Below are 72,089 nucleotides of genomic sequence, written 5' to 3'. Positions count from 1 at the left end.
ATCAACAAATAATTAATGCTTAATTATAATAACTTAATAATTATATTCAAGCAATTACAGAATTATATTAGGAATTGCTTATAATAGTGTTAATTAGATCTTAATAATTATTTTTTGATTGGAATTAATGAAAATAGATTCAATAAGAAAAAATTGTAAATATAACCCTTAAACACAAAAAAATCAGAGAAAAGAGAAAGAAGATAACCGGTATGAGAAACGTTGGAAAGGACGAGAAAAGATCCAGAGCTTCACAACTTTGTCTATATTCCTATAGAAACTTTTTATGAGGTTAATGGTACTATGTAATTGTTAAAGTTTTAGGAATTTTAGAAATGAGCAGATGAACAAAAGAGCTTGATGAGAAAAAAAGGGATTTAATTTTAGGAAAAGGCGAATTTTAGTGTAGAGATTTAGTTTTAGGTTTATTATTTGTATTTGTAAATAAAATAAAAAATAAATTATTTTAAATTATAAAAATTAAAACGACGTAGTTTTGTAATTTAAGTATGAAATCATAGATAAATGATACCCACACATATATAACATTTGTAATTATGTGTGAGTACGTTTATAAATAATTACCTACATATTTGTAACATTTATTAATATGTGTGGGTAATATAATTCAAAAAACAACCACATCAGCTACTACATGGATACCCACACATATAAAATTTGTAATTATATGTGGGTAAGTTTATAAATAATTACTCACATATGCGTAACATTTATTAATATGTGTGGGTAATATAATCCAAAATAAATGCCACATCAGATAAAAATTTATCAAAAAATATCCCACCAACCTCTAAAAGTGGAGGGAATTTTTTTTGTCAAAATAAATGTGGGTATATCAATTTATCTACACATAATAAATGTGGATAATGTAACGAGTTTGTCTCAATTAATCACCCACACATATTACCCTTATGTGTGGGTAAATACCCACGTATAATATGTGTGGGTAATTTATGTATGGGTAAGTTTATAAATAATTACCCACGCATACGTAATAGTTATTAATATGTATAGGCAATATAATCCAAAAAACTGCCACATTAGTTAATACTTAAATATCCACACATACGTAACAGTTATTAATATGTATAGGCAATATAATCTAAAAAACTGCCACATCAGCTAATACTTGAATACCCACACATATATAACATTTGTACTTATGTGTGGGTAACTTTTTAAACACTTACCCACACATGCGTAACATTTATTAATATGTGTGGGTAATATAATCCAAAATAAATGCCACATCAGATAAAATTTTATCAAAAAATATCTCACCAATCTCTAAAAGTGGAGGGAATTTTTTCTGCCAAAATAAGTGTGGGTATATCAATTTACCCACACATAATAAATGTGGATAATATAATGAGTTTGTCTCATTTAATCTCCCACACATATTACCATTATGTGTGGGTAAGTTAAGTGTGGGTAAGTTTATAAATAATTTTCCATATATAAGTAACATTTATTAATATATGTGGACAATATAATCCAAAATACTGACACATCAGCTAATGTGTGGATACCCACACATATATAACATTTATAATTATATGTGGGTAAGTTTATAAATAATTACCCACACATGCCTAGCATTTATTAATATGTGTGGGTAATATAATCCAAAATAAATGCCACATCAGCTAAAATTTTACTGAAAAATATCTCACGAACCTTTGAAAGTGGAGGGAATTTTTTCTGCCAAAATAAGTATGAATATATCAATTTACCCAGACATAACAAATGTGGATAATGTAACGAGTTTATCTAATTTAATTGCCCACACATATTACTATTATGTATAGGTAAATACCTACGTATAATATGTGTGAATAATTTATGTGTGGGTAAAACCCTCAAATTCTTGTAGTGTCGATTAAGTCCTAGAGATACTCGACTAATGAAGCACATACTCGATTGGACAATTCATGTAATCGATAATAGACAAGCATCACTTGAGTAAGACAAAGCCATTACTCAACCGACTCACAAGCCACAAAGACTTTGTATTAAGCACTCGACTACTTAGTTAGGCTTACTCGACTAACAGAAGCAAATACTTGAGTACAAATAACTAATACTCAAATATGCTCAAAGGCTTAGCCATATTATGTCCAATCTTTACTCAATTAGAAACATATAGACAATCGATTGTAAAAAAAAAAAAAAAAAAACATTAATTGATTGAAAGAAAGATATACTCGACTTAAGGAGATATTTGGACTTTTTGAAAACATAAAGATACTATATTAAAAACATCCTTACTAGATTAATTTTTGAAATACAGAGAGTTTGCATAAAATACGTGAGTAAGAAACCTTAATAGTCGATTTAAAGAAATTTTGCTAAAGCATATAATCGACTGATTTAAAAGACACGTATAGCAATACTCGACTAAAAATATGCTCAGATTTTATACTCAATTGTACAAATACCATACTCGATTATAGATCTAAAAGATATAGATTTTGAATAACACATACTCAAGTAGGTTTTTATGATACTCAATTATTTTGAAAAATATACTGAGCAATACTTGAATGACTCAAAAATCATTTTAAGATTGAAAATCAAGTGTTTAAGTTTTAAAAGAATATTTGGCTACTTTGCCTTCAAAAGTTTCAAAAATACATATACTTAGTTTACAAAAGACTTATACTTAAGCTAAATTTTCAAAATATTTTCTCAAATATTTTCAAGCTCGATTCACATAAAACTATATTTTGTTGTTATGAAATATATAAGAATCCATGAGTTTGAAGTTCTCCAATACAAAAAATATATTTATAAGCTTCATACTCCTTTCACTACAAAAAAAATATGATTTTTTGCGACGATTTTTTTACGGCGGTTCTAAAAACTGCCACAAAACATGGTATTTTGCGACAGTTTTGAAACCGCCGCAACAAACCAAATTTATCGAAAATATATTTTCCAAGATTATTTTCTCCATAAATCAAAATACAAATTTCTCAACAAATTCCAAATGATGAACTCAAATCTATTACAAAGAAAATTTGGGTTGTAAAGAAAGAGGACCTTGTCGAGGATTAGGATACTAATCCTATGGACCCAAGTGTTTTGAGAACCAAATTTTATTTCTTATGTGCTTGCAAGAATTCTATATGCTTGAAAGCCTATAGCTCAAGAGAAGTGGTTGTTCGAGGCATATGACAAGTAATAACAGTTTGTTCAACCAACTAGAGGAGTAACAAGGAGGCTATGTAACCTTTGGTGACAACTCCAAAGGCAAGATCAAAGGTATAGGCAACATAGGTACATCCTCTCAAACTTTTATTTCTAATGTCTATTATGTAAATGGTCTAAAACATAACTTATTTAGTATTAGCCAACTTTGTGATAAAGGTTATAATGTTACATTTAATGAAAATGAGTGTCATGTAATAGATAAAACCACAAATAATGAATTTTTTGCTAGTAAAAGGAATGGAAATGTGTACATAATAAAGTTAAGAGAAATATCAAATGATGCATATCTTGTAGCTGTGAACAATAATCAAAGTATATTATGGCATAATAGACTAGGACTTGCAAGCATTATATAGTGGTTTGGTTTCGGCTTACTCCACTCCCTCCAAGCTTTCCTTTTTGGAGGAATTTTCCATTATCAAAAACACATAAGAGGTTTTCAAAGGTTCACATTAAACTACAAACTCTTCTTCTTCTTTTTTTCAAATACAAGAAATCAAATTGACACATTTTAAGTGATCTTATAGTACAAACATTTTATGAATAAATAGATATAAGACAAGATCGATGATGGATCTTACATTCCTAGTTAAATGAAAAAACAATGGTGAACCTTTCTTGGAAAGATTTAAAAAATTAAGAGTTTGAAGAGCTTGAAGCCTTGTTTGAGTGCTTTGATAGTGTTCCTTCTAGCCCAACAAGGTTGGTAGGATTGGTAGTAACGGTGGCGGAATGTCACGGTCCAACGATTTTCGCGGTAGGGTGCCAACCACTTGTAAGCACTCATGCGTTCAAGTCAGTGAGAATTCAGAATCTCAGAGTATTAGTAAGGCTTGGAAAGAACATATATTGGCCTGTGATCAGACTAGCTTATATAGAGATGAAGGTACCTTGTGTGTCCCCGGCCGTCGTGGGTGGATAGAGGGCTGAGATGCACAGTAGTGATAGGGATCATCCTCGAGGATCCTAGATTTGATGAAGATTATGAGTTGATGAGGATCAACATGAGAATTGTTCGGGGTTGATAGAATTAGTTACTAGCGCAAAAATCTCGATTTAAACGCTATTTGAGCTTTTGGGCCAAGATCTAGCCTGGGGCTAAGCCAAGTGCCAAGTAGTGGGCCGGCCCAATGGCCCAATGGATTAGTAGATTCAAGATATGTAACGACCCGAAGATGGGGGCTGATATTAATAAATAATTCAGTATTATTTTGTGTCTTGTAGGTAGAATTATTTTTAAGTTAGCTTGGGATTTGGTGTTGTGTGAATAAGTATGTATGTTAGTGTCTTTGGGGGATTTGGAAAAAAATAATTGAGGTTTAAGAGTGATGGTGGAGGAGCATCTGGATGGTTGGAGTTTTAGAAGATAGGATTCGGATGAGGGAGCAACCATCCGGATGAGAGCGAGGGCATCCGGATAGCTAGAGGTACACTTGAAGATAGTTTTTTTAGTGTGATCCGGATGCTACAATGAGCAATCCAGATTGGGAGTGAGCAATTTGGATTGGGGGTGGAGCAATTCGGATTGCCTATATTTCAGGTGTGCGGTTTCTCCTTCCAACACAATTTCGACCGTGATACAGCCTGAATCTCTCAAAACATGAAAGTTATAGATCTTTCTCTTTTCGTTCCATATCATCTTGAATCTCACCTCAATCAAAGTTTAGATGAGAGTTATGCCAAGAATTCAAATAGGTGTCTAAACTACCTAGAATCCGTTTTTCAACAAATTAAACCCTCCTATCCGAATAACCACCCTTCCATCCGAATGAGCCAAGTGTAAAATTGGGTGAGCCATCCGAATGGCTCACTATTGCATTCATATGGCACTCACATTCCTTAGATCTCTCATTTGAATTCTTCATATCATATTCGAATACCTCTCACACGCTATGAATGTATATATATATACATATATCACCAACACTGCCATTAATTCAGGAAACTTATAAAAGATTCTGGAGTAGGAAATAAGAAAGAAATTTATGAAAATAAGCGAATGGATAAACATGACTTATAGAGGAAACATAAAAGAGAGAATTTGTGAGGAAAATATCATTGAACAGAGGAGATAAACTTGAGCTCTCTCATTCTCTCATAAGTCTCTCTGTATCTCTTCAAACCTTCTTCCTTATCTTCAATAACAAGCCAAATCTTACTATCCAAGGAGTTTTTAGCCACTATTAAGTGATATAGAAGGCGTAAGAAGGCAAGTTCCTTTCTACTCTTCCTTTTTCTTGGAATATTTCTTGCTCTTAAGTGGAATATGGGTTTAAGGGCTTGGTTGGGGTTGTGTCGTGCGAGTCTAGGGGATGTTTCTTACAGCCAAGTGGGGCTTGTTTTTTCCCACTTTTCCTAAGGAATGGTGATTTTGTTGAAATTATTGGCATGAGAGGTTTGTCTCTTCATCATGCCTTGCTGCTATTGACTTAAACGCCCAATAAAATACTCTGTCTTGTCTATGAGGCCAAGTGTTACGTGTTCCATCTTTTATTGCTATTTACTCACTGTGATAGCCAAGGTTATGGAATATGTGTAATATTAGGCTGAGCATGTTAATCCTGGTCATGGCATGTTTTGACAGTGTGATATTTGTGCATCATGGGCATGTTGTTGCGTGTGAACATTAAACTTCACATTACTTGCATTCTCATGGAGCACGGATGATTATTGTGGCATGAGCATTGAGTGTGGTCACCTACTTGTTGCATTACATTTGCATGGAAGGAGTGGGAAATTGATGTGCATTGCGATTGTGTACCGCCGGGATGTAACCCCAAAACCAATAGGCACTAAACTGACTGGGGTTACACTCTTGCGGTGATGACTGGGGGGCACTGTAATACCTAAGAATTTTCAAAGGACACAAGAGAAATTTTAACTTGGGCCATAGGTGAATTTTTCAAAAGATTTGGAAGTTAAGTATAATCTCTTACAGTTATTAGTATCAAATCAACTACAGGGAGTACTCTGGAGCCTAGATATCTAAGGAAAAAAGTATGTCATTGACAAGCATTCCGAGATAGGATTTATGGTATTAAAACAAATTGGAACCGAGACAATTTTCGGTACAGCTTCGGTTCAAACTGAAAAATCGAACTATCGTATGGGACCTCCAGGAAATCAACGGAATCTTGAATGGGCTCCAGTTTTACGGAAGATCAACCCTGATGTGGTTTCGGGGTGAAACAAAGGTCCTGTGAAAGCGCTGGGTCAAAATCGTCCTTATCGAGTAAGCTGTGAGTTATTAATTTTTCATTTTCGGTATCGTAATGCAAATTAATTTGATGTTTGAGAGTGTAATTTCAATTAGAGAATTATTCAAGTTAAATTAGGATGAAAATTAAGGTTTAAATGTGTAATTTCTATATATGATAGTGTAATATATGATATATATATATATATACAGGTGTGTGTGCGTGTGGTGGCTAGCTGGCTTCAGCGAAGCTTCACAGCAAGCTTAATGGCTAAGCTTGCTGCAAGTGAGAGGTAAGGAATGGTGGCCAAGGCTCTTGAGGTGGTGGGTAGCCTATAAATAGAGGAAAAGTGGAAGAAAAATGAAAGAAAGTGGAGAATGGAAGTGAGAATAGCAGCAATGAAGTTGTTATTGCAATAGCTGGTCGGTGACTAGGGGAGGCTGCAGTGCTAAGGCAGCATACAGAGGAGGCTAGTGCGGCGGCCGAAGACGGCTGAAGTTGGCTGCAACAGCTTGTGGCAGCCATGGCAGTAAGCTTCCAGCAAGCACGAGCGACCATGGGGCATTCGACGAAGCATGCAGCAGTGGCTGGCGGTTGCATAGCAACCGTCACAGGCTGGCGAAAAGGGCAGTGGGACTGGCGAAGGCCCAAGCAGCTGTCAGGGGTTACGCCACGAGGTTGTTCATGAGTTAGAGGAAGTAGCCAAGAAGAAGAAGAAGCAGGGAAGAAGAAAGAAGAAAGAAAGAAAGAAAATGAAAAAGAAAGGAAAAAGAAAAGGAAAAGAAAATGGAAGAAATGGAGAAAAAGGAAAGAAAAATAGGAAAAAATATGGAAAATCTTCTAGAAAATTCTAAAAAAAATTAGAAATTAATTTGGGATTAAAGGAGCATGCTAAAGCCAAGAAAATTATCCAAGCATGCATTTCGAGGTCAAAACACACATACCGATGAAGCCTAAGGGGTTAATTTAAGCAGGGGCTAAGGCATGGCCATTTGAGGATCATTGGAGAGCGAATGTGATAGTTTCTATTTATATTTTTTCAAGTCTTGTAATCCTCACTTGATTTAGAAGCCAATGTGTATGAACGATTGTGATAATCTATGATATTTAATCTTAATTTTGCTGTGTAATGATATGTCTTGCTTGGCTTAAGTCTATTGAACTTGTTAGTTAAGTAAGTAAGACTGGGGTTCTGGGATCTTTGTGAGCATGTGAAAATTGTTCTTTGAAACACTGCGTGTGTTGAACTTATGTATGGCAAAAAAAAATCCCCATAAATCCATAGTGGCACGTCAGGTGAGGTAGGGTGTTACAAGTGGTATCAGAGCCCTAAATTAGTTACGTTGTCAAACTTAGCTGTAATTTGGTTATAATCATTCGTTGAAAACTTAGAATAGGATTACGAATCCTAAAAGACACTTGAGACTTAGGGGAAAAGAAACTAATGGTTCGTAGAATGAAATCCCTAGTTAAAAATTTGGGGATTGTCGATTGAAGTCTTTGAGGTTATTGATTTAAAAATACGAACCTTGCTAAATGTCAGAACAGTTGGTCAAAATGACCTAGCTATGAAAGTTAGGGTCTAATGATATGGTTCGAATTTAAGGTTGGCTCAATAACCATAATTATGGATCCATGAGATTTAAAGACTGTTGAATTGAGATCATTAGTCCAATTCCTTTTGCTGAATGTTGGGATATTTGGTAGTTATTAAGAATGATTGAGTTATGAATGGTTAGTCTGATGTGACATAACTTAGTTGTTAAGTCAGGTTTGTGAATAAGTGATATGAATCATCGAGGTTTGAGTGTAAGAATGATTCGGTATAGATCGAGGATCCTAAGGAACGGTCCTAAATAAGAAACCTAGGATGGTTTAATAAGTGTTTTGAGAATAGAATTTGAGGATTTTAAGAATCTAAAATTGATGATAGGGATATTGATATAAGAATCTCGAATCCAAAATTGATGATAGGGATATTGAAATAAGGATCCTGAAATTGATGATATAGGAAATGTGGTAAGGTTACCATAAGAAAACGGCTCATAGAAACGAGTCATGTACGTTTGGTTTCATATTGACTTCAAGGGTGGAAGGGCCAAGGTGTAGTCTTGAGCCTCGCAGAAGTTTTGAGTTGAAAAAAAAAAAGAATTAATAGAAGAAGGGAACTTGATCGAGGATATTAACCTAGGATCAGACGAGGAAAATGAACCAATCGAGTCCTATGACGACCATGATGGATTGGCGGTGGAGTCTGGAGATGACATTATTGGGAATAAAACTTGGATTTGGAAGTCGTTTAATCCCTAGAAGAAGAAAATGAATCAGAATCAACTAAAGATCGAATTCTCATTTTGCTAGATATTAAATGTTTTAGAAGTTTTCTGAGTAGTAACTGGAGATTTGAGTAACATGTTTTGAGTTGCAATGAGAATTTTCCTTTTAAGTGAAATCTTGGAGCATGATCTCAATTTATTTACCTTACAAGGGGTCGCTAGTAGATAAAGAAAAAACGTCTGTAAATTGGCTATAGTTAGAGTTAAGTTGCGACCGAAAATTATTAAGATATCAAACGTGAAATCCGCTTTTTTTGAAGATTAGAATTTTCCCTTTAGTTAGAAATTTGAAAGAATCTTTTGTCTTATAGAGGATTTTTGGAATGAAACCTTACTTGAAGATCTGGGGATTGTAAATGATATAGGGACCAATGATAAACTAGAGATTTGTGATTTAGGACAAATCTTGAAGATTGAAAAGGTTTTGGGATAAGAGAATTTCGAGTTTAAATTTAATGTTTCTAAGAAAAATTTACATGTACTGTATAGACTTGGAGATAAAATGATATTTCAACCTGAGGATAGATGATTACATCTAAAGATGGAAATGACCCTAGTCGATTTAAAAAGGTTCAAACTCAGAAGAAAAGAGTTAACAAGGTGTGCGGCAACCAAGTAAAAAATAATGCACACAAAGGGTCGTATGGATGGCAAGTCTTTTATAAATCGCATAATTGGCATGATGATTGTCAAGGAGCAAGGGGTAATCATAAAAGTTTTGGCTTGAGTTTTAAGGCACCAAGCAATGAGATAGAATTTATTAAAATTGATAAGCTCGTAAAGATATTTTGAGACATGATATATTGATTAAATCTTAACACATTGGAGTTGACCCTAACAGATCTAAAGAGAGAAATATGATTGATTGGAAGAATGACCCATAAAGTAAGTGTCAAGTTGAAAGTCAATCATGAAATGGGATGTCAGAAACATATAAGGAGTGCAGAACTTCTAAAACCAGTTTTGTGATGGACTGAGCATACGGCTATAACATAAGTCTATAAGAGAATACAGTTACACAATCTATTATAAATTCAGAATGTGATAATGAAATTGGATGGACTTCTAATAATCCTAGAGGAATTTCAATTGATGTTGGAATGTTTGACATATTATAGAGCTTGTAAGGGTAGAAATAATAGCATGAGGTTCCATTATATGCGTGATAAGTTTGGAAATTAAAAAAGATTAGATTGTGGGAAAGAAATTCAAAGTCTTAGGAATGGATAGGACAAGGATGCACAATTCAATTGAGTGTTACTCTAGAAAAGAAAATTTGAGAACCCAAGAGATCAGGGATTTGGACTAGTATTGGTAAAACCACTACAGCTATTGGAGGTGGAACAAGGAATTCTAACATAACGATAGCACCATTGGTACTTGGACTGTAACAACGGATCTGAGCCTAGGGACCAAGGTAGAGGACTGGTGTTGTGCTCGCAACGATTGATGACCAGAGGCTGGCAAGGACTCCCAGTTTGGGGTGTGAGACCCATGAGTTAGAGCAACACAGTGAACTGTGGAGACGGTTAGGTGCCAAAGTTTGGGCAATACTATGGCTGTTATGTATGGATTAGAGTCCAAGTTCCAAAGGGTCGGAGCATTGTGGTAGGATCCCTAATCGTTTATGAAAGGGTAGAAAGCTTGGAGGATGACCTAACCTAGATATTTGCTACATGGACTATGATCGTCAAAAGAGAATTGGGAAAAACATAATCTTGAGTGAAGAAATAATGTTTGACTAGCTATTTTCAGAGATTTGTGGAGGGGTTATCTGGGATAATTGTACCCACAATAGAACTCGTGAAGTTATGGTTACTGCAATGTGATGCGTGAGCCTAAGGATTTGGGAGTCTGTGTAAAGGGGGTGGTGAAATTATGATTGTGTTCATGGGTAGTAACCATGAGTGGAATGATCCCTAGTATAGGCACATGTTGTGGATTTGCTTAGAAAATGTGTTTCCCAGATTAAGCAAGTGGTGGGATAGTTGTTTCCCGGATATGGCCTTTGGCAGAGATTTAATTCTGGTTACTGACTTGACTTTTAGTTTCGTGTGCCTATTATTACACACCCTAGGAATTGTGAGCAATTAGCTCTGATTTGATTGTCTTGAACCTTGCCCTTGTTGATATAAAAAGGTTGGTGCAATAGTAGGTATACCTTAGTACACTTGAGAACATGAGTTGATCTTTAAAATGAGACGAAGTTAACATGAAGATATGGTAAGTTATATGTTGATAAGTAAACAAAAATGTTTTTCTTCCCAAGAGACATGTTTTAACTTGAGAAAGCATAAGAATGAGTTGTTATAATGGAAGACGTGAGTTTTCAATTCCGCTACGAAAATTTTATTTGAGTTGTGGAAACAGTAGGCTAAGCTGTAAAAGCTATACTAGGTGTTACCTACGACCCAGTGGAAATCGAAAGTTGTCATGTAAGGCTTTCATTTAAGGTGGTTGTGTGAGAATTAGATCGCCTAGCAGGGAATGAGTTAAATATGTTCCTAGAATAGGAGATGACGGAGACCTTGTTTGACTTAATAGTGGGATTATTCCTTACGCGAGAGAGATATAGAAAGCACTATTTAGTTGGGATAGAGCATTTGACAGTACTAGATTAAGGTGCCATGCATGACGTATGTGTCTAAGTGCTCTAGTTGATAGTATGACTATGGAACAAACCGCAAGGTAAGACCTGGGAATTAAACGGATGTGGTACTTACCTATAACACCAAGGCTCCAGAGGCTTTATGCGTCAAACACAATAGCTGGGGAGATGAGAAGGCATTACAAAAACCCATAGGAGCTAGGTGTGTTGTCCCACCCATCCGATGAAGAAGCATGGAAGCATTTCGATAATGTACATCCTAATTTTGCTTGTGAACCATATAATGTTAGGCTTGGGCTATATGCTAATGGCTTCACATCGTATGGTCAATCTGGAAAAACGTATTCATGTTGGTCTATGATTGTCACTCCTTATAATCTTCCTCCATGGATGTGCATGTGACAAGAGTATTTATTTCTCACAATAATCATCTCTGGTCCTCACAATCCGAAATCCAAAACAGATTTGTTCCTTCAACCTCTCATAAACGAGTTGAAAATGTTATGGGATATTGGCGCGCCAATGTACGATATTTCATTAAAACAAAACTTCCACATGAGGGTTGCACTGATGTGGACTATTAACGACTTCCCCGCAAATGGCATGCTATTAGGTTGGATGACTACGGACAAGTTAGCATGCCCATATTGCATGGAGAATTCAAAAGCATTCACGATCAAGCATGGTTGGAAGGCATCCTTCTTTGACTGTCATCGAATGTTTTTTCCCATGAATCACCCATTTCGAAGGAATCGATATGTTTTCATTCAGAATAAGGTTGAGAAGGATGGGAATTCACCACGGTTGAGTGGTGATGACATATGGGGTCAAGTTTAAGCGTTGCCAAAAATAACTTAAACAGGTCCAATTTGCATGCAAGGCTACAAGGCATACCACAATTGGACAAGGAAAAGCAATTTTTAGGAGTTTCCATATTAGAAAAAAAATCTCATTCGCCACAATTTGGATGTAATGCATATTGAGAAAAATATATTTGATAATGTTTTTAACACCGTGATGGATGTCAAGGGCAAGACAAATGACAGCATCAAGACTAGGATGGACTTAAAAAAATATTGTCGACATATGGAACTTAAGTTAGTGGCACAAGGTAATGGCAAGTACTTAAAGCCAAAGGCCCGGTATTCTCTCAACATAGAACAAAGGAGAGCAGTATGCGAATGGGTATGTCAATTAAAACTTCCTAATATGTATGTATCTGATTTGGCACGTTGTGTAGACATGCAAAAAGCAAAGTTACATGGCATGAAAAGTCATGATTGTCATGTTTTCATGGAACGCCTCCTCCTAATTTCACTAAGAGCATTACCAAACCTATATGGAAGCCTATAACAGAGTTGAGTCAATTCTTTAGGGAACTATGTTCTTCAACTCTCAGGGTCAATAAGTTGGAAATAATGGAGAAAAACATTAAGGTAACCATTTGCAAGCTAGAGCAAATTTTCCCGCCTAGGTTCTTTAACTCAATGGAGCACTTACTATACATCTAGCTTACAAGACAAGTGTTGCCGACTCAATACACTACCGTTGGATGTATCCATTTGAGAGGTAATTACAATTGCAACATCACACAATCCCCTTTGTTATGATGACCAAGAAACTAAGAGTTAATATATTTTTGTTTAGCTAATAGGTTTTTGCACACATTGAAGCATAAAGTAAAAAAATAAGCCACGGGTGGAGGGTTCTATTTGCGAGGCATACATCACAGAGAAACCTCCACTTTTTGTTCGCATTATTTTGGACCTAATGTACAATCAAGGATCAACAAAGTTCCAAGAAATGATGATGGTGTTGAGCCATTGCCAGATCATACAACCTTTTCCATCTTCAATCATTTAGGTCGACCATCAAGTACATACAAAGATCAGTTACTAGATGATTGAGAAATGGATCATGCCACATTGTATGTTCTTCTAAACTGTGATGAGGTCCAGCCATACATTAAGTAATTACTCATGTCCTTGGGATTACCAACATTAGGTGCCTCCTTTGCATGCATGATTAACATAGCCTCTATAAATACAGTTCATTTGTGGATTCTGTAAAAGCAAAAGCACCACACATGACTGAAATTGATGTGGATAAGAGGATAGAGGTTGATTTCCAAAAATGGTTTAAGGAATATGTAAGTCTATCTTAAATTGTTAAACTTATTATCGTAACAAATATATGAATTTTGCTATGCATACAATGTGAAAATGCGTGATCCAATTGACGAGATTCATGATCAACAAATACGTGACATATCATGGGGGCCCTTGAGAATGGTGTGCACATGGCCTATGTACATTATCAATGGCTACAAGTTTCACACAAATTCATGGAGTCAAGGAAAGTCCATAAGAAACAACAAAGTTTGCACTAAGGGGGCAGTATACGGGCAACTCGAAGATAACTATTATGGTATACTCCAAGAGGTAATCCAATTAGAGTACCCAAGGTTACCAATGAAACAAGTGGTTCTGTTTAAATGCACATGGTTCGATCCGACCCCTAGACGTGGGACTCGAATACATGATCAATATGGAATAATTGAGGTATGATCTAATAGGAGATACAATCAAAATGATCCTTTTATACTTGCCTCTCAAGCGTATCAAGTTTATTATGCTCCGTATCCATCCCGACAACAAAACCTGGTTGACTGGTAGGTAGTCATTCGAGCTAAGGCTAGGAGCACAATTCACACCCTAACTATTGAGAGACCAAGGGATACATATCAGGCAGATGAGGACATGACGGTGCAGCTGACTGTAGTTGGAGATGAACAACTCGATACCCTTAGAGATAAAGTTGGTGAAGTCGAATGGGTGGATGAGTACTCCTTCGAATCAAAACCTTGTTGAGGGTGATGAGGACGTAGACGATGAAGAAGTCGAAGATGAGGACGAAGAGGAAGAGGAGTATAACAAGGAGCAATCAAAGGACACATATTTATTAATTTGTTTTGTAATCAGAGCAATCAGAGGACATGATTCAAAGTTCCTAACCCAAGTTTTGTAATCAATTCTAGGTACACCAAATTCATAACTTAAACTTCCTAGGTATCTTAAACAACCCAGGGGTCTGATACCAAATGTAAAGACTCGTTCTCCCAATCAAGCCGTTACTTGGGAAATCTCGGGATTTTTTTTTTTTACATTCACAAGATTTATTAATTTTCTTTTTCCATCCAGCCAATCTTAAAAATCACAATCTTCGCATGCTCAAAATCCCCTAACCATACCCATTTAGCTAACAAAGATTAAGGACTGAAGCTAAGTAAGGCATTTCGAGTGTACAGCGAAAATAATAGGATCAAAATTCTAATAGATTGTCATGTGTTACCTTAAGATAGCATGTTCATACATAATTGTCTCATGACTAAAATAAGACCAAAATAAGGATTACATGCCAATCGTACAAAATGTAATAGCAGAAGTAATTTAACATGCTTGGTCCCCTTCTTCAACTAACTGACCACGTCTTTCTCTTTGTTGTAAGCCCTGGCTGGAATGTTGAATGTTCTAGGGGCATAGCATAACCCGGGTTAGATGCTAAATCATCTAAGTGAATGGCATAAAAGCAATTTTCATAAAATTCATGAGTGATCATGTGCATGCCATAAATCAGACTCAACATGTCAACCTTGGGACATCACCTTGGCACACTTAGTCCCTGGAAAGTAATTTGGTCACTGCCTGTGGGAACCATCGTTCCCATGCTTTCCGTAGGAACGAACATCGCCTCATCCACAAGAAGACCCCAAATCCCGACCTACTGGTCATAACAATAACATGATTCAAATATAACAATAACATATAAATCATGTGCTATGGATATCAAAATATCATGTCCAGTTAATGCATCACATAATAATCAATATGCGTAAAATAATATGAATTTGGAAACAATTAAGCCTCTCACAAGCTAAAGCATTTGAAATGAAATATCGTGAATATATAAGCAGGTCATTCACTAGACAAGGTAGCACCACTTACCTTTGAAATATCGTGAATAATAAATCTCCCTATTTTTCTAACCTTTTTGGAAATTTTTAGAATTTTTTTCCTTATTTTTCTTTCTTTTCCTTATTTTTTTTTATTTTCCCTTACCTCCAGTCATCTTCTCAAGTGATGGCGGTCAGTCGACGACTCCAATGAATGATACAACGACACCAGCACAAAGCCCATCACCTTCCGACCACGATAGCACCAGCCGATGTTCAAAAAATTGGCTGGAGATACACCGAAATCGACAATTTCATTCAGTCGACGACGATTATTTGCAATTTTCTGACAATATTTAAAACCCATTCTAAACTGCTCCAAACCACCCCAAAATCTCCAAATTTACTCCTCTCCCCTCGAGAAACAAAAACCCCTTATTTAGATTGCTCAATTCTCTCTCTAAACCCACGAATTGAACTCGATTTTTGCATAAACATTCTCGGCCGCAAGTTGCTATTTATAGGCAATTTTGGGCTGGAAATCCTTCGATTCTTAGGTTAATGATACCTTAGGATGCTAGATCTAGCCTGTAATCACCTCGATTCGTCCTTAAAATCAAGAAAATCCCTTGATTATTCCGTCTGAATGTTTTGGCCATACACGATCGATTTTCGCTATATCACGGCCAATCTCCACCACAACTCGCCCATGATGGTCTGAACCTACTCTAGAAGCCTCTGGTGACCCTCCTTGACATCGATGTGATGGCTGGCCAGAGATTTGCAATGTCGTACCTAGCTTTGTGATATTTGTAGATTTGCCCCTACTCATTTTTTCCAAATTTATAAATTGGTCCTTCCCCAATTTTTCAGAATTTCCTCAATGATCTCAAACTCTAATTTTCACATTTCAGTCCCCAAAGAATCAAAATTCCAATTTGACCACCTTTGACCAAAATTTAGAAACTTCACTTAGGCCCGAATGTTTAAAAAATTACATTTTTACCCTTATTTTGCAAGTTTCTTCAGTTTCGTGAATTCCAAATTATCTGACACGTTCTTATCCCCAAACTTTTGTTTAACACTGACGTTACACCATATTTTGGCCAATAATTGAAAATTACACTTTGGCCCTAAAGATTAAAAAATTGCATATAAACCCAATAATTTCACAAAATTCCAATTTTATTCATTCATAAATTTTTTGGGTATTACAATGGGCCTTCCTCGTCATTGCCACCTAAAGTTGGGGGTTCATCCATGTCCACTGTTCCCCCTCAATATCATCCCATGATACACCCGTTGGGTTCCTCATAAGTATTTCTTAATTACTAATCATTTTTAACTTCAACAAAGAAAGTTTCATTTTAACATATGAGTTCGCAAACTAATGTGTGTTTCAACAGATTTGATAACATTTTGTGCAAACAAGATATTACACAAATCATTCAAAGTAAGTTTGAGCAATCGTACACGAGTTGGAAAAAGACAGACATTGTTATCAAAGATATGTTATTTGGCGAATTTAAGGTAATGTATTTCTTCAGTATATCTATGGTGTTTATGGTTTGTTTTAGTAAAGTACACCTTTTGAGATCTACATTTCCTTTTTTTTTTTTCATAAACAACTGTCCTATTAGAGATAATAATTGGTAGTTGAGTCAATAAATGGACATTGCTTGTGGTTTCATACTTGGTTACTATAGTGATCGTGCGCTTATATTTATATGTAAAATCATAGTAGTATTTTTATGTTTCCCAATTATTCTAATATTAATTCTTGCATGAAATTTATAGTGCGATTATATTTATTCGAGTTTAGTAATGCATATAAGAGTGTAAATGAATTTGTAGTTATTATTATCAGTTGGTTTCTCTGTAAATTAGTTACTATAGATAATGCAGAAGCAACTTCTTGATTTCGTAAAATCTTTTCTTGGATATAATGACTAGGGTTGTTGTGGACTTACTTTGTACCAATAGTCAATCTTCCTAATTTGTCATTTTATTTATTTATGTTGAATAAACTTTTTTATAAACTTTACTTTGCCTTTACATTACAGAAGAAGGGGTCTTGGGAGATTGAAAACTAACATAAAATAAGAAAAAATTTTGAGAAGATGGCCTCAAACCATATGACTGAAATCTTGTTTCATGTGAGGAAGGACTTAACGAAAAAACCAAGTTGGATGTGTCCTACAGTATTCGAATCATTAAAGGAGTATTGGAATACTCCAAAATTTAAGAACAAGTCAAAAAAGGCTAAGAAAAATAGGGCTTCAAATGTTGGAGGTACTATGTACACACGTGGCTCCATACCTATGTCCGAGCACAAGAGAAGAATGGTAAATTTTGGTATTTTTTATTTTTTTATTTTACGTAATTACTTTTTAAAAAAAAGTGTGGTTGCATGAACATATTTTTTTCCCCTTCCAGACTATGCAACTTGGTCGCCCACTAACACAGGCTGAATTATTCCTCGCCACGCACAGAAGAAAGGATAATTCGTGATTCGTTGATAAGAGGTCCAATGATACTTATATAAGTATACATTAATTGCGTATTATTATATCTTATTATGCTTAACTATTTCATTTATAATACAAATTATTCCATGTATCCATCATGATTGTAGGCTAACATTCAAACATGCCAACATGATGCATCATCACAAGCGTTGGCAGGTGGCCAATTGAAAGGTAATGAAGCTTGCTAACCCTTGCATACAGCTATTGATGAAACATCATTATGGATGGAGGTTGCAAGAGAGGGGGAAAAAAAGGGGGTCACGTGTATGGGATGGGGTCAGAAGCTCATATCATCCCTGTTGATCATTCCTACCATGTACTATCACCATCGCCATCGTTGTCGTCGTCATTCTCATTCCTAGACCAAATTCGGAAAGTTGTTAGGGAAGCTGTGGATCCCATAGACCAACGCTTGTCAACTATGGAAGATAGACTTCAAAACCCTTCGTCATCTTGGTCGTCATGGAATCCTTTAGATCATTAAGAGGATCTATTATTGGCATGAATAGATTTTTCGTTGTATAGTTACTATTCATGGACGATGTGTATATATTTTATACATAGATTTATTGCAATGAATTTATATTTATGTATGATTTCTTATTTAGTTTGTATATTGTGTGTATCAGGTTTAATTTTGAAATTTTGGAAGAAAATATTTTTTATTTTTTAAATATTTTTAAAATTTGAGACGAATTCTAATCCATCTCAAAAATAGTCTCCAAAAATGGTCTCAAAATCTATCTCAAATCCACATTAAATTCCATCTCAAAACTCGTCTCAAAATTGCCCTTAAAATCCATCTCAAAATCCGTCTCAATTAGAGACGAAAAAAATCTCACTAAATCTGTCTCAAATTTTGCAATGGTTGTTTTTTCGACGGCCCAAAATCCATCTCAAAATGCTTGGTGTATGGCCATGATCAGCATGGATTGGATGGGCACATGCCCTCGCCCCAAGGTGTTGTCCATTGATTCCCTCGTTGTTGTATCCCTATTATGGCTCCCTACTTTTACCTTTGGCTGCAAGGCAAAAGGAAAAGTATGTATGCCTCTGGGTTTTGAATTTCCTGAAAACAGTACATGTGTGTTAGGTTTAAAGGAAGAATTTTGAATGAGTTCGTGCCACACATCAGAGAGGCGAAAGACATCTCCAGATGCCTGGGCTCACATGCGCGTAATGATTACATGATGATTCGATTTTCAAAGGGAAGGTTTTAAATAGCAGTGGTCCTATGTGGGTGACACCTTTCGTCCTTTACTTACCCAAAGACTCACTAGCACCTAAAGACTCTTCCAACGCACCCAAAGGCTCTTTTGACTCCGAAGACTTCTTTCGAGTCTTCGGTCCATGACTCTGAAAACTCCTCCGAAGACTTCTTTAACAAGGCATCTTCTTTCGAGGACTACTCTTCCAAAGACTTCCCTTCCGAAGACTTTTCCCGAGATCAAAGGTAATTAAGTATGGCCTCATCTAAACCCATACCTATACCACGAGAGAGTACGTCTAGGGCTTCTAGGATAATTATTTATCCCAGACTACAACGATCATTTTTGAGAAGTAGGGATGTTGCAAGTTATGCGCGTATGTTTAGCATCCTCATTTCGTGGTTGCCAAGAAAGTGGTATAAAAAGGAATTACCACCACCATCGAAAAGGCCAAGGTGGCGATTCATATTGATAGTCTAAGAGCAGGACTCAAACTATCGTTTCACCCGTTTGAGATGCAATTTTTATTGGAGTAACTAAAACCAGCTCAACTGCATCCAAATGGTTAGGCAGTATTTGCTAGATTTTTTGTTTTATGCAAAACGCATGGAGTAAAGCCCACAATTGATCTGTTTGGATGTTTTTCTCATGTCTGAACCACAAGAGGGGAAAAAGAGTTCTTAGCTCTACAAAATACGACCAATAAAGTCAAACTTTTCAAAAGTATGCCACATAAAAAGGACGATTTTGAGACCAGATGGCTAATGGTCTAGCCTCCCTTAAGTTGGAAAGCTCCTCCATTCTGGATCACAACGGCCATAAGGAATAAGGCATGCAAGTAGCCAAATGTGAAGTTATTGGTTAAAGCGCACCAAGGGGACATTAACAAGTTGGCTTGTAGAGGGCCAGTTATCTTACCTGGCCTACTCTTGAATAAGCACTTAATTGAGGCAGGATGGATGGTTCTTGAGAGGGAGAGGAATGAGGGTGCCGACTGATAGGAGCCCACAACACAAGATGCTGGGACTTCTGAGCTAGTATGTAACACTGTGCTTTCTCACACTACATCGATACAAAATTTCATGCTAAGACAACACAGGGGTGTTAGGGAAATTCGTAACGGAAGCAAAGGACCGAACTTGAGAAGCTAGGTAGCTAGGATTTCCTACTATGTTACCTTTAGTACAAATACAAAGGACTTTCATACACACACGTGCGTCTTTTAACGCAAGTATTATGACTACAAACTGCAATACAACACACCCTGCGTCATGGCTTTGGATACACCCAATACATCAACCCACTAATCTATGGTATTAAGCAGCATCTCTCGTACATCATTTGTAATACAACTGTAGGACACCCACACCCCTCTTACAAACTTGGGTATCCTAGCTATTATTTACAATACATCATTTGGATTACACGAATACACAACAAAATCAAAAACTCAATGCTAGTCAAGCACCACCTCTTTACCCTTGCTTGAACTGGAACTTGGGATACCTGTCACGTTTGAATATGCTGATATGAGATATGAAACATCCCAGTGAGTGGTTCAGAAAAGAAAGTATGTGCGTGCAAATGCAATATGCAGTATGTTATGAAAGTATCCCCCTTATTGCCATCATCCCCACCAATCATTATGTCAAGCTACAGCCCCACACTCAAGGGCACATGATCCCTTCTCAGCCCCACCACGGGTATGATCACCATGACAACCCATCTACTAGCCACAAATGTTGTGATGCGTGCAAAAATAGAAAGGATATGCTTGGAACAAAGGAAATAGGAGATGTAAGTCACAAATCACACACAAATGAAACCAAGCATGATCAAGATGAAGCAAGACACATGCAAGAACCACTCACCTTGTTGTTTTACCTTTCGGATGTACTGTTCACTGTAAGCAGGTCTAGGTTTTTTGTAGAAAATACAAGTTTTCATAAACCAAACATCAAATATTTTTACATAGGCTTGTTATAAATAATTTAATTTATTTTTCTAAAAATTTGCAAGGAAAAAGAAGGTCTCACGTGACCTTGGAAGGTGTGCCACGTGCCTGTACCCGCAGCCTTTTTTGGCGCATGTTCTGCATGCACCGTTGTCTTCTCTGGCGACGGCTGCACTGCAACTCAATTTTTTGACCTTTTTCTCCCTCGATTTAGCTTCAATCCAACCCCCGTTTGAACCTATGACTTCCTCTCTTTCCCCTCTACCCGATTATAGGACAAGATCACAAGCTTCCAGTAGTTTCTGCCCAAATTATGGCAAAGCTTTAAATTTTTTGGCGAGGCCTATTTCTTCCTCATTTCTCCACCAATTTCACTCTTTTTTTTCTTCCATAATTTTTCCCTTTCTCTCAAGAAGAGAATCCTCACCTCCAATTGGCCTAAAATCAATCCAAACCTCACTTGGAATGGATTTGGGTTGGGTTTTCATGGCTATTTATAGACACTTCCACCCAATCATGTGCTTCCACCTTTCATGCCACCTCGGCTCATTAATGAGGCTTTATTATGACTTCAAATGGCCAATAGTTTTCTGCCACATGCCCCACCACTTATGCGCCTTGATTTGTGAACCTCATCATGACTTCCAACGATCCATTAAGCCGGTTCGTTTCTGTAGCAACCTCATTAGGGATTTTCAACAATTATACCTCGGCCTGAAGCTTTTCTTTTATATTTGGCCTGAGCCTTTGTGCTATCACACTTTAACCCAAACTTTTCAAAGATTCCACTCTTACCCCAGACTTTTCAAAAACTTCACTTTTACCATAGTTCAAAAACTACACTTTTACCTTAGGACTTTCATAATCCATTAGGGAATATCCTATTTTTTCAAATATATGATTTTATAAAATCCTCGGGTATTACACAGTAAGTCCGGGGAAGGCCGCCCCTAAAGGACTTCGTGTAGTAGAAGAAGAAGAGTAGGAAGCAAGAGAAGATAGTAGCGAGAAAGAGAAGGCAGATGTAGTAGGAGATAAGGATGAAGCAAGAGAAGAAGAGGAGGAAGCATGCGAAGGGGAGATGGACTCTGAGGGTGCTTACCTCACCTCGTCTTTTCTCTTTATTTAACTACTTTTGTTTCTTTGCTTTTGGGCAATGTATTAATGGTTTTTTTTTTTTTCTTTTAACACATGCAGATATGTAGCAATTTAAACGGATTAGCATGGCCAAAATGGCTGACACCATAAAGTTGGCTCAGGAGGCCCAACAACAAGAAGAGAGAAGGAGAAGACTAAAACAACTTCAACAACAACCACCGCCACAACCCACTTATGCCTCACAATCTAAAAAGACTAAGGAAAGAGAAGTGCCCCTAGCTCAAAGAAGCAAAAGATCCAAGGTGGAAGGAAAGGATGCAGGCAACACAACAACCTTTATGGAACCATCAGCGACCCACCCACTTAACCTACCACCAATTACTCTTCCTCCAACGCCATCACTTGTGAGGGCCCACTCCTGGAAATCCCACTAACATAGGAGTTCCGAGAGGAAGTCCCCGCAAAAGGGATACATAAACAGATCCAAAAGTATAACATTCCCAAACTTGCTCGGATAAAAATAGGAACCAAAATAAATATTTACATCATCATTAACATAATATGCTTTTGAGCTAAACTGCTCGTACATTTTTCAAAATAGAAAGGAGCAATGGAACTATAGACGCAAAATAAGACTCTTTTCTTCATGCCTCTGAAATGAACCCCCAAGTACCTTCTGGTTGGGAGAGCTCTATACACATGCCACACATGTCTAAACCCCAATATACTCAAGCTCCGCTTAACCCAGCCTTTTCCTTGGCCTTACCTTTATTTGGAATGACGCAAAGGAAGCAAAGTAAGCCACAAGGCTCAACAAGTAACATATAAAGCAAGTGAAATGCATTATGAACCAATGACATGAACAATAATTACATAAACCATTACCATGCTTTTTTACCTAATTATGTCATATCAAGGCATTTTCCACATCACATTATATATCAGGCATTTTTCACATCATATCATATATTTGGCATTTTCCACATCATATTATATTATCCATGCCCTGCCTCATACCTCCTAGAATCATAAAATTCGTGTACTCATTTAGTTATTCATACCATCACAACCCTTGGCCCACACATAACATATCGACATCAATACAATAACAATATGAATTATCATTAACTTGTGGACCATTGTCCACCCACGCTCCGGTTTCAAACCAAGCGAGCTTTATGAGATAATTTGTGGACCATTGTCCACCCACGCTCCAGTTTCAAACCAAGTGAGCTGAAGCTCCCACACTCAAACAAATGCCCACCAAGCTTGTTTTGGATATCCTTTTCCCCATATGCGGTACATAGTCGCTAATATTTTGCTTTTGGTTTTGATGATGCAAAAATAAGATTAATTTTGAATGTCTTTCAAACAAAAATCAATTTCAATTATGCCAAATTAAATGAATTCACATTCTTTTCCCCAAGTCACTCATGTTCCTAAGTTATCTATTTTAACAAAACACGTTGGTTCTCAAGTCTCAAGATGTTGGTCAAAATATGTCAAAGTGTTTTCCAAAACATATAATTCATGTTTTAGGAGATTGGAAAAACAAAGTATTAAAATTTAAATAAATCTCCAAATATTGAGAATTAAAGCTAAAGTATTCTAAGGAAAAAATAGTAGGTTCTGTCGACTGATTAGCTTAGACCTGTTGACTAATGGGCAATTTTGGCTTCTGTCTGTCGACTGATGTCTTGTAATATGTCGATCAACAGCTTCTCATTTCCATGCATCTATCGACCAAGTAAGCTATTTTTGCCTTTGCATGTTAACCGATCTCTCTTGATTTGTCGATCGACAAAATGCATATTAATCCTAAATTTTAAATCATTGCCCAATCTATCGACTAATCATCTAGGGTCTATCAACTAATAGGATGTATGTCAATTCATTTTCATTTAGTATCTATGTCACATCTCTCAACTAACCTCTTTTTCTGTCGATCGATTTTTGAATTTATGCACTAATCTGTCGACCGATGCTTTGCATTTGTCAACTGTTCTTTTTTGCAAAAACTCATAACGACTAGTTTTGGATGCATTAAATGCTTCCCAACTACCTCAAACGGTCAGATTTTTGGAAGCTGACACCCACAACTATAAATACATGGCTGGTGGATCGTTTAAAGTTGCTAGTAGAGTTTACCTTCCAAGCTCACAAGTGCCCAAGAATTTTTATTGTGCTTAAATCTGTATTCTCTTGTAATGTTGTTATATCTCTTCAAGCCTTGTGTTCTTTATTGAGAGAATCTGTAACTAAGAGGTGAAACTCTTAGAATCTTTCTTTTCATTTTTATTGCATTTCCTAGTAAAAGCTAGAGGGCCTACTTTCTGTATAGGAGGATTCTATACCTAGTCTTTGGACTAGAGGACATATGTGGTTCAAATAAGGTGGTATTTTAGTTGATTGATTTCAAAATTCTTAGTGAGAAACTAAAGTAGTGGACTAGACTTGCTTAAGCTAAACCACTATAAATTCGTATGTTCTCTTGTGTATGCTTTCTTTGTTTTCATTTACCATTCCAAGCATTTCTCTAGTCCTTACTTCTTTTATAATTTTATCTTTCATTAAAAAGATTTCAGATTTTTCAAGAAAATTTTTAAATAACCCAATTCACCCCCTCTTGGGTATTGGTGCCATTACTATTCAATTATATTAGTAGTTGCGCAAAATAATAGGTGTGCTAATCTTTATATACAAACATCATGCACATACCATTCACCACATCATGTATAGATTGCACACGTTTACATATCATACAAAGGCCCATTTCCAACATGTTTATATATCATAAAAGGGCCGTTTCCAAAGACCATTGAGCCAACCTGCACCATTAACCTTTAGTAGTGATATGATGATTAACAAAAAGGACATTTCCCACTGAAACCATTTCTCAAGCAAAGATAATTGCACGACAATAATTTCAAAATATCTAGGACAAAAAGTCAACTCTTGGCAATAGAAAGTCGACTTCTGGCAATGGAAAGTAAACTTCTTCATGGCTTTATCTAACCAAACCAAGAGCTTGATACGCAAAGTCGACTTGGCTGAGAGCTCATTTTTGGGCTGTCAATGTAACGCCCCGTTCTCACTTACGGGTGCCACTCGCAAACAATCAACCGAATTGCTGACATGCTCGGCCTTACATGAAGGGTAAACTATGTTTCAAGACGAAATGCCCTAAGTGGGAACTAGGTTTCGCCATTCCCTTCCCTCACCCCCAGGATCCACTAGCAGATTTGGGCCTTAACCTTACTACACTTGGCTATTTAATTTCCATTAAGATTGCTCCAATCGTCATTTTCTTATTTATTTTAATTCTTCTTCCATCCAAGAATTTCACCGAGCTCCGTAAATTTCACCATTTCAATCAACCCATTGATTTTTCCAAAAATTCGAGAAAAAACTCAAAATTTTCATTTTCCAAAAATTCAGCATTTATCTCAAAATTAACTGAAAAATCCCTTTATTTTGAAAATTTTACCGAAACCCAAAATCAATTAAGAAATGCCCTAAAATTTTTCAAATTTTTCAAAATTTTAAAAAAAATTGGCCAGAAGGGCCTACTGGCGCGCCCGGGGCCCGTGCAAGGCCCCGCGATGCGCTGGCCGTGCGGTCGCCTGCGCTCCCGTGCGCAACCACACGTGCCTGCTTGGCACCTGCTGTGGCCCCTTGCGGGCCACGCGCGGGCCTCGGCTATTGCCGCTACAACCCGAGTAATCAAAAATATTTTAGAAATATAATTATTCTTCTTATCAATTACTTATAATAATAATAAGTTGCGTTTTATATTATGTCCACTATGCATATGTTTCAAAGCTATTCACATGCCTTTCTACATTATTATTACAACTGCGGAGAAAGTTTCAATATGAATTATAATATAAAAATCATGGGATTGAATTCCCCTTTTGACGACAACAACGTCTTTTCATGTTCTCTCCTCTCTAATCCCATCCACAATGAATTTCATCTGCCCAAAACTCTAATTTGGGCTGCTTTGGCAGTAACCTTTTCATTTTTTATTTCTTTTTCTATAATAGAAAATAAGGATGAGCAAATTAACAAACATTTGAACACACTATAAATAAAAAGAGAGTGATATGCATATCAATCAATACAATAGTATCAAAGGAAGATAATAATTTTTTTAAAAATAATAATAATTTAAAGCCAGACAAAGTGAGTCATCTCACTTTCCCACTGATATTATCATTATCTTAAAATGGGGAAAATTTTGCATACCAAGACTGTAAGACTGTTTGTATGAAATGTTGAGCACCAAATGACTCTTTTAACACCCCAATTATATTCAAAAGAACAAAAAGGGATGTTTTTACATCTTAACATTAACATGCGAATTTGTCCCCATTTTTAAAATAAAAACCATTATCATGCCAAATTCCCCACATTTTTAACAGTGATAGGGTTTCCACATCGCCCAGATAGAGTTCTAGCTTTCCCCTAACCTAGATTAGAAAGAGAGGGTTTTGGGTTGGACGAAACCGGAATAGGAGAGATTGTCAAACACAAATGCATTTGGGTTCACAATCTCCCCCCTCATCCCTTCTCATTTATATTTCCAAAACCTCAACCTATCAGAGTTCGCAAACTAGGTAACCTAAAAATTCCCAGTCTCAATGCTAGTGACCATGACTTTTAAGCACTACTGATACTTCTACAGAATTTAGAGATCGATTCAGTTTTGCCAAGACATGAAAACGTCTCTTTTGCCCATTGCAAGTCTCAAAAAATTGAATCTGTCTCTTATATCATTATCGTTTTTAAATGAAATGATTTCCAGTCATGTACATTTAGACTATCACTTTCTTTGCCTTCAAAGTTAAACACAACAAGGTACACCTAGTCGGAACACCTATTATAAACTAATATTATTGTTCTTCAAAAACTATGAAAAACGAGTGAAGAAACATGAACCCAACATAAAAAGAAAAATTGATGGCCCCTTAGAAACCAACACCGCAGAAGAGGGGCGTAATTTGGCTTCACACAAGACAACAAAGCCCAAATCCTCAAAACACCCACTACTTCATTGTTAAGTACACCTCAATCTCACCACCATCTATCTACAGATTATACATATTAAATATATATCATTTATGGCAGAGAAATAAACCAACACACAGTTCATGGGGAAACTTGTGTTGCAGTTAGCTACTTACGTTTCCCCATAAAACGTCTTCTCCTTACTATCCCCCTCCATTCCCCAAAGGACTACTAGTTTTAAGCCCCCACCAACTATCACGGATTCAAGATGGAATTACTTTGTATGATGGAAGCATCAACATCATTGTACATGGTACTACTACAGCTTTTCATCTGTAGCAGGAATACTTGGTTTTCTAACACTTTATACATCCATCAAAGAGGAACAACCAAGCCCAGCCCAGCACAGCTCAGCGAAGGTGGAAAACAAGGAATATCTAAAAGCGTTTATGTACATGTATTTGGCCAGCCATACAACGAGGTCATCTCTCTTGATCCACAATAGATATATAGAAGATAAGCTGTTGCCCCAACATGTAATAATTAATTTAATCAATAATGAAAGAAATTTATTATCTCACAGCTTAGATTACATGAGACAGCCAAAAGATGAAGTTACTACTTCAGGTACACCCAAGGGAGACGCAAACATAATGGAGACCATGCATTTACAATCACAAAAATACTGCAGAGTTGGTTAATGTACCATGCATGCTAGGCACATGCCTATCACGTGGCTGACAAGCTGCTGAAAATGCGCTTCAAACTCGAGCATGCAGCCCGTAGCCTCCCCATGCTCTCTGGGCATATCTATATATTCCAAACAAGGCCAAATATATTACAAGTTCAGGCAAGTAAAACATACAGATAAAAGGAAGGCTATTTATGAAGATAAAATAAATGACTTCATTCAAAAAAGCAGGAAAGACCATTCATCTAGTGACCAATGAGGTATTCGATTCATCTTCTCACCTTTGGACAGTAGCGGACATCCAGAGTCTCCAACATGTTGCATTGTGATACGGCAGTTTCAACAGTCTCCTCATCAATGTTGCATGACTACAATGGATAAAGACAATCGCAACAAACACAGAAAAAGTTAGTGGAGAACTCTGAACAAACAGTACAACTGAACAAACAATTTAACTCAAAATGATGACAACGGGATTCTAAGACTACCATTTTGGTGGTCCAAACAAAATGACAAGAACAGACTTCCCTTTGTCCATGTTTAAAAGCCATGACTATAACTCAGACAGCTAACAATCACAATACAGGAAAGAAGGCCTCAAATCTACAATATATGCAAATAGAAAAAGGGGGGGGAATCCAACTGCAGACTCTGTCCCTCTATCTATATCTCTCAATCTCTCACATATACACAGTACAGCACATAACATGAACACATCCAGATATAGAAGTGCGCACAATGTCAATTGAAAATGACCTACAAAATTCATGCAAGTCCAGGAAAGAAAAAAAAGAGATTAAACTGCAGGTAAAACACAAACAAAATGCATACCTGAAGAAATAAGGTAGTCAATCTTGGACACTCAAGTTTCAAAATTTCCAAGGTGCAACAATTGCTGTTAAAATACAGTAAGTAAAACAATTACTGGATCAGATATTAAAAATATAATCAGTGGCTTCAAGGCATGGGCACAAGCAAATTATAGGGTCAAACAAGGGTCTGATGTTTAGACCCACAAAAGGAGAAAAAAAAAACTGTTTATTATACCTCAAATTGAGAAAGGATAAATTGAAACAAGCAACATCAACTTCTTTCAAATTTGCAGACAGGGAGAGGTTGAGCGACGACAAATGGAAGCACCGCGCAGCTGGAGGAATGAGAACTTTCTTAATGTTTGGACAACCAACACAATTGAGGTTCTGCAGCAAACGGTTAGGCTGCTCAATTTGCAGGTGGGCATCATCTTGAGAAGCGAGGTCAGATGAACCACAAATGCTTGGTAGCTCACAAAGCTGCTCAGTGCTAAAACCCCAATTCAGGTCATGCATATTCACACAGCCATTCAAGCTCAAATGCGTTAGATGAGTGCAGCAAGCCAAAAGCTCCTCTATGGCAGACTGGCAGAGGGTCCCATACGATAAGTCCAGCTCACAGAGAGCCGGGAGAGCACCTTCTTTGTAAAGAGGCTCCAGCGCCACATCAGCAAGATATTTGCATGCCTGCAACTTCAAAACCTTACAGACCACCAAAATAAGATATGGTCAGTTCAAGCACAATTGTGAAGGAAATTCACTAGATTCAAATTAATAGGCGTATCCATCTACTAGTATTATTTATCCATTCAGTGTTTGGTGGGAGGCAGGAAACAATGACTTCTTTGCCTGGTTCACACATTTGGCGGGTACTGTTACTAGAAAGAATTGGATTCCTCCAAATATCAACTCCTCTTTTTTTTTTTTCTGTAAATAAATATCAACTCCTCGTTGAGAGTGGGACATCATTCCCACCCAGTGTTGACAATCAATTTCCTACTTTGTGGATGGCAAAGCAAAGTATCTAAGACAACTATATAATAACTGCAAACAAACAATAATAATGGAGCCTTATTCTTTCCATAAATCTAAAAATGATGTTCTCTAAGCTAGTCCAGTTTTGGGGGGCAGGGGTTATTTCTGAGCTAACAGCTGCATGGATATGAATTGGAAGTTGATCAACTTTGCCAATACCTCACATATTTAGTGTGTTTTTTTCTTTTTCTTTTTTTGGTCCCTTAATTATATTCGTAGGCATGATAACACATATCTAAAGGTTTATATATTTTGTTGTCAATATCCCTGCTGTGCCTCCATCCTGATTTCTACCAGAACAGAATATGCCCTGTGTTTGTATTTGAATCTATATTAAAGTCTGTGCAACTATATGTTTTCTTCCTTAAGTTGGAAAAATAAGATTACCACCCTAGTGAAAATGTTAGTTTTCATCTATTTCCAATAACTTAGCTCCTTCTCTGTTTGTTATGATGTATAAAATATGGACAAAGATAAGCATCCAAAAGTTCTTAATAAATTGAATTCTTATTTGGAATCTGAATCACTAGTTGTAAAAGAACACAAACTCATCAGTAGATATAGGATGGTTTGCAGCAGGATCGTGAATCGTTATGTTTGAGCCATGGCCAAGGTATTATCCAAGAAAATATTCAACCTAATTCCTAAGACCAACTAATCAAATGAATAAGGGAAGAAAAAACCAAACAGAGCACTTGGACAATGAAATTCACCTTCAACTTCAAACAGGACACAAAAACAGGCTGCAAGCTCATCAGAAAGGTGTACGATAAATCAAGGGAAGTTAGAAATGGAAGCCAGCGCAAAGAAGAGAGTCCATCAGGACCAACAGATGGGCAAGACATTAATATTAGTGATTCAATGAGAGGGCACGAAGCAGTGGTTGCAGACAAGCAGTCATCTTTCAGTTGGCTGCAGATGTCAAAAAAAAGGTGTAAGCATTAGAATAAGGGAAGAAAGAAGGTGGGGAGAGGGGGGGTTTGTAGCATGACCTGCAAAAGGAAGCATCCAGAGAAGTTAGGAGAGGGCAATTAATAGTTGCCTCAGATAGAACACCGCATCCTTTCAACTCAAGCAACATCATTCGCGGTGCTTCAATATTAAGTACACTCAGTTTGGGACATATTCCCAAATTAAGTGACTGAAGACCAACCTGCAACAAAGAAAAGAATAGCACACAAATAAACAGACCAAGCAATATTAAACCAAATGACATTATAAGATGGGAGAAGACAAAGGGATAGAAAAGCAAAATTATTTCCACCCACAGGGAAAAATGATGCTCTTTCAAGATGATCACAGCCGTCCAAAGAAACTTTCTCAAGGTAAGGACATGTGAGTTCAATAGATGTAACAGCGCGGCAACCAGCAAGAGACAGACTGACTAAAGAAGTGCTACAGAACCCCACCGCTGTCAAGCTCTGGAAAGGGGGAGGGGAGAAGTAATAAACACGTTCAGTTGACATCAACCCAATAAGAAAATAACCAACAAATAAGAAAGACAAAACATGTTGCACTCTAAGTATCAGTCATTTAGCCTACCAGCATGGTGCAAAAGAAAGTAAAAGAACCAAAATTAAATAAAAGAAAACAGAAAGCATCTACCTCAATTCCTTTTAGACACATATGAGATGGAAATAAGGACTTGGAACAAAATCTGTAGTGGCACCTTAAACAGCTATGCTGTTTACAAAGGTTTTGGTCAAAAGTGCAACATAAAAAATCATATTTATAACTGCATTCAAATCTATCATCAATTCCTTTTTTCCAAAAATTAGAAAATGAAAACTTATGAGGAAAATGAAGGGAAAAAAACAAGTGTATGTACGTGTGCACGCCCACACACACACACCTGTGGCTGCAAAACACCTATACCAAAGATATGAATTAACATCCCCACTTAAATAGAGAAACACGGCCAAAAAACACACACACAAAAAAAAAAAAAAAAAGAGAAGACAAGGCTCCCCGCTTTGTCATAATTGGAGGGGGGGGGGGGTCATATTTGTATGCAGCCTTCCCCTAGCTTTTTTGCAAAGACATTTCCACAACTTGAACCCTTGACCTTCAGGTCGCAAAGGAGACTTTTCAACAATATTCTGGAAACAATAAAATAAAAAGAACAGTCCTACAAACCTCACAATTATCAAGAACTAGTGATTTCAGCATAGGGCATCCACCAGCATTGCTGAAAACTTGACAAATAGAATTTGTAAGAGATTCACAATCAGCAAGATCCACTTCTTGCAAACATTGGCATTCCAATGCCAGAGTTGTCAAGCTTTCCTGCTTTTGGAGCACTAGTTTCTGTAAAACCACAAACTGTACACTCAGGATTTAAACATCTTTGGAGGGGGAGAAGGGGGCGGGGGGAGGGGTGGGAAGTAGAAAATCATAGTGATAGAAAGACAAATAAGTTTATAGCTCAATATAAGACATACTTGTAGTGAATTTGATGTGATGCTAATCCGTTGCAGCGAAGGGCAATTTGACACCGTAATAGATGAGAGCATAGTAGTTAGTAAATTTAAATCCACAAACCTGCACACATTAACAATAAAGAGGGTTACTGTACCAAAGAGTTCAACAAAAACATCTCTGTCAGAGTATGCAAAGTAGCAACCAAAGGAGTAGCAAATAGAGTAGAAAGGAGGAAAACAGAGTTGAAAGAGAGGAAGGTTTAACAGTAGAGATTGAAAAAGAAGAGAAGGGAAAACCAAAAGGGAGACAAATTAAAGGGTTGTTCAGTTGTGGGAAAAGTCTCAATTTTTCAGAAATTACTTCACAGAAAACAAGAAACTAAAAAATTTGTTCAAATACAAAAAATTTCCAAGTAGAAAATGGAGATTTGGAAAATACTATATTCCAAAACCGAACTAAACTTGGAAATCTCCTAAAATGAGATTTCTAAGTTCTCATTATTAATTTGGATATTTGGAAAATGCAGTTTTCCAAAAACAAAAGAAAAATAATTCACAAAGCATCCCCATCTCCTTCTCTAACATAAATTACACCAGGAATCAAAACATCTCTCCTTTTTTAATATGTTCTAATTTTGTACATTGGAAATTAGTTGGCTGTATTTCTAACATTTAAATGTGTTTTCTAAATTTTCTGTGGAAAATGAAAACTAGAAATTTTCCAAATGGAAAATGGAGATTAGGAAAACTCATTCAAGAGAAGAGAAACCAAAAAGAAATTAAGGGGCCATTTAGTTGTGTAAAATAGCCTCAGTTTTCTAGAAAACTACTTCACAGAAAACAGGAAACTATAAAATTTGTTCAAATACATAAAGCAAAATTAAATAGAGAATGGAGATTTGGAAAACGCAGTTTTCCAAAATCAAACTAAAAGGTATTCAAATATGCTCCGACACCAAATGAGTGTAGAGAACCAAACAAAGAAGGAGGAGATCATAACCTGAGAATTAAAGGAATATGGGAGAAACCCGCAGAGAATAACCAAACTGAAAGAGGGCTCAGAAGACTAAAGAAGAGGGTAACAATAAGAAGAGAAATTTGAGAAGAATGTGAAAAGAAATCAGAGATGAAACACACAATGAAAGAGAAGATTAATAATAAAATTGCAAAGAAAAGAATGTAAGAGAATGAAATAGATCTGAGAAATAATGTGAGGAATGAGAATGAACAGAGGAGAGCTAGAAGAGAAGCCAAGAGAAAGAACCAAATCCTAATACTCAATAATTAATATAAATCTTAATAATTTTAGACTTGCAAGGTATGTATCCTCACCTCACCCAAAACAATTAAGAAGCCAAAATAAAGGGAACCAAATCAAAACAGATTCCTAACCATCTAGATTCCGTAATAAATAAAATTCTAAAATAATTAAAAGTGGTCTCCCCATTGCTGACTATGGATTTGCAGTACTGCCAGTACATACTTGCGACAATGAACAAGCCTTATATTCTGCAGGCGTGGGAGATCCAAGGAAACTGATGCCAATAAGCTGCAATTGTCGAGCTCCAAGACCTACATTATAACAAATTTCATTTTTTTTTCTTAAACATTTATAGATTACACAATATCTGGCCAATGATACTTGAGAGATGAGGCTTCAAACCTCCAACATATAACTATGAGATATTGCTGCCATTGAAGCTGAAGTTATTCCATCACAACTATGAAGCATGAGAACTGTCAGCATTGGCAGTCTTACAGACTTCCAAAAGAAAGCAAGAGATTGGGTTAGCTCTAGGTAAAATTAAACATCACAAGACAGGAAAAATCATAAGTTAAAAAACTCACCTCGAGAGAGATATTTGGGCAGTACGAAGCATTCAGAACATGGAGATTACTACAAATGAGGGCTATTTCACGAAGAGTCTCATCACTCACACATGAACAATTTGACATATCGAGAGATTCTAAAAGTGGGCACGATGCTGCTGCTGTTCGAATTGCAGCGTCTGAGATCTTGTGACAAGAGGCTATATCAAGATCATGCAAAAGAGGACAGTTGAGTGCAGCATGGGCCATAGAACTACGCTTCAAAGACAAGATCTCAAGTTGCGGGCACCTGCACAAGATCAAACTTTAGCACAAAATTTGAACCACGGTTAACTGAGTGTTGCACTTTTATCAAACAGTTATTACAGTTTCACCTCACAGAAATACGAAGCACTCGGCATTTCACAACATGAAGTTCTCTGAGTCTATCATGGTATATAGGTATCTCTTGAATTCCATTACCAAGGGTAGCATCATTAATAACCAGGTTCTTTAACAGTTGGCAATCTGTTAGAACTTGGAAAACAGTTTCCCCTAGTTGTCCTCTCCCCAATGTCAAAGCCTCAATATTCCTAAAAAAAAAGAAAAGATGTATCAACAGCACTCAAAACAAAATTATCCATGTTTAAGATGTATCAGCAGCATTAAACAAAATATCCAAATTTTAAACAAGATAAAGCCATATACCTTAATGATGAAACTGTCTTCATAACAAGTGAATGAATAAGAGGGGCACCATAAATGTTCACTTTGTTGGCATTTGGATATCGATGACACATATCCTCAACTGCAGAGCACATAATGTTATGATAGCAATCTGGTTATAGAGGAAATAAATAACCAAATATTTATCTCGTTTAAGTTCAAATAATAGAATGACAAATAAGAAAATTTGTTTTCAAGAATTCTTGCCTACGTGTAGGTACAACCTACATGGTTTCTGGTACTTATATGCTGTTAGTACAATTAACAACCTATAGTTCCCTGCCTACATTAAGGTGATTGTAGTCAATACAGCTTCACCATGGCAAGTACTTGCATAAACTAAGAAATATTTCACATAGATAAAAGTGTATTAAATAAACCAACCTACTATTCATACAAAATGTAAATCAACCTACTATTAATGCATGATGTAACACCTGGGAATACTGTGTATACTTATGAGAAGGGTATTTTATCTAAGAGAAATAAGATGGGCATTTAAGAGACAAGGAATGCAGCGATTAAGGGATGCAGTAGGGGCTGCCTGAAACAAAACTGTAGGAAGAAGGGTATGACCTGTTGACAGAAGGAAACAGCCGACAGTCATTTTTGAGAAGTCTAACAGTTTTCTTGAAAACTTGTCTGCACAGCTTAAGGCTGTGCTGATGTCAAGTAGATGCAAGATCCCATTATCCTTGGCAGTGTTAAAAAGTGCGTTTAAAGTGCAAAATGTTGCATATTCAGGGCTTTTTTGTGTGTGAAGCTCAGCGACTTTACCTGAGCGCAATTAAAGCTTTCTTCAGTTGTGTTTTTACTTGAAGCACTATAAAACACGCTTTTAATATGAATGGTTGGATTTGTTTAAACTTTTGCTACATTGTGGCTGCTTGTATGGAATCTTGGCCAAATGAAAGCTGTTATCATATCCTAAAAAGATTTGAATAAAATCATATGCGCATTTGTAGAAAAAATGAAACAAGCTGAGAAAAATTGTAGATGCTTGATTGATTCTCGAGTAATATAGGGTATTTATACACAACAACTAGGTTATATCCTATATTCTAGAAACATATTTGAATATGTTTTGAAGATAAAATACAACAAGAATTTAAAAAATTGTTGAGATATCTTGGATTATTCTGCTGCCTTAACTGCTGCTTTTATCCCTTTATTCTTGAAGTTTTCCAATCTCCAAATCACCCTATCACTTTATCCTTTCATCTCCTATTTTCTGGCCATAAGATTAGGAGAACAATCAAGCCATTACTTGAGTCCTCTTTTGAGTAAACTGTTATTTTATTTCCAGAATATCTTTGTGATATTTCCAACAGCATTTTAAAAAGGAAGACTGTACATACCCCCAAAATAAGCGTAGAAGTTCTGATGGAAGATGATGAGTTCAGACTTTCATCTTTAAAAGATGAGTTTTGTAGAAGGAATTAATGTTGAGTAGTTTGATTTACATATGTAATTAGTTGTGCTGCTGTATTGCTGTTGTATTTAGGTGACTATGTTGGTTAAGTTGTTAAGGCAGTTGTTGCAAGTTGTAATAGTTTGTTAGTAAGGATGGCTGGCGTATATATATATCCAGCTATGCCTCATTTCTTGATTGATTAATTCATTCTTCTAAAGTCATTTTCACGACTTCTCATTTCTTTGTATTCCTTTTCTGTCTTACATCTTGAAGCCCTTACTTCACATGGTATCAAAGCCCTAGACTAGCATCCATGGTTGCTAATCATGAAATCCAGTTCTTCTTCCTTGCCTCGTCCTCCTTCCACCTCTTTGTCGTCGAAATTGCAATCCGATTTCTCTTCGGTTGCAAAGGCCTTTAACTTCGATCCTGATATTCTAATAATGGTTTTGGTGTTTTGGTTTTGATAATGACAAATCATCCTCAAAAATCAAAGTATTAGGGTCTTGATTTAAATTCAATTTTCAAATATCTTGTATTCAAGCTAAAATCAATTTTTTCATGTCGATGTGTCCTTTTGTTCCAAACAAATCAAAGATTGATCAAAAATCAAGTTATGATCATGCTCAATCCATGAAACTTGTTTTTGAAATCAAGATAAAAAGAAAAGCCTTTTTGAAATTCATATTTCAAAACTATCGACATTAGTCTAAGAACTATCGACGGTATCAATTGTTCAAGGAGCCAACCTATCGACAGTATTTGTGTAATTGTCGACAGCTCAAGAGCATGCTCTCTAGATCTAACTGTCGACAGCCTCTGTATAGAAACTGTAGACAGTATATAGAGTTCGGTTCAATATTTCAAACCAAACTGTCGACAATTGCAGATAAATTGTCGACAGTTTCTTTCGAGAAATTCTTTTAACGACTAGTTTTTCAATGCATTTAATGCAGCCCAACCAACTCCAACGGCTCGATTTTTGGCTTTTCTCGCCATCAACTATAAATACCAGTCTGGTGGTCCATTTAAAGGGCTAGAGGGATTGAATACTCAACTACCAATTGCCAAGATCATTCATTGAGCTTTAATTTTTCAAATTTCTCTCATTCTCATTGTAAAGGATCTGTGTATTTATTGCTTATCATTTCAAGCCTTGTATTCATATTGAGAGAACCTGTAAGTAAGGGGGTAAACCCTTAGAAACTCTCACTTTCACTTTGTTGTAATTCCTAGCATCTTTGCTAGAGGGCCTACTTATCAAGTAGGAGGTTTATATTGCCTACCATTCTTGCTAGAGGGCCTATCTTGAAGATAGGAGGCTATTTTTCATATAGTGAATTGGTTTTTAAAATCCTTAGTGAGGAGGGGTAAGGCAATGGATTAGGCTTGACTCAAACCAAATCACCATAAATCATTGTGTTCATCTTGCGTTTGTGCCTTTATTCTCATTAGCATTATATTTTAATTTGCATCGAAAGACATCTATTTTTCACTGATTTTTTAAAATACCCAATTCACCTCCCCTCTTGTGTGTGCGCCTTAGCACATTAATTCTATCAGTTCCGATCGAGCTAGACACCAGCAATTACCTCTTTTGCAAGGCGCAAATCTTAGTGACAATCAGGGCATTCAACTTGTTGCTATTAGTTAACAGTCTCTACCACCATTGAAATACATTCCAGATCCTGCATGTGATGGATCTGGTTCGTTTATAGTCAATCCTGCCTACACCAATTGGATCCGATCAGATCAATTGTTGCTAGGATGGAATTTCTCCACGATGGATAAGGAGGTACTCGCATAGGTGATTCATTGTGAATCATCTGTAGAGATATGGTCTTCACTTGAAAAACTCTATTCGAAGCAAACGGTAGCAAAGTCTTTTCAGTTGAAGCAACAATTACGGTCAATTTTGAATAAAATTCGTGTTTTCATCATCTCTTGTACTGCAGTCTATTCTGAATAAAATTCGTGTCTCTTGTTCAAATTCTAATGTTTCCTTATCTGATTCTTGTAAAGTTGGAAAATTACATCAGCTTCCCTTTGTTAATTGCCCAATTACAGCCACGAAACCTTTGGAATTAGGTACTCGCATGATTGATTAAAACCAGTGTTCTAAAATGCGCTAGATGCTAGTCAGGCGCCAGGTTGAGGCCTAGCACCTAGGCGACCTTGGGAAAACTGTTGATTTTTTTTATTTTTTTTAAACTTTGTGATGTAACTTAAAGTTATTTTCAATTAAATCAAAGTTGAAAGTGGTATGAAAATATATATATCTAACAAAGATATATTAGATATACATCTAACATATAAATAGAAAAGAAAAAATATATATATCTAACATATAAATATAAATAGAAAAATATATATATCTAATATATTTAACATATAAATAGAAAAGAAAATATATATATATCTAACATATAAATAGAAAAGAAAATTAAATAACATAATAAACTCTAACACTAACACCCAACAACGCGAGAGAGAGAGGGGGGGGCGGGGGTCGAAAGCAAAAGTGAAGATGGAGCTTGACAGCGACGGTGGCGTTGACGCAACGACAACGCGACAGCGACGGTGGCGTTGACGCAACGACAACGCGACAGCGAGGATGGAGATTGACGACGTAGAAGCGGTGAGGAGGTCGCGATGGAGCTGGAGGTAGCAAAGAGGTACCAGCGGCATCAAGGCAGTGGCGGCCTTGGGTTGAGAGGAGTATGAGAGGGCGAGACGGCTGAGAGGAGTAAGAGAGGCTTTGGAATTGACAAAAGGTAAGATTTAAACCCAAAAATTAGGCGTCCTAGGCGGCGTGTAAGATTTAAACCCAAAAATTAGGCGTCCTAGGTGGCTAGGCGGCGCTGCTACTGCCCGATTAATCGAGCCAGCGCCTAGAAGGGCCAACTAGGCTATATTCGTGGCGGTCAGGGGCCGCATAGGCCGATTTTTAAAACACTGATTAAAACTTCTTTATTAATTGTGGACTTGTAGTGTTTATTGATTGTGAACTTGTATTGTTTATGTGTTTGTTTAGAACTTTGCATGATGATTGGTACTTGTTTGAGTTTGAGACTTTGAGTTTGAACTTTGACAATGTTTCTAGTTTAGAATTTGCATGATGAATGAATCAACTTTCATGTTGTTAGTTTAAAATTTGAAGATGATGAATCATGAATGATATGCAAGTCAGCATGTGTTATTATTGATAATTTGATAGATGTTTATGATTTTACAAGATTTGGAGTTTTTTTTTTCCTAAAAGGTGCGCCTCACTTCGCAAAGGCGCCTTGTGCCTCAGGCTCTAGGACCCTTTGAGCCTCAATGCACCTATCGCCTTTCAGAACTATGCATGTAGCTGAGATGAGCCTCACATTATTAGCCCATGCTCATATGCCATTGAAGTTTTGGGTAGAAGCCTTCCAAACTGTTGTCTACACCATCAACCTTTTACCTTCTTTACCTTCGTAGTTTCATTCTCCGTTTGAACTACTTTATCACAAACAGCCTAACAATATGCAACTACAACCCTTTGGATGTGCTTGTTTTCCCTATCTTAGACCCTATAACAAGCATAAATCTTATTTCCATTCTACCAAATGTGTGTTTCTTGGTTATAGCCATGTACAAGCAGGGTATAAATGTTTGCATCCCTCAGTCAGAATCTATGCCTCTGGACATGTACAATTCAATCCGGATGAATATCCCTATCAATTTTTGTTTTCACCTTCCTCTTGTTCTTCCTCTCCAACTCAATTTGTTCCCACTGGCTCTTCTACTACTCTTTTTCATTCTCTTCCTACTTTTTCTTCTAGCTCCTCATCTCCCCAAGTAGCACAGTCCTCTGATCCTATCTTATCCTCTTCTATCTCTATTGATCCTGCCTCTTCTTCTGGTCATCCTTTAGAGCCTATTTTGGATAAGCAACCTTGTCAACCCATTCAACACTCTCTACCTAAACCTAGGGTTGCTCCAGCTCCTTCAATTCATCCTATGGTCACCTGATCCAAAGCTAAACAGCTTGTTGTTACCTCTCCACATACCCTAATGAGTACCCTAGAACCTAATTCAGTCCATGAAGCTCTCTTAGATACTCAGTGGCATAAGGCCATGGCAAAAGAGGTTTCAGCATTGCAGCATAATCACACATGGGATCTTGTCCCTTTTTTCTCCGATATGAACCTCAATGGCTGCAAGTGGGTGTTTAGAATCAAGTATAATTCTGATGGGTCGAGTTCTTAAGTACAAGGCCCGGTTGGTAGCCAAGGGTTTTCTCCAAACTCCTGGAATAGATTATGATGAGATATTTAATCCTGTTATTAAGGTCCTACCATTCGTGTTTTATTCTGATTTGTTGTCACTTTTGGTTGAGACATTCAACAAGAAGATGCTAACAATGCATTTCTTAATGGAGATTTGATTGAAGAATTTAATGTCATGGCCTGAAGGCTTTGAAAATTTTCAGTTTCCTTCTCATGTGTGTAAATTGAAAAAGTCACTTTATGGTCTTAAACAAGCTCCTAGAGCTTGGTACACAAAGTTGAGAAGAGCCTTGCAGAATTGGGGGTTTATAAGGGTTGTTTCTGATGCATCTCTATTTATTAAAAGGACTGCTAAGTATGTGCTATTCATATTGGTGTACGTTGATGATATACTTGTTACGGGTTCTGACCCTATAGCTCTTCGCGGTTGTATTCAGGACTTGAACACATATTTTGCACTCAAAACATTAGGATCTGTCAACTATTTTCTAGGTTTTGAAGCATATAGAGATGCTAATGGTATATATCTCACTCAATCAAAGTATACCTTAGATCTATTGAAAAAGGCAGCCATGCAAGACTGCAAACCCTGTGTTACCCCTATGAACTTGGGAGTGTCGTTGACTAATGAAGGTGATTCCTTTTTTGATCCTTCTCTATATCGAACTATCATTGAATCTCTCCAATACTTAACGCATACTCAACCAAATATAGCATTTGTGGTGAACAAGTTAAGTCAGTTCATGTCATCTCCAAAATTGCAACACTGGCTAGCTTGCAAACGATTGCTACGATATCTTAAGAGAACTATTGGTTTGGGACTGTTGTTTGCTCATACTTCTAGAGATTTGTCCATAACAGTTTATACGAATGTTGACCATGCTAGTTGCAAAATTACCAGCGGTCTACCAATGGGGTGTGTGTTTTTCTTGGTCAGAATTTACTGGTTTGGAGCTCACGGAAACAATCTGTAGTGGCCAGGTCTGTTGGAGAAGCTGAGTATCAAGCAGTGGCAAAAGGAGTGACTGAAATCTTGTGGCTCAAGTCTTTGTTTTTTGAGATAGGATATCCTTGTGGTCATGTTCCTATTTTATGGTGTGATAACCTAGCAACAAAAAGTATAGTAGAGAATCCAATATTTTATTCTCATACCAAGCACATTGAGATAGATGTGCACTTTGTTCGTAAGAAGATAGAGAATGGAGAGCTTGAAATCAGATATGTTCCTACACTTCATCAAGTTGTTGATATTTTTACCAAGGGTTTATCAAGGGACAAATTTTCCTTCTTGTGTGATAAACTGGGACTAAAATTGTCACCTATGCACACCTTATTTATTGCAGCATCAGTTGATCCTAAACACTAAGTCTTCTACTTCTGTCAAGGGGCCTACTTTGAGGAGAAATGTAGAAGGAATTAATGTTGAGTGGTTTGATTTACACGTGTAATTAGTTGTGTTGCTATATTGCTGTTGTATTTAGGTGACTATGTTGGTTAAGTTGTTAAGGCAGTTGTTGCAAGTTGTAATAGTTTGTTAGTAAGGATAGCTGGCGTATATATATCCAGCTATGCCTCATTTCTTGATTGATTAATTCATTCTTCTTAAGTTCATTTTCACGACTTCTTCTTCTCGTTTCACATATTCAATGCACAAATTCTTACAACAAATAGAAAACTCGATTGTATTTACCAAGCAAAAAACGAGATATGACTCACCAAAAAATTAAAAAGGACTTAGCATTTTCAGATCCTTTCAACCAAAAATAGTAATGAACAGTTGATTAGGATAGTGAGAGTAGAAGAAGAAAGCATGGAGGATGATCTTGCATTTGAAGATGATGATTTGACATGGGGTGATGTTGCAACTGTGAGAATTAGATCTAGGGCAGAACTATATTACGAAGAAGAAAGAAACTATCCAGGAGCAAAGGAACTTGAATTACAGAAAAAAAGATCACAAGGATCAAAGATACATACTAAACAAATAGAGTTGCTCTCCTTATATAGGCGCATAATGCCTCATATCAGCTAGACAAATAACTGAGTAAACAAAGCTAACTTAAACATAATAGAATTAACAAACAAACTGACAACACTAACTATTTAACTCTTCCACACTTCCCTTCAATTTAGACTCTTGTTGCTGAAACATTCTCGTAGGTGTCTCTGTAAGGCCCAATTTAGTGCACAGCAAATGAAACCGATCTCTAGGCAGCCCCTTAGTGAAAACATCCGCAATTTGTTCAGCAGTGGAACATACATGATCTCCACCTCACCATTTTCAACTTTCTCCCTCACAAAATGAACATCAACACCTATGTGTTTTGTCCATGAGTGATATACAGGATTTTCTGCCATACTTTTGGCAGCTAAATTGTCACACCACACAATAGGAGTAGCTTTACAAGGATATCCCAGCTCTTGCAATAGATTCTTCAGCCACACAATTTTAGTTACTCCCAAGGCAACAGCTCTGTATTCAGCTTCACCCACTGAACGAGCGACAACCGATTGCTTCTTTGATCCCCATACAACAAGATTTTGTCCAAGATAGACACAAAACCCGGTAGTAGATCGGCAAGTAACTCGGCAGCCAGCATGATCGGCATCCGTGTAAACCATGATAGATAAAGCTTCAGCTGAGGAAGAGACAACTAGACCCAAACCAACAGTTCCTTTAACATACCTCAACAACCATTTACAAGCTAACCAATGTTGCAGTTTAGGAGCAGCCATGAATTGACTCAGTTTATTTACGATGAAAGCAATATCAGGCCGAGTGTAAGTAAGATATTGCAAGGAACCAATGAGAGTACGATACAACTTAGGTTGTGAAAACAGCTCTCCATCATCAGTAAGAGAAGTACCTGCAGCCATAGGAGTACTACAAGGTTTACAATCCTGCATTGAGGCCTTTTCCAACAAATCACGAACATATTTGGACTGAGTGAGATAGAGACCAAAGTGATCACGATAAGCTTCAAAACCCCAAAAATAATTGACCGTTCCCAAAGTTTTTAAAGCAAATGAACGATCTAGATCAGCGATACAAGCACGCAAAGATGCTGAACTGGAACCAGTGATTAATATATCATCTACATAGACTAACATATAAATCACATAGCTAGCAGTGCGTTTGATGAACAGAGACGCATCGGAAAATGATTTAACAAAGCCCCAACACAATAAAGCTAATTTCAGCTTAGTATACCAAGCTCTTGGAGCCTGCTTCAACCCATAAAGTGACTTCTTAAGCTGACAAACATGATTGGGAAACCGAGAGTTGACAAAACACTCCGGTTGAACCATAAACATTGTTTCATCCAAATCACCGTTGAGGAAAGCATTGTTCACATCCACTTGTTGTATGTCCCAACCATTTTGAATAGCCAAAGAAAACAGAACACGAATTGTAGGAGCCTTAATTACCAGACTGAAGGTCTCACTATAATCAACACCCGGGTTTTGAAGAAAATCCTTAGCCACTAACCGAGCCTTATGCTTTAGAATGGATCCATCAGAGTTATATTTTATCCGGAAAATCCATTTGTTCCCAATGAGATTCATGTCATGAGAAAAAGGAACTAAAACCCATGTATGATTATTCATCAAGGCCATATACTCAGCCTCCATAGCCTGAGCCCACTTTGAATCTAAAAGAGCCTCACGAACGGAACTAGGCTCACGAGAACTCACTAAGGCATGAGGGCTAGAGGTGGCAAGGGTTTTGGCGCGAAATCTGGTGACCATAGGATGAACAGAGGGTGCCGGTTGAGACCGAATGGGTGGTTGCTTAGGTAAAGAAGATGGAACAGTGGGTTGGACAAGAGGTAAATCAAATGAAGCAGAAGATTGCACAGAGTGATTCACTCTCACATTAGAAGATGAAGAATGGGCTGCTCTAGGACAAAATAAAGAAGATGAAGAAGAAATATGAGGACGCAGAAAAACTGTAGGAAGACCTCTTGAATTATCTGAGGACACAGAAGAAGAAGACTTAGAATCTGAAAAAAAGGAAACTCAAAAGGATTAAATTGCAGAAGGATTAAATTGCACATGCTGAGACACATAAATTCTGCCCGAGGGATGTAGACACTTATACCCAGCTTGATTATGACTATAACCAAGAAAGATACACTTAGAAGAGTGAAAATCAAATTTATGTCTGTTATATGACCTGGGAAGAGGAAAACAGGAACAACCAAACGGTTGTAGCAAACTGTAACAGGGAGGACAACGATAAAGTAGTTCAAAAGGAACTTGAAACTGTAAAGATGAGGAGGGAAGTAAATTGATAAGATACACCGAAGTGTGAAATGATTCAACCCAGAATTTTAAGGGCAAATTAGCATGAGATAACATAGTCAGGCCCATTTCAGCAATGTGATGATGTTTTCTTTCCACTATACCATTTTGTTGATGAGTATGTGGACAAGTAAACTTAGGTCGAATGCCATGAGTTTAGAGATAAGGAATGAAAGACTTGAATTCCCCTCCATTATCAGTTTGCAAGGCACAAAGTTTGGTTTTATATTGAATTTCAGCAAACTTGTGAAACACCATGAAAACAGACAATGCATCTGATTTTAGTTTGAGATGATAAAACCATATATATCGAGTAAAAGCATCCACAAAAATAACATAGTATCGAAAGCCCTTTGTGGACAAAACAAGAGCTGGTCCCCAAAAATCTGCATAAACCAATTCAAGAGGTGCTGTAGCAGTAATGTCATGTCTAGAAAATGGGAGTTGACTAAGTTTTCCAACTTTACAAGCATCACAAAATGACAAGTCATTGAGAGAACAAGACAAGCCAATTTTATTCAACACCAACCGTAACACATTTACAGATGGATGACCCAAACGAGCATGCCACTGTTTACAAATATCTGTGTTAGGTGTGGTGTGAGCTACATGAACAGACTCAGGCATCTCATGATCAAATGAGTACTGGCTGTTACATTCATTATTGCTATTACAAGAATGAGAATGAGACACTAAAGGAGACGAAAAACATTCTAGAGAATAGGCCGACTTGCTGTCACCAGCAGATTTAGAAGTTGGTTCCAGCCTATAAAGCCCATTCTTAAGGCATCCCTGGAGCAGCACCAGTCCGGATGGTTTGGCACCATTCTGTTTTGTCTTAATAAAACAAACATTAGAGTGAAACTCGACAATAACATTGTGTTCTCGTGTGAGTTGAGACACACTGAGTAAATTTTTGGTCATACTAGGAACATGAAGAATATTTGGCACATACAAAACAGAATTGGATTGAGGTAAGGTTTGTAAAGAACTAGTACCAATGTGAGTTATAGGTAGTTGCTTACCATTACCAATAGTGACTTTATCTGCACCATGATAAGGCGTATGTAAAGACAGGTTGTTTAAATTTAAAGTAATATGATTCGTGGCTCCAGAATCCACGAACCAGAACTGATCTGGAAGATTAGGTGATGAAACAAACTGGTCAGAAGGATACAAATTTGGTTTTGAAAAATTATCACAGTGAGAACTCTGATATAAGCCGTAATCAGTCATGTAGGCTCCGTAAGATTCATTTAGGGAGGCCATATAAGCTCGAGTATCCAATTGAGAACCAGGATAACCACTATGACCTCCTTGTGATCTGCCATTAGGTGTCCTCTGAAAGCTTCGGTCAAATCGATAATACATCAATCTACAAAGTGACCAGGTTTGCCACAAAGTTGACAGTAAACTCGCCTATTTGAATTTCTACCACGACCTCTGCCTCCTCTAAATCCATTACCATTTCCTCGTTGATTGAACCCTCTTCTAGCAAAACTTGAGTCTCCATTATTCTGAGCAGACGAAGATGATGCTACATTTGCTTGAAAATGAGAAGTGACTTGATCAAGATTTAGAGCAGTCAGGGCCTGATTCTTAGTAGACAGACGTTGTTCACGCATTAAAAGTAGATACTGGACTTTCTCCAAATCGATTTCATCCATTTGATAAGTGACAAGACTTACAACCGTATCATAATCCTGATCTAAGCCATTTAAAATTGCCAATAACAACTCATTGTCACTTAAAGGTTCTCCTATAGCAGCAAGCGAGTGACCGATAGTTTTAATTTTCAGAATATAATCGTTGACAGACATTCCACCCTTTTTAATAGATCTCAACTGCTGCTTGAGTTGAAACGATTTGGCCAATGTCTGCCTTGCATATAAATTCTCTAACAGAATCCATACCTCAGCTGATGATTCCAAGTGAATCACCTGAGCAAGCACTTCCTCGCTGATCGTAGAGAATAACCAGCCAAGGAGCATTTGATCTGAACGAATCCAGCTCAAGTATTCTGGATTCACTATCGAATCACCATTAGAATCAGTCACACACTTAGAAGGAGACGTCTTGTTCAAAAACAGAACAAGATCAAAGGCACGAATCGTGGCAAGAATTTGCGCCTTCAGAAAATATAATTCCTCGTGTCTAGCTTCAAAGGAATATAGCTAAAGGCCTTCGCAACAGATGAGAAATCTAATTGCGAGGAGATAGAAATATTTGATGAGGATTGACGAGGAGGAGAAGCGGAGGCGAAACTGACAACTCGATCTGAGGCCATTGGAACAAATCAAAATGGCTCTGATACCATGTGAGAATTAGATCTAGGGTAGAACTATATTACGAAGAAGAAAAAAACTATCCAAGAGCAAAGGAACTTGAATTACAGAAAATAGATCACAAGGATCAAAGATACATACTAAACGAATAGAGTTGCTCTCCTTATATAGGCGCATAATGCCTCATATCAGCTAGGCAAATAGCTGAGTAAACAAAGCTAACTTAAACATAACAGAATTAACAAACAAACTGACAACACTAACTATTTAACTCTTCCACAGCAACTAGCATGGGAGCTAATGAAGAAAGATTTAAATTTAGGTCAAGAGAAAAAAGGCCAAGTGTCACTGAAGTTGGTTCACGTTCTAAAGCACATTGTTCCAATTAAAGGGAAGATGAGATTGAAGAGGACTGATGGAAGTCATAAATCTAGTGATGGCGACAATGATGATGGCAATTGTTTGCATGAGCTTGATGACATCTACTGAGATTTGCATCCCCTATGCTTTTTTGCTATAATTGCATGAATTTGTAAGTAGGTATAAAATATAAATTAAAATGGTTATCTCATTTTTTGTTAGATTTCCAGCCCTCATTCTTATTTAGTTTTTTCTCTTTTTTTTAATGATTATTTCCACAAAGGTTTATACTTTTTATTTGATTTAGGTGCACTTTACTCACTTAAGTGTGTGCTTTGCTTTGCGCTTAAGCTATGTAGCCCTCTTGTGCTTAAGTGTGCTTAGCACTTTTGAAAACACTGATCCTTGGTGAGTTTTTGGCGTGGCAATTTGTATAATTATATATGGCATTTTCAAAGGGATCCAAGAGTAATTGGCATGATGTCAAGCAGCTCAAACTGGAACTTTCTAGTTTGGGTTGTACATGTCAAAAGAAAGAAAAAAATGTATGTACACCCTATTTGGTTTATACTTATCTTCCTTACAAATTGAAGCTGGATCTGCCAAGTGAAAGGGGATTGTTTGGCTCATTCTTTATAGAAGTCACTGAATACAAACAAGTAAATTTTACTTGGTAGATGATCTCTTGAAAGAAGGGAGATGCCTTGGGATATATGTATGCAAGGTTATCTAATCAGGTAATAAACTGCCCTTGCTGGTTGTATGAGCTGCGGGATTTCAATTGCTATTGAGCTGAGGTTTGTTTTATGTGAAATTGCAAGTAGAGTGTCTGATGAAGCTGAGGGTTTGCATCAGGCTCCTAGTTGCTGTGCTTTGATTTTCTTAGAAGCTACCAAGGTATAGAGAATTGAAGCTGGGAATTCAGTTTTGCTTACACAGCTGGAGGAGGAATTAATAGAAAAATTAAGCAATCTTCATAACCAGCCAAAGGCCTAGACAAGGATAAGAAACCATGTCGTGGATATTGCATGTTAGAAATTCATATTGCCTATGAATTCACTGTTATGCTTCATTTTATTGCATCCTTCACATTATTGCCAAGATATTTATACATATTGGCATCCAGCCAAGTAAGACTTGGTCCGCAGGTGAGTTTAGGGCCATACCAGAAAGGTCAAAATAAAAAGCAAAATCATAAAGGTTGAAGTACCACCTACTAAAGATATGATGGCAGAGTCAGAATTAAAAAATGGGGGCAAAAAACAATAGAACAAGCCCCTCAGAGGAGGGATGAAATGGAATCAATTTTTAGCAAAAGAAAGATAAAAGAAAACGTGATGAAAAAGAAGATCAAAGAACACTTGATGGAAAACCATTAAACATGACATAAAACATGATGGCCTTGCAAAGGATATGACCATGAATAGAAATGGCTGATGATGCTAAGCAAAAAAAGGAAAAGAAAAAAAGAAGAAATCATTGATGATCTAAAACTATGTAGTCAGCCCCACCAGAGATTAAGGCTTGTGATTGTCGTTATTATGTTGCATTTATATGAGTGAAACAATTATCCTAGTTCTCTTAGTCTAGTCTCCTTGAAACAACTCATTCTGCTTTTCTGTCCAAAAATTGACATATAACAAAAAAGTGAAAATTAAGGGTTGAACTGTAATTTTTTGAGGATTAACTATATCCATAAATATGAAGAATGAAGAACAGAATGCAGGGGAGGGGGCACAAAGGGTTCTAATCCCAACATAAAGGGCGAAGCATGGAAGATCTTAGGAAATTTGCTTATGGGCAAGGCTTGGAAGCTTCCAAATATCAAAACCATAAATAGCAATTTTTCCCAGTAAAGCAGCACATTTGAATCTCAAAAATTCACAACTCAAAATAATGTCATAAATAGTAAGCAAATAAGTAGTTGAGCACAAAATTAATGTAAAGCACACTCACATTGTTGCACAGATATGTTCCGATTTTCAAAATCCAAGAATTTCCAGAAATCTTCATGTGCACTAGCCGCCCGCCACTGCCTGCAAACCATGGCTGCCCGACAAAGATCGATATGCTTCAAGAAAGAGAATACCTGACAGCCAATAAGAAAAAATGAGCAATTCAACAGACTGTGAAAACAAGTAGCAAATAGAAAGATCTTAAAAGACAATGCCAACAGGTACCATGTGTAACAAGTCATCTGTAAGATCCATTCGGACTTCTAAGTCTTCTGTTTCTGAAACACTCCATCCATCTCCTTCATCTCTCCCGCCAAGTGGATCAAGGGAATTCTCATTAATCCCACCATTTAATAGTGGAGAAAGATAATAGGGCTCATTATCAAAGGAACGTTCATTTATATTGCAATTTGTCAGATGAAGGTAATAATTATCGGTATTTGAAGAAGTTGCTGCCGCAAAATGATAATTCCAGTCCCTGGAAACGTAATCACCATTGTCATTCAACAAGCCACCAGTCACTACCAACATGCAATGTATTTTACAATTGGAACAGGACTAAAAGACACAATGGACAAACTGACAAAGATCTGGAAACAGATCATCACAAACACAAAATGAAAAAGGAAGACAGTTCACAATCCAGAATACTGTGTGACATAGAATAGAACTATTGGAACTCAAAAAAGCACTTCTAATATCACGACCGTATGCTATTAACAATTAAGCTTCATTGAAACATAACCTGTAAAATGCATTTACATGAAATGAATTTTTCTTATGTTGTTGATCATATGAAAGAACATATTTCTAATCTAATAATTATAGTCCTTTGTTTTAGAAATTCCATGCTAAAGTTCCAATCAATATACATTCTACTTTTTCCTTTTTCGCATAAGACTGAGTTCTTCTCATCTTAGTTATTAAATTCAACGTTATTGTCCGCAGAAGGAAAACATTTAAAGAGATTTTATAGGAAAAAAAGTTTGAAGTAGCAATTTGTTTCATAAGGAAGGTAATGTTACATAAACATGGGCTCTTGTACTTGTCTGCTCAAGCTGTTAAACATGGGTCTGCTTGATATAATAAAGGTAGGGCTATGGGATTTGTTTCCCCATATCCACATGCCGACTCTAATTTTCATTGATTTATAAATAAAAAAGAAGTTCACTTTGATAGAAAAGAACAATTTCCGGTATCTAACATGAATAACGATGCAAATCTTAAGTCCCATTGAATCTTGTATAGACTTTGTACACTATCATATGAAATTATGTTGAAATACCACACCATACAAATATAGTTAACCATTTACAACATGGTCCAATATCACAACTTTTCCAAACTATCATAACTTTCTGTACTTCGTGCAAGCAAAGTCCACTAATTTTTGACAAGGTCACTAAGTAAATGAGTATGTGATGATGGCCCCATATGCTCCATGCCCCCTTAAGGGATGTATCCAAAGGGATGGAGCAGCAGAATGAAAGAAAATTTGCAGCATAGATTATGAAGTAATGCAATAGAATGACAGAAAGAAGCTGCAACACATATAGAAGCTATGTAACCTTGAAGCCATAGAGTGGAACAAAAAAGGGATTGTGACTTACCAAATGTGCTAAATGTAGTATAGAATCTATGAATTACTGTTAGGAACCAATTTATTCTTTTGCCAATTTTATTTGAATGTTTAGACAACCCATAAAATTAGCCAAAACAGTCTACTTTTCAATATGGAAAAGCATCTTTTTTTTATTTTTCTTGATGAATAAATGCATATAATAGAAAACTGCCAGAAACATAATGGCCAAGTTTCACATTTATCCAGCCAGAACACCATTTTGTGCACATTTTTGTTCAATATATTTTATTTACTCCACTCGTTAGAAAACCTTTACAAACATAATATAGAAACTTTCGGATTACTTCAGATTTATAAGTTCACTTTTTCAAAGAAAAATTGTATCCAATTCCAAAACAAGTAAAAAAATTAATTAGCAGTTTTGGTAACATGAGAGAAGTAACAAAAAGAAGTTCCCAAAAATATAGGAAGATAGACATGAAATAACAATAACAGGGGAGTGAGAAAAAGGAGAAAAGGTTGCCTATAAAGAAAGAAAATACATAGAGAAGAAAGAATAAGGACACAGAAGAAAAGGCAAGAAAGAGACAAGAAGAAATGAGGAACGATAGCAAACCTCTTCCAACTTCCAAATTTAACTTCTATTCATCTTCAAATTAAAACACTTAAACTTTGATATATTGTTGTAAGTTTGATAAAATTGCCCTAATAAAATCCCACTATTAAGTACCCATGTCAACATGGACCTGTTTGAGGAAGGCCCACGAGGTTGTAATGACAAATACCAAGGAGCTTTAAGATGACTCCAGGTCGGAAGGGCTTAGATAAATGTACTCTAAGAAAAAGAGCAAGTGATGAAGGACAATCTTTGGTATTTTGATCAAATTATAATGGCGTAGAAGAGCTCCATTAAAATGGAGTAGAGAGCCCATTTTTTAGGTTGTAACTCTCAAAGGATGAGTCATTTGTTCTAAGGTGAAAGGGACCTGACGACACATGGTCTCATTTTCTGTTAGAAATTTGGATGAAAGATGGACTCAAACTTGTGCTGCTGCACAACTTATGAAGTAGCTCGCTCAAATGGCCTGGTCAAGTGGCACCTACAAAGGTTCTAGGATAGGGATCGGGTACCCTTGTCCATTGATGCAAAATTGCTCACAAAGTGTCTTTTCCATTGGGAGATCTATCTCATTGACTACAAAAGTGTCCTTTCCATTGGGTGATCTGTCTTTGGTATTTTGCTCACAAAACGTTGGCAAAACCCTTAATTCTACCCTCCACTTCACAAGTCAAAGGGAAACCAAGCTTAGTAACTTGGGGTCCCTCCAATGTACACGAGTTGAGAGATAATATTTCAGCCAAAAGGAATTACAAAGGAAGGAGCTTTTTGACTGAGGTTGGTGATGGAGCTCCATCCTGAGTATAATTCAGCAGCAGTATAGCAACATGGCATGTCAAGGGCCCAACTCATGGAGAATCACCACGCAACATGGAGATTTTTCAGCCCACCACATGGGGATGGGGTTGTGTACCAGCAATAGTAACCTACAATAATAACAACAATCACAAGCCTTAATCCCATAGATGGAGTTGGCTACATAAGTTCACAAACCTTCAGCCATCCCCATTATGATAATATCCTTTGCAAGGTCATTATATCCTAGATCATGTTGAAGGGCTTCCCATCCAGTTCATTTATCTAGAATATAGGATAGTTGATTTGACAAGTTTTTCTCATAACCCTAGGAGCAATAGAGGGGCAAGATTGTAATAGGGTTACAATAGTTTGTTAGGAGATATTTTGTAATCTGTTAAGAGTACATGGGTGCTGTTATGAATTCAGTTAGCAGCCAGCTATGAGATTGAAATATCCATAACTATAAAAGAGCTACTTGCAAGAGGATGGAATATTACGTGAAATGAGATTGAAATCCTTAACTTCTAATTCTCTCTATCCCTCCCTTGGTTCTCTCTAATTTCTCCCTCCCTTTTTGCTAATTTCTCTCCCTCATTTCAATTCTCTCGTTCCAATTCCCCCCATAATTCCAATCTCAACCCTAGGAATGTGACAATTGGTACCAGAGCCAACACCCCTTGGCTATGATCCTTGCAATTTTGGTAGTTTACTTGGGTGATCTCGACAGCAACGTAAGGCCATGGAATTCATCGAGTGGTGATTCGTGTGATTCCGACGAAGTCGACAGGGTCAACGAATTCCAGGATTCTAATGATCTCCATTGGTCTTGGCGTTGATAGGCGAGCATGAGCAGCATTTCCGATCTAATTCGGAAGGAAACAAAGACCAATCGAAATTAAGAGAAAGCAAGCAGATCTCAGCTTAGACTTCAAGGCGACTTCCGACTGTGCTTTCAAGTATTGTTGCAATTGATCAAGGAAGGCGAAGCAGATTCAGGAGACAATTTTAGATAATTGACTTTGTAAGCCTAGGCAACTGCTGTGAGGCGATCGATTATCCTAGGCGATTGTTGTGAGGCGATCGATTATCCAACAGATCTAGGCGGATTCAATTCTTGAGGTGGATTAAGTTTCCATAAGGCCTAGGCAACTACTAAAAGTCGTTCATTCTAAGACGATTCAAGAAGACGAACTCAAAAAAGTGGAAGTCAGGCGATTGCTGATAATAGATGGTTGCTGAACATAAGTGATGCCTAGACACTATTCTCAATTGCTTCTACCCTTTAAGCTTATATGGTTTCAATAGGATGTGAGAAAGGAGATCACGGTATTAGATCTTAGACATCTGACGAGAATTCTCAAGAATTCTGCAGAGAACAGAGGAAGAATTGATAGAAGAACAGAGAGAGGGAGAGAAATGAGAGAAGAGATAGAATGAGGGAGAAATTCAAAATGATTTGAATGCAATTTCTCGATGCGTCAAACCAATGGGATCAAGTCCTTATATACTAGATCCCGCGACCTTCATCTCGCCAAAAACTAAATTACAATACACATAAGCCCATTCTAGAATCAACTAACAACTTCTATAAGTACTTGCACATGCAAGCTTGCCACTTGCACATGTAGGCACTAGCACATGTAGGCCCTCTCTAAGTACTTAGAACGTGACACGCGGCTGCAAGTAAGGCAATACCTACAGGCTGGTCACAAAGATTGTTAATCGATTCTCTGTTTCTAAGGAGGCCCTTAGAAGCTGAACAAGAGGCTAATATAGAAGTGAACTTTCAAGGAATGAAACAGTCAAAATGGTTGAAGGATTTCTTGAAAGTGCACAGCCATTTGGGAAAACATTCAAGGAAGAATGTGATGCAACGAGGAAAGTAATCAAGGACGTCAATAGAAAGTTCACAACTTTTTTATTCTATTTTCACAAAAATTTCAGGTTAGTATTTCTGCTGAATGCTTTTCTAAGAAATATTCAGCTTCCTTAAATCAGATGGGAGATGAGAGTGGCAACAAAGAATTCAATAACCTAAAACAAGAATGATCTGTAATGAATTATAAGGTCAGATTTGAGGAATTGAAAGCGTTGATGCTCTAGTCACACCCAACCTTGAAGGAGTCTTACTTTGTGTTGAAATTCATCAATGGTCTTAACGATGTGTTGAGGCCTACTATGAAAATGATGGGTGCTGCCACGATAGAACAAGTGGTTGAGAAGGCGAGGCTGTAAGAAGTGGTGTTGGAAGCCAATTTTAGGAAGCATAGACTACAGCCTAACAGTTATACTAAACAGCCAACAGATTGGAGGTATTGCTAAGGCTGCTGAGTTCCTAAGATTAGGAATGGATGTTGCAGGAAGTGAGGAAAGACCAAAATTGGAGCAGACAATTCGGCATGACAAAGAAGGAATGGCAGCTACTAGAGAAGTTATTGAGGCTCCACTAAGAAAGAAATATGTTGGAATGACTTCTGTAGTAGAAGAAGAGTGAAAAAATTAAGATATGACTATTGAGAGGTTGCAAGAGAAAAATGAGGACTTATTCAATGGATTGATAGAGGAAGCAAGGTCCATTGAAGTAACCCTAGTGCCTACTCCAATATCTGAAGAACTAACTAATGTCTAGGAATGGAACCTTGAGAGTAATGGTTCTAAGAATAAAGGTTCTAAGCATACTGTCATAACCCCGAGAATATGATTGTAATTGGGAAAAATCCATAGCGTATAAGTTGTAGAGCTAATTGAAGAAGTTTAGAGATTAGGTGGGAATAACTAACTCTTGTATAAACAGTTAGCAAGGCTGTTAGAGTAGTTAGTTGGTTGTATATTCTGTTATTTCCTTCAATTGTAAGCCTATAAAGAGGCTGCCATAGTTAGAGAAATGTATGATTTGAATAACAATTAAATTCCGTTTCCCTCTCTCAATTCTCCTAGCTTTCCCTCGGTTTTCTCTCTTCTCCCACCATTCTTTCTATTCTCCTCTTCTTTACCTCCTTTTCTGCTCTTTCTTCCTCTAATTCTTACCAATTTACTAGTCAAACCCTAGGGTCATAACATTTGGTATCAGAGCCAATCATTCCTCGGCTGTGATTATGGAGACTTTAATAGCTGAATTCAGATTCGATTCTTGAAAGACGGTGATCAGAAAGTTCTTAGCAGTTAGCTAGGGCGATTCAGGCATTTAATTCCGACGAGCCAGGCGATTTCCGTTGCTTCAGGCAAGTACAATTTGGCTTGGAATTGAATCGGAATTAGAGGCGAAGTCGTGCGAAGCAAACATCGGCTTGATATTGAAGGCGACATTGGCCAAGATAGTTTTGACAGTGATCGGACTTGAAAGTCGAAGGCGACGCTCCTCAGCAAGGAGATCTAGGCATCCAATCCTAATCCTAGTCGCAATCTGGAATCGGCGATAAACTCAAGCGTCCTTGATCGCATCCCAGATCTGGTCGTTGCATGTGACTAGGGCGACAAGGAAGGCACGACTAAAGTAGACTCAGTGGCGGAGCCACATGCAGCCAAGGGTGTCGGGCGATTGACTCTTATTGCCAAAAACCACTGGCCACTATGGTTGGTGGCAATTCCCAGTGCATTTACGCCCATTGGGTTTGGCCAAAAGTTTAAACTTAGATTTATAAAATTTGGCCATTAGATTTGATTGATTTTTTTGTGTATGTTGGTCGATAAGAATAAGGAAGTCGAGTGATTGCCTCTAATCGTCGAAAACCATCAATCATGGTAGTTGGTGGCGATTGCCAGTGTTTTTTTAGTATTGGCTAAAAATTAAAAATAAGATATATATAAATTTGACCCACTTTTCTTTTGTATATGTTAACCTCCCTTAACTATTTCTTTAACTATGTTTTAATTAAAGGGATTAATTTTTATTTTTTTATTACAAATTTATCAATTACATATTTGAAACTATGGCAAAAAACATATTTTCTATCACAAAGTTTGTCAAGATTCGACTACTTAATTGAATTGGAGATCAATGATTGAATGACAATCTATCATAAAATTTATCAAGACTCGGCTGCGCAATTAAATTGGAGATTAATGACTGAACTACAACTTAGTTGTGTATATTAAAAAATAGATATTTAATAAAATTATTGATGATATTTGTATGCAACGTTATTAAAATATAAAAATATGTCGATTGTATTATTTATTGATATATATATTTTAATATTATGTTATTTTTAATTTTTATATTATTTAATTTTAGACAAAATTTAGAGTTTATGATTTAATTTTGCCCACCTTGCCTAAAATTACTGGCCCCGCCACTGAGTAGACTAAGGCATCAAAGAGAAGCAGATTGGAGCGATTGGAGGCTACATCGATTGCGATCTAGTCCGAGCAATCTCGAATCCGCTGTGAATCGAACGCGGAACAGGAGGAACGTGATCTCCATGCGGCCATAGGCTATTGCTCTCAGTAACGAAGTCAAATCAGGTAAAGAGGAGTTACGCAGCGAAAGTTGTTTCAAAAGCAAGACGGTGGACGATGATTGGGTGGCGACAGTGACTCCAAGAAGATTGCAACAAAGCTGGTAGTTCTCCAGGCCTTGGACGGTGATCGGGTGAGAGAAGAAGGCACCGAATCCGGCGAGAAGGAAGTAGCAATGAGAAGCAAAGCCTTGGGCCTTTGAAATCGGAAACCGTCCAGAAGCAAATTTCCATTAGCGACGATTCTCATGTTGTCAACTCATCGGAATTGAACGCAGATTGGAAGAATGATAGTAGACTAACTTGAAGGCCGAACAAACTGATCAGATTTTGGAAATTGTTTTGGAGGCCATTCAACAGCAACTAAAAAGATGATTCAGATCTAGGCTGCTGCTAGGGCAATGTCTGAAACGGATTAAGGTTGCTGAATTGGAAGCAGCAATTACATTGGCTTGGGTTGCTGATGCTTAGTATCGAAATCTGAAGAGATTCTTAGAAGCTGAGCAAGAGGTTGTTACAGCAGTGAATTTTCAAGAAATTGGATGGAGGAGATGGCTGATGGACTATATGCTGCAACAAGGGAAGGGGAGGTCAGGTGGACTGACTTTGCTAAAGATCTGTGTGACCAATTTGGGGAGAAGAACATGATTGATGTGATTGAAGAGTTCAACAAGCTTAAGCAGGAAGGATCAGTGACTGAATATCAAGAGAGGTTTGAAGAATTAAGGGCATTGATGTGGAGCCTTCAGCTAGCCTTGTCAGAACATTACTTTGTATCAAGATTCATTAATGGTCTTGACGATGCGTTAAGGCTCAATGTAAAAATGTTCTACCCTACTATGGTGGAACAAGCTGCAAAGAAAGCGAGGCTGCAAGAATTGGCACTAGAAGCCATTTGTAGAAAACATGGACTGCCACCGGAAAGTTATCGTAAGAGCAGCTCGCAAGTTTGTAAAGGACCATATGTAGCTAAAGGAGCTTTAACGGATAAATTCGAGCTGGAACTACTTAACGACAGTTCTAAGGAAGCTGATACTGAAGTTGTTGAAGGGAAAAATGCAATCGATGAAGACTTAGACCAAAGGCAAAAACTGAAGGCTGAAGGCAACAATGATTATGAGGAAGCAGATTCTAAGAGAATGGCTTCCTTGCCTTTAGTTTTGGAAAAGACGGAGGGGTCACAGGTTAATGTAATTCTAACCGAAGAAAATTCCCCTGCTGTTGTGAATAATTTTGATAACGGGCACTATGATAGTATTGCTACCATGTTACTTGGTCTAGACAAGATTTGGAAGGTGAAGGAAGAGAAGGGTGCTGCCATTTGGTTCGGGAAGGGTGTTTCCATATGGTTCAGGAGCTTTGATATTGTGGAAAAGGAGGCTGTAGCCATCTGGTTCGGGATAGTTGAAATTGGAGAAGGAAGCCTTGATATGGTAATTCTTAAGAGTTTACACTCCGTTTGTGCAGGAAAAACAAAAGCAACAGAATGTAAGGGAAGACGGGACAAAGCTTAGAAATAGGAGCACCAGGAAAAAAAAGAGAAGAATAAATCAGATTGCTAAGGCCGGTATTCGATGAAGAACAAGTCAACAACTGTCAATTCTTGAAGACAAGAATTGTTTGAAGGGGTGGGGATTGTCATAACCCTGAGGATATGATTGTAACAACATATCCAGCCTTTATCCCAATATGTGGGGTCAGTTACATAAATTCTAGACTTCCATGTATTTCAATCTTTTGTCATATCTTCATTGAGATCCATACACTTCATATCAAACTTTAATGTCTCCCTCAAAGTCTTTTTAGGTTTGCATCTACCTCTTTTTTTGATTAATTGTTCCATTTCATCAACTCTCCTCACAAGAGCGTCTCTTGATCTCCTTCTCACATGACCAAACCATCTTAGTCTAATCTCTCTCATCTTCTCCTCTATTGGCACTACTCCTATCTTATAACGAATAACATCATTTCAAATTTTATCTTTTCTTGTATGGCCGCACATCCATCTTAACATCCTCATCTTCGCTACACTCTTCTTTTGCTCATGTTGGTATTTGACTGCCCAACATTCTGAACCATATAACAAAACTGGTCTTATAGCTGTCCTATAGAATTTTCCTTTCAATTTTAATGGGATTTTACCATCACATAACACTCCCGATGCATTTCTCCATTTTAGCCAACCTGCCTTAATTCTATGTGTGACATCCTCGTGAATTTCTCCATCTTTTTGAATCACTGATCCCAAATATCGATAATGGTCTTTTCTTTGTAAGATTTGGTCTTCCAATTTTATTATAACATCCTCCACTCTTGCATTCTTACTAAATTTACATTCCATATATTCTGTTTTCTTTCTGCTTAATTTAAATCCCTTAGATTCTAAATTGTTTCTCCATAACTCAAGCTTAGTATTCACTCCTTCTTTTGTTTCATCCACCAACACTATGTCGTCTGCAAAAAGCATACACCATGGCACCTCTGTCTGAATATCTTTAGTGAGTTCATCTATTACTAAAGCAAATAAGTATGGACTTAGTGCAGAACCTTGACGCAATCCTATTGTAATTTTAAACGATTCAGTACCCCCTCCGCATGTTCTGACCCTTGTCTCTGCACCATGATACATGTCCTTAAGGGCTTGTATATAGGCTATTCGGACTCATTTCATCTCTAAAACCCTCCATAATACTTCTCTAGGGACCCTATCATAGGCCTTTTCTAGATCTATAAACACCATATGTAAATCCTTCTGATGATCCTGATACCTTTTCATTAGGCGCCTCAGTAGGTATATAGCTTCCATTGTTGACCTACCGGGCATGAAACCAAACTGATTTTCTGAGACCTCTATTTCTTTTCTGAGCCTCTGCTCTATTACTCTCTCCCAGAATTTCATAGTATGGCTCATTAACTTACCCAGAGTTTCATGGTATGGCTCATTAACTTAATTCCTCTGTAATTTTCACAGTTTTGAACATCTCCTTTATTCTTATATAGGGACCAAAGTATTCTTCCTCCACTCATTAGGCATCTTTTTTTATTTAAGAATCGCGCTAAATAATTTCGTTAGCCAGGAGATACCCTCTTCTCCCATGCATTTCCATGCTTCTATTAGTATATTATTCGATCCCATCGCCTTATGATTTTTCATCTTTTTTAATGCTTGCCTTATTTCATTTGGACTTATGCGTCAATAAAATGTATAGCTCACATTCCCTGCGGAGTTACTAAGATGTCCCAACCTAACTCTTGTGTCGCCATCATCATTGAATAATTTTGTGAAATACTCCTTCCATCTCTCCTTAATCGCTCCCTCATTCACTAATACATTTTGATTTTCATCTTTTACGCATTTCACTTGATTTAAATCCCTTGTTTTTCTTTCTCTTGCTTTAACTAATTTATGTATATCCCTTTCTCCATCTTTTGTATCAAGTCGTTTATATAGATTCTCGTATGCTTTTGACCTTGCTTCATTAACAACTTTTTTTGCTACCTTTTTTGATTCTTTATAATTTTTTTGATTTTCTTCATTGTTGCACTGATATACAGCCTTATAGCAATTTTTCTTATTTTTAATTTTCAATTGCACTTCTTCATTCCACCACCAAAACTCCTTAAGGTTAGGGGCTCTACCATTTGTCTCTCCAAGCACTACCTTTGCTGTGTTTCTCAGGGCATTAGCCATTTCTCTCCACATTTGGTTTGTCTGTCCTTCTCCATTCCATTCTCTTCTACCCCTTAATTTTTCTTTGAAGATTAGTTGTTTATTCCCTTTTAAATCCTACCACCTGATTCTTGGATTTTGTTTTATGTGATTTTTTCTCTTCCAATTTCTTATATGGACGTCAAGTACTAGAAGTCTATGTTGAGTAGTCAAACACTCTCCCGGTATCACCTTACAATCCCTACAACATACCCGGTCCTCTTGTCTCATGAGGAAGTAATCTATTTGGGTGCTTGATGTGACATTTTTATATGTGATTAAGTGTTCTTCCCATTTTTTGAACCTAGTATTGGTTATGATGAGCCCATATGCCATTGCAAAATCTAGAATAAACTTACCCTCATTATTAATTTCCCCGAATCCATACCCTCCATGTACCTCTCTATAACTGTTTCCGTCTCTAGCCACGTGACCATTTAAGTCCTCTCCTATAATCACTTTCTCTCCTCTTGGTATCATTTGTATGAGTCCCTCTAGGTCCTCCCAAAATTTTGCTTTTATCTCCTCACCTAACCCCGCTTGTGGTGCATATGTACTAAAGATATTAATAATCATTCTTCCTAGAATAACCTTCACCATAATAATCATATCCCCTATTCTCTTTACATCCACTACCTCATCTACTAAGCGTTTATCCATAATGATCCCCACTCCATTTTTTGCTCGATCATTTCCTGTGTACCATATTTTATATCCATTTCCTAACAAAGTTTTTGTTTTTTTTCCTACCCATCTCGTCTCTTGAAGGCACATAATATTAATCTTTCTCCTAATCATCATATCTACCACTTCCATAGCTTTTCCTGTTAATGTTCCTATGTTCCATGACCAAATCCTTAATCTATGATTTTGTTTTTGGCTTTGAATTTGATTTTGGTTTTGGTTTTGATTTTGATATTGGACTAACTTCTTTACCCACATCCGTCCAAACAAATGCGAGAACCCTTGCTCGTTTGTCACTACATCCGGGCGCCGATGCAACAGCCCTAGCTCACTTGACACTACACGCGGATATAATTGTAATTGGGAAAAATCCATAGCGTATAAGTTGTAGAGCTAATTGAAGAAGTTTAGAGATTAGGTGGGAATAACTAACTCTTGTATAAACAGTTAGCAAGGCTGATAGAGTAGTTAGTTGGTTGTATTTTCTGTTATTTCCTTCAATTGTAAGCCTATAAAGAGGCTGCCATAGTTAGAGAAATGTATGATTTGAATAACAATTAAATTCCGTTTCCCTCTCTCAATTCTCCTAGCTTTCCCTCGGTTTTCTCTCTTCTCCCACCATTCTTTCTGTTCTCCTCTTCTTTACCTCCTTTTCTGCTCTTTCTTCCTCTAATTCTTACCAATTTACTTCCTAAACCCTAGCCAAACCCTAGGGTTGTAACACATACTACTTCTTTGCTCTTGGCTCCGAATAAGGCTGAGGAGTCCATGGCTTAGGTTAAATCAAGCGTCAAGATGATGACGACCATTCCAGCAAGCAAATATCTCACCATTGTTATGAATATTTCTGATCCCAAGCAATATGACAGTCATGCTGTCATTTTAGCTGAAGTAGACTAGTTTTTGGTGCTGGTCTTAATAGAGGAAGAGCAAGAGAATAGGAACGTAAAAGAAAAGAGGAAAAAGCCTAGAAGGAGAAAGAAGAAAAAAACAAATAGAGAAAGCAAGAATTGAATGAAGAAACAACGGCTCAACAGTAATAAGTTTCTTGGGGACAAGAAACCTCTCAAGGAGGGGGAATCATCATAACCCTAGGAGCAATAGAGGGGCAAAATTGTAATAGGGTCACAATAGTTTGTTAGGAGATATTTTATAATTTGTTAGGAGCACATGGATGTTGTTCTGAAATTCAGTTAGCAGCCAGTTGTCACAGCCCAAGGGTTGTTATGTAATTAGAATGAGGCGGTATGTAATTAGAATGAGATGGCAAGGTTGGCGTGGTGTAACTGAATCAGCAACTTGGCACATGGCCGCCCACTTGGCACATGGCCACTTGGAGCTTCTAGAAAGGTAGTTAGCGAAGTCTCTAATGTAACCAACTCCTATAAATAATAAGAACCAACTCCTATAAATAATAAGTTGATCATGAGGACGAGGATATGTGAGAATCAATACACAAGTCCTTTCCCTCCCAATTGATTTCCAATTTCTCTCTCTATTCTCTTCCTTTCCCTATCTTCCTAATTCCCTTTTCCCGCCAAGTTTCTTCCAAGAACGCGGAAGAACCCTTAGTCAGATCCAGAGGTCTGACACCAGCTATGCCTATAAAAGGGCTACTTGTAACAGGATGGGATATTATGTGAAATGAGATTGAAATCCTTTCCTTCTAATTATATTTATCCCTCTCTTGGTTCTCACTGATTTCTCCCTCCCTTTTTGAGAATTTTTTGTCAGGAGCTGATATGGAATGATTCAATCATTGATGGGTGATTGATTAATTGATGATTGATTGATTGATTGGTGATTGATTATATATGTTTCCTAGATTGATTGATTGTATATATTATTTCCTAAAAGAAAAATTATATCCTCTAGATTAGATTATGTTTCCTATCTTGGTTGTATCCTAAATTGTATAGATTCTAGGATTCTTTCCTAAAGTTAGTTGTTTCCTATTTTTGTAAAGAAGCTTGTATAAATCAAGCTTTTCTAGTGAATGAAAGGTTGAGACAGTAAAGTTATTTTTTTCCAAAACTTAACATGGTATCAGAGCCCTAGGGATTGTTTTTGTTCTACAATTCTCTGGGATCTACAAAGCCTATCCTTACCAGTCTTCCCATCTTTTGTTTTTCATCTGAATCTTGGCCAAGAGATGTCTTCCGTCCAAGAACCTACATCAGATACAGCCAATTCCTACCATACCTCAGAAGTTCCAATTGCTGGAACTCAAAATGGGACCTTGGGAAGAGAATTGCAGTCTCTCCAGGCAGCCTATCGTTTGAACAGGAAAAACTACCTAAAGTGGTCACAGCTGATCCGGACCTTTCTTAAAGGGAAGGGGAAGCTTAGCCACTTGTTAGGAACGGGCCCAAAAGAAGGTGATCCAGCGTTCGCAGCATGGGACGAGGAAGATTCCTTGGTAATGTCCTGGCTTTGGAATTTCATGGTTCCAGAGATTAGTGACACTGTCATGTTTTTTACCACAGCCAAGGATATTTGGGAGGCCATAAACTTAATCTATTCCAAGGTGAAAGATGCAGCCCAAATCTATGAAATACGGGCAAGGGTGGTAGCAACCAAACAAGGCTCGAAGACCATCACGGAATACGCAAATATGTTGCAAACTCTATGGCAAGAGCTAGATCACTACCAATGTTTGAAGATGAAATGTAGTGAGGATGCTGCACTCCATAAGAGATTTGTTGAAAAGGAGCGGATATATGACTTCTTGGCCGGCCTCAACAGTGAATTTGATGCAGTTAGAGTGCAGATTCTTGGCAAAGAGGATTTACCTTCCTTGAATGAGGTAATCTCCTTAATAAGGGCAGAAGAAGGGAGAAGGGGTGTAATGCTAAAAGCTATATCCAGTGAGAGTTCTGCCCTAGTGTCTTTAAAAACTTATAATCAAAAAAAAGGCCCTAGGGATGAAAAGAAACTAGTGGATAGGGATTCTTTATGGTGTACCTTTTGTAAGAAACCTAGGCACACCATAGAGAAGTGCTGGAAGCTCCATGGAAAGCCATCTAGAGGGGGACCAGCAAGGAGTCAAGTGCATATAGCAGCAGCCAACAGTCAGCAACTGGAACCGAGAGGATTGGAGCATGGGGGACAGTCTCTTGAACTCAACAAGGCAGAAATTGAAAGACTAAAAAATTTTCTGGGATCTCTAGACAAAAAGGCAGAAAAAGGTAGCTCTATTGCTCTCACAGGTATTGCTTCCTACACTTTTTCCCTACATGCTTCAAAAACTTTACACCAACATTGTTGGATCCTAGACTCGGGTGCTTTAGACCACATGACATCCCATCCACAATTGTTTACTTCCTATCAGCCTTGTCCTAGCTCTAGAAAAATTACAATGGCAGATGGCTCACTCATTACTGTTGCTGGTCAAGGAGATATTCTTCTCAATAATCACCTAACCCTCAAGAATGTCCTTCATGTCCCCAAATTATTTGCTAATCTTATATCTGTTCAAAAACTTATTGAGGATACTAATTGCAGTGTATCTTTTTATTCCAATGTCTGTGAGATACAGGAACAGGGCAAGAAGAGGATGATTGGGCTTGCTAGGGCTAAAGAGGGGCTTTATTACCTCGAGGAATCAGTAGGGCCAGACAAGAAGGAGTCTCTTCCTCTTATGTCATGCCTAGCTCAATCCAACGAGGATGAGATGTGGTTACAGCATTATAGAATGGGTCATCCCTCATTTCTTACTCTCAAATTAATGTTTCCTAATTTAGCTAAAGGTCTAGATTTTAGTCACTTTCATTGTGTTGATTGTGAACTTGCCAAACATAAAAGAGTTTCTTTCCCTCTTTCTAATAAAAGGACTGATTTCCCATTCTCTTTAATCCATAGTGACATTTGGGGTCCATCAAGTGTTCCCAATATTTCTGGGACAAGATGGTTTGTCTTATTGGTTGATGATTGTACTAGAGTGGTGTGGTTATATTTGTTGAAAGCCAAGTCAAAAGTAAGCCATGTTTTCCCCAATTTTTACAACATGGTTAAGACTTAGTTTGGGGTAAATGTAAAGCGGTTTAGATCTGATAATGCTAGAAATTTCTTCAATCACACTCTATCTGCTTTCTTTCAACAAAAAGGTATTATTCATGAGTCTTCTTGTCCTTACACCCCTCAACAAAATGGGGTGGCCGAGAGGAAAAATGATCATCTTCTAGCTGTTATTCGAGCACTTCTTTTTCACCATAATGTCCCTCAACATTATTGGGGAGAAGCAGCCCTAACTGCCACCACTCTTATCAACAGATTGATATCTAAAACCCTAGAATCTCAAAGTCCTATTCAACTATTGATGAGTCATTTTCCTGACTTCCATGTGACTAGTAATTGGCAGCCCAAGATATTCGGGTGCACGGCCTATGTTCATATTCCAAAAGCCAATAGAGGGAAACTAGATCCTCGTGCCTTAAAATGCGTATTTATTGGATATTCATCTACACAAAAAGGCTATCGATGCTATCATCCTCCCTCAAAGAAATATTTTGTATCTGATGATGTTACCTTTGCTGAAAATGAGTCGTACTTCAGATCATCAACTATTTTAGAACAAAATCAGACCTTGATTAATAGGGATTCCTCCTTTCTTCCTGACCCTAATCTGCTATCCTTGAACCCATCTCCTAAACAGAAAGACTCGAAAAACATGACACCTGAGAAAGCTTCACCTTCTACTCCTCGGCCTATGCAGGTATACTCAAGGAGGAATAAAACCGAATCTAGTCCTATGCAAGCTCCTGCATCCTCTACAAGTCCTAGTCCTACGGTATCTACAAGCAGGAATAACACTGACAATCCTGCCATTTCAGAGTCATCACCAGGTATTCATGCAACCAATTCTCTTGATATGACTCATATGAGCTCTACAAAATCTGTTGAAGCTATTGTCCAACCAGATACCTATGACCTTGATTGGCCCATTACTTTAAGAAAAGGGAAAAGAACTTGTACCAAGCATCCATTACACCTATTTCTTTCCTTTTCTAAGTTGTCTCCTACCCATAAAGCCTTTCTTACCCGCCTACATACCATCCCTATTCCAAAAAGTTTTTCTGAAGCTATAGGGAATAAGAATTGGAAATATGCCATGGAAGCTGAGATGACAGCCTTGGAAAAAAATCAGACCTGGGAAGTGGTAAAATTGCCTAAAGGAAAACATCCAGTGGGTTGTAAATGGGTCTATACTGTGAAATATAGGTCTGATGGATCTCTAGATCGGTACAAAGCAAGATTAGTTGCCAAGGGATATACACAAGTGTATGGGGTAGACTAATTGGACACGTTTGCACCGGTGGCTAAACTAAATACAGTTAGAGTCCTCCTTTCATTAGCTGCTAATCTAGGTTGGCCATTGCATCAGTTTGACGTGAAAAATGCATTTTTACATGGTAACCTAGAGGAGGAGGTATATATGGAAATACCACCAGGTTATGAAATAGCCACACAAGGGCCGGTTGTATGCAAACTAAAAAAAGCCCTGTATGGACTAAAACAATCCCCACGGGCTTGGTTTGGGAGATTCACGAGTGTTATGCTTGGCATGGGGTATAGACAAAGCCAAGGAGACCATACTCTTTTTATTCAACATTCGGCCACAGGGGGAGTAACTATGTTAATTGTGTATGTAGATGATATTGTTGTTACCCGCAATGACAAAGAAGCGATGACTCAATTAAAGGAGTGCTTGTTAAAGGAGTTTGAAATCAAAGATTTGGGGAGATTAAAATATTTCTTGGGAATAGAGGTGGCTCATTCTAAAGATGGCATATTCATATCTTAGCAAAAATGTGGTAGACCTTTTAAAGGAGACCGGATTGCTAGGCTGCAAAGCAAGTGACACACCCATTGACCCAAATCATAAGTTGGGAGAAGCTCTAGAAGGAGATAAGGTTGACAAGGGAGTTTACCAAAGGCTAGTTGGAAAGCTGATATATTTGGCCCATACTCGGACAGATATAGCCTATGCTGTGGGGGTGGTTAGTCAATTCATGCATAACCCAAGGGAAGTCCATCTTAAAGCTGTGTATCGAATACTCCACTATCTAAAAAGAGCACCTGGAAGAGGCATTTTGTTCAAAAAGGGAGAAGCTATGACCCTTGAGGCCTACACAAATGCAGACTATGCAGGCTCTATTGTAGATAGAAGATCTACTTCCAGATATTGTACTATGTTGGGAGGCAATTTGGTAACGTGGAGGAACAAAAAACAAAATGTGGTGACTAGGTCAAGTACTGAGGCAGAATTTCGTTCCATAGCTCTAGGTATGTGTGAATTATTGTGGCTAAAAATTCTTCAAAATGATCTCAAGATTGAGTGGACTACGCCTATGAAACTCTACTGTGACAACAAATCGACAATCAGTATCGCTCATAATCCTGTTCAACATGACAGGACAAAGCACATTGAAGTAGATAGGCACTTTATCAAGGAGAAATTGGATAGTGGGCTGATATGCACACCATACATCTCATCCCAAGATCAGTTAGCAGACATGCTAACTAAGGGCCTGCCTGCACTAGTATTTAACAAGATGATAAGCAAGATTGGGATGCAAGATATACACGCTCAATCTTGAGGGGGAGTGTCAGTAGTAGCTGATATGGAATGATTCAATCATTGATTGGTGATTGATTAATTGATGATTGATTGATTGATGATTGATTGGTGATTGATTATATATGTTTCCTAGATTGATTGATTGTATATATTATTTCCTAAAAGAAAAATTGTATCCTCTAGATTAGATTATGTTTCCTATCTTGGTTGTATCCTAAATTGTATAGATTCTAGGATTCTTTCCTAAAGTTAGTTGTTTCCTATTTTTTGAAAGAAGTTTGTATAAATCAAGCTTTTCTAGTGAATGAAAGGTTGAGACAGTAAGGTTATTTTTTTTCAAAACTTAACATTTTTGTCCCTCCTTTCAATTCTCTTGTTCCGATTTCCCCCCTAATTCCAATCTCAACCCTAGCAAACCCTAGGAATGTGATAGTTTTATACTAGTTGTTGGCTGCCCAATTTTTTACCCTCCTTTATTCGAGTTTGAGATTAACTATGAATAGGAGGAACAACAATAACCCAATGCCATTAATATTCTACAGTACAATGTAATCCCTCTAAAAGTTCTAGTAACATCAAGAATTCCAGTAAGACTAATCACTTATCTCGATTGCATTATATAGACTTGCAATTAGCACATTTGCCAAAATACTCACTAATATATACTTGAAAAAGTTACACTTTGCCTCCCATGTAGTTTTCACTTAAAAATTAAAAAAGTTTAGTTACATTTCAAAAGTTGTAGACTGAAATGCAAGATACACAATTTTTAGTAGATTTCATCAAATGACGAAAAAATAACACATAAGCCTAAAAACATATAAGGCCAGGCCACTATGGTACAAAAATTATATGACATAAATAGCGTGTGAACCACAGGCACCATAAAATCCGTTAGATGCATTCATGTTCCCTTCAGCCCAAATTAAAAAGGCTTATATACCAAGTTTTGAATCAAACGGGCATTATTTGTCTAATTGTTTCTCATCCAACCCACAGGGGGTAAAAGAAGTCTTAAGATATTTTACAATCCCAACAGTTATAACATTTTGAATACAGCAATTGAAGAAATTGCAGTTTGAAACTGTTCAAGTACAATTAAGTTGTGTACAGTTCACTTTTATGGCATAATCAGCAGTCAAATTCTTACTGTTGGTATTATTTTAGCCAACAGGCATACTAGATTAGAACATGTTTATTCTTGGACATAAAAAATAGAAATAAGGAATAAACAGAATAGTTGAAGGTGTAAACAAAGAGGAAAGGATGAGACATTTACCCAGCCCCCTCCCGCAGGCAAAAAGAGAATTCCAAGTAAAATTAAAAAAAAAAAAGAAATCCACATCACAACAAGTGTGATACAAAATTAACAAAGAACATTCAGTGTTTAATACAAGATCAGAATATGTCAGTGACACCTTATGTTAGGTGGGAATTCGGAAGGGAGAAGTTGTGATGATCAGCAAAACGATAATAGCAGAAAAAGGTTGATGTGAATTAGCAGGAACAAGAACACAGATATTATTGCTAACAAATTCCGTGTTAGTATTAAACTTGAGAGTACAAGGAAGCGGAGGGGAGAGAGAGAGGTATCACTCACAAGGAAAAGGATTGAACTTTAGGGCGCTTATTCTGAGAATCACGATCACATTCTTCATCTCTTGTCAATGCAGCTGCAGATGAGGACGATGGCTCTTCTTTGTCCGAACCCAAACTCGAATTTACTAGCATCATATTTGAACCCTGAACGCCGGAACTAGAAGAGGGAACCTGCTTCAGATGGTGATGGCGGTCGTCAAAACCACCCCCAGAACTCCCAGCCGTGAAATCAAAGCCACTACTATTAGCACCAAGCCCTTCTTTTTCATATGCTCCATCCACGAAGTGAGACTGAGACAGTGACTGGAACTCATCCAGAGAAAACCCAATGTCGCGAAACCCTTCTTCACCAGGAAACCTATGTTCGTTTGCCATATCCTCCCCTGCATTTTCATCTCCGACAATTCCCTCCTCCTCCTCTTCCCTCAGCATTTTCTTATCCTCTTCTTCTTTTTCTTCTTCTCGGCCGAAACATAAACACCACCAAATCCTCATGCAACAATCGCAGACCAAACCAACAACTACAGGCCCAAAGACCAGGCCTTTCTCCACAAACCCCTTCCCCTCTCCCCAAAACCCTACCTCAAGATCGAACACGTTGTTCGTCCAACAAAACGAACCAAAAAAAAAAACAGAACGACAAAACCGAACCCTAGTTTCCCAGCACAAAACCACCGAACCAAATGCGACGTCAACGAAACCCTAGACTCGGCACAAATCAAATTGCAATCAAAACGCACAAAAACAAAATCAACCTCGCACCAAAAAAGCCACAAACAAGACCGATTAAACACGGACACACACGAATCCCCACACAGAGCTGGAAGAGAAACCTTCAAAATCGAAATGGAGAGGAATATTCCGAGACAGACCCGATCGGAGATTCGGCTGCTCGTCGTTCCTCCTCAGTGAGTGGCCGGCCCTTCCAGTCTGCTGCTTTGAGAAAGATCGGCGGTAATGGCGATGCCCTTCTCTCTCCCTCTCTCTCTGTCTGTGAGAGAAATCGTACTTCAACGGAATTTTCGGGCAGCACTGAAGAAGCCCCCCCTCTTTTAAGTCCTCGCTGAGAAATTTTCAAAATTAAGATTCATTTAATAATTAATAATCGCTTTATAGACCTAACGGTGACGGAGTCTTGTGTAACAGAAACAGGTTTCGCGTTTTCCTCCGACGCTGGGGACGGCATCGTTTTGGCGAGTCCAACAAACGGCGGTTGGCTGCATTGAAACAACGTCGTGGGGCCGGCAGCGGAAGGGATTGGGGAAGGGAAGCAGACGGCGTCGTTCAGAGGTCTCGCTGTCTCCAATGAGGTTGTCGCACCCTATATTGCCGTGTTATGGGGGTACAAAGGGGTGCGTGATTGAGGGTTTATTTCAAGTTTTCTTTTTAATTAATTATAAAAATATATTAAACTTTATTTTACTTTTTCAATAGTCAAGTTTTATATTTCTCTTTTATTTTAATAATGAAGTATTATTTATAATAATGTGTTATTGTTAATCCCTTTATTTATAGTTCCGAAGAAGGTTTATTAGAACAAAAAAACTAATTTTAAAGATTTAATTAATCTTATATTGTTTAAATTCAAAATGCATATATTTTTAATTAATTGTCATCATACCAAAAAACTGTATTGAATGAGTATTTTTTATACACGACCTTACACAGTTAGATCAATTTTATATGCGTTTTTTAAATTTTGGAATATATGTAAATTATTTTTGAAAATTATTTTAAAAATATTTTGTATAAACTTTAAATGTTTATGAATCCTTATAGGAGATTGGAAATCATTTTGATGTTAATGTAAAAATAAAAATAGGTTTCGTAAATAATTTTTCTAATTACTTTTGTAGTTATTTAAAATTGCTTAGATTAAGTATTAGAAATTATCCAAAAATTCTAGGAATTGATAAAATAAGTATTAGTGAAAAATTATATTTTAAAAAATTATTACATAAAAGCATTATGTGTAAATTATTATAGAAAATCATTTTATAAATATTTTTACAACAATTTTAGATTTTTATGACAAATAAGAAACCATTTGGAAGACAATTTTTTAAAATTCTTTTTTATTTCCTTTTTAGTTATTCGTGTATTGTTTTAATTATTTAATAGTTGCATGGAATTTACTCAAATTGTAAATTCTTGGAAGAAATTGGTCAAATTGTATGAATTCAACCATGTTTTGCCAAAATATATAATCAATATAAAACAAATTTAGAATATAGATTAACACAAATTAATAAAGTTATCTCATGCTAACTATCCTTTATCTTTTATTTTTTTTTTATTCACTTAAAACGTCCGAGTTTTTCCCAATTAATTCCCACGGGCAGTGACATTCCCCCCTGATGCACCCCGGGAAAATTCGAATGCGAACACGATTTATACACATTCAAAGTTAAACATTCAGAGCAGTCTATGCAAGACTTAAACTTTTTAGCAAATCTATGCATTTATTCGAATCCTGATACTCCATATGAAATTTCATATGCTTTACCACTGTACCATGCCCGTGAGAGCAACTATCATTTATCTTCCTTGCATGTATTGATGCAAATCTTATTGGGAATTTGGGTTTTGGCTACCTTGGAAATAGCAAATTTGCATGTCACGTCTTTTAAGGTATATTTTCTTCCCTTTTTATAATGAGATAAATAATGATTAATAAATTATTATGATTTATGATTCAAAATGTATTTTTTCATATAATTGATATATGTTGTTTGTATGCATTTTGTTATATATTTGGGTTTCATCTTATGTTCATTTAAATTTACTCATGTCCTCATTAATTTAACCATTTTAAAAAGAATTCTATTTATTTTCTCTACAACACCTTGTTGTTGTAGAGTGTGA

The 72,089-nt window shown here is 37.2% G+C and overlaps 2 protein-coding genes across 3 annotated transcripts; one reads left to right on the top strand and one right to left on the bottom strand.

The window, feature by feature from the left end:
- Nucleotides 1-27,633: 27,633 nt before the first annotated feature.
- LOC127814228 (F-box/LRR-repeat protein 15) lies at nucleotides 27,634-70,261 on the bottom strand. 2 transcript variants are annotated; one of them, XM_052355595.1, is made up of 17 exons: nucleotides 69,226-70,261; nucleotides 49,422-49,674; nucleotides 49,198-49,330; nucleotides 34,601-34,700; nucleotides 34,288-34,485; nucleotides 33,932-34,202; nucleotides 33,747-33,845; nucleotides 33,567-33,655; nucleotides 32,105-32,204; nucleotides 31,800-31,985; nucleotides 30,932-31,084; nucleotides 30,656-30,816; nucleotides 30,377-30,575; nucleotides 28,864-29,330; nucleotides 28,648-28,711; nucleotides 28,098-28,184; nucleotides 27,634-27,935 (listed from the first exon to the last, which is right to left on the bottom strand). In XM_052355595.1, the coding sequence occupies exons 1-17, from the start codon at nucleotides 69,717-69,719 to the stop codon at nucleotides 27,855-27,857; spliced, it is 3,135 nt and encodes a 1,044-aa protein (XP_052211555.1). In that variant the 5' UTR covers nucleotides 69,720-70,261; the 3' UTR covers nucleotides 27,634-27,854. The 2 variants fall into 2 exon arrangements, with proteins under 2 accessions (XP_052211555.1, XP_052211557.1); XM_052355597.1 differs by having other exon boundaries at nucleotides 31,800-31,970.
- Nucleotides 63,632-65,004, top strand: LOC127814230 (uncharacterized). Its single transcript, XM_052355598.1, has 2 exons — nucleotides 63,632-64,233; nucleotides 64,584-65,004. Exons 1-2 carry the CDS (start codon nucleotides 63,660-63,662, stop codon nucleotides 64,616-64,618), a joined length of 609 nt encoding a protein of 202 aa, XP_052211558.1. The 5' UTR covers nucleotides 63,632-63,659; the 3' UTR covers nucleotides 64,619-65,004.
- Nucleotides 70,262-72,089: the final 1,828 nt, after the last annotated feature.

Source organism: Diospyros lotus, chromosome 12 (genome assembly GCF_014633365.1).
Source record: "Diospyros lotus cultivar Yz01 chromosome 12, ASM1463336v1, whole genome shotgun sequence".
NCBI classification, from domain to species: Eukaryota; Viridiplantae; Streptophyta; class Magnoliopsida; order Ericales; family Ebenaceae; genus Diospyros; species Diospyros lotus.
This window is presented reverse-complemented; position numbering and strand designations above follow the sequence as displayed.

Excerpts from the sequence above, each read along its gene's own strand:
- LOC127814230 (XM_052355598.1), top strand. The coding sequence starts at position 63,660 with ATGTTGCAAACTCTATGGCAAGAGCTAGATCACTACCAATGTTTGAAG. Across the intron at positions 64,234-64,583 it reads AGACAAAAAGGCAGAAAAAG|GAACAGGGCAAGAAGAGGAT; the intron begins GTAGCTCTATTG and ends TGTGAGATACAG.
- LOC127814228 (XM_052355595.1), bottom strand. The coding sequence starts at position 69,719 with ATGAGGATTTGGTGGTGTTTATGTTTCGGCCGAGAAGAAGAAAAAGAA. Across the intron at positions 34,486-34,600 it reads AAGACAGTTTCATCATTAAG|GAATATTGAGGCTTTGACAT; the intron begins GTATATGGCTTT and ends CTTTTTTTTTAG. Across the intron at positions 28,712-28,863 it reads TTATCCTTTCTCAATTTGAG|CAATTGTTGCACCTTGGAAA; the intron begins GTATAATAAACA and ends GTATTTTAACAG.